Source organism: Abrus precatorius, unplaced genomic scaffold (genome assembly GCF_003935025.1).
Source record: "Abrus precatorius isolate BTA unplaced genomic scaffold, Abrus_2018 Scaffold7, whole genome shotgun sequence".
Classification (NCBI taxonomy): Eukaryota; Viridiplantae; Streptophyta; class Magnoliopsida; order Fabales; family Fabaceae; genus Abrus; species Abrus precatorius.
In genome coordinates, this window is record NW_020874417.1 from 13,044,673 (window position 1) to 13,116,761 (window position 72,089).

General features: G+C 39.2%; 1 protein-coding gene and 1 non-coding gene across 2 annotated transcripts; one reads left to right on the forward strand and one right to left on the reverse strand.

Moving 5' to 3' along the window:
- Nucleotides 1-50,880: 50,880 nt before the first annotated feature.
- On the reverse strand, nucleotides 50,881-52,160 carry LOC113871495. Its single transcript, XM_027508591.1, has 3 exons — nucleotides 51,825-52,160; nucleotides 51,217-51,695; nucleotides 50,881-50,938 (listed from the first exon to the last, which is right to left on the reverse strand). Exons 1-3 carry the CDS (start codon nucleotides 52,158-52,160, stop codon nucleotides 50,881-50,883), a joined length of 873 nt encoding a protein of 290 aa, XP_027364392.1.
- A 682-nt stretch (nucleotides 52,161-52,842) lies between these two features.
- LOC113873990 lies at nucleotides 52,843-52,949 on the forward strand. Its single transcript, XR_003506053.1, has one exon. It is a non-coding gene; the product is annotated as a small nucleolar RNA R71 (small nucleolar RNA).
- The last annotated feature ends 19,140 nt before the right edge of the window (nucleotides 52,950-72,089 follow it).

Genomic DNA, 72,089 nt, shown 5'->3' on the forward strand with positions numbered 1-72,089 from the left:
GGTCGCATGGGTTCTTTACCCGCTAAGCCAAAGGGGACAAAAGGAAAGACCAAAACAGGAACTTGGAGCCGTTGGCGCAAAGAAGCGCCAGGAGGGGAGAGAGTGGTTGGAAACCCTTACCATGAGTCCTAGCAGTAACAATCAAGAAGTTTTAGCGGCTTGCAGGAGTGTCGCACGGGTTCTTTACCTGGAAATCCAAAGGGGACCAAAAGAGACCAAAAGTGGAAGTTGGGGGAAAGAAGCGCCAGAAGGGGAGAGAGTTATTTGAAACCCTTCCCATGAGTCCTAGCAGTAACAATCAAGAAGTTTTACCGGCCTGCAGGAGTGTCGCAGGGGTTCTTTACCTGGAAATCCAAAGGGGACCAAAAGAGACCAAAAGTGGAAGTTGGGGGAAAGAAGCGCCAGAAGGGGAGAGAGTTATTGGAAACCCTTCCCATGAGTCCTAGCAGTAACAATCAAGAAGTTTTAGCGGCCTGCAGGAGTGTCGCACGGGTTCTTTACCTGCAAAGCCAAAGGGGATCAAAAGAGACCAAAAGTGGAAGTCGGGCGAAAGAAGCGCCAGGAGGGGAGAGAGTTATTAGAAAACCTTCCTTTGAGTCGAAGGAGTGACATTCAAGAAGTTTTAGCAGCCAGAAACGAGTCTCGCGCGTGTTATTTAGCCGGTAAGTAAAAGGGGACCAGAAGAGACAAAAACTGGATGTTGGGGCTATTGGCGCAAGGAAGCGCCAAGAGGGGGGAGAGTGCTTGGAAACCCTTCCTTTGTGTCCTAGTAGTGACAATCAAAAAGTTTTAGCAGCCTACACGAGGGTCGCATGGGTTCTTTACCCGCTAAGCCAAAGGGGACCAAAGGAAAGACCAAAACAGGAACTTGGAGTCGTTGGCGCAAAGAAGCGCCCGGAGGGGAGAGAGTGGTTGGAAACCCTTCCCATGAGTCATAGCAGTAATAATCAAGAAGTTTTAGCGGCCTGCAGAAGTGTCGAACGGGTTCTTTACCTGGAAAGTTAAAGGGGACCAAAAGAGATCAAAAGTGGAAGTTGGGGGAAAGAAGCGCCAGGAGGGGAGAGAGTTATTGGAAACCCTTCCCATGAGTCCTAGCAGTAACAATCAAGAAGTTTTAGCGGCCTGCAGGAGTGTCGCACGGGTTCTTTACCTGGAAAGCCAAAGGGGACAAAAAGAGACCAAAAATGCAAGTTGGGGGAAAGAAGCGCCAGGAGGGAGAGAGTTATTGGAAACCCCTCCTTTGAGTTGAAGGAGTGACAATCAAGAAGTTTTAGCAGCGGGAAACGAGTCTCGCGCGTGTTCTTTTTCTGGTAAGTAAAAGGGGACCAAAAGAGACCAAAACTGGATGTTGGGGCTATTGGCGCAAGGAAGCGCCAAGAGGGGGGAGAGTGGTTGGAAACCATTCCTTTGAGACCTAGTAATGACAGTTAAGAAGTTTTAGCAGCCTACGCGAGGGTCGCATGGGTTCTTTACCCGCTAAGCCAAAGGGGACCACAGGAAAGACCACAACAGGAACCTGGTGCCGTTGGCGCAAAGAAGCGCCAGGAAGGGAGAGAGTGGTTGGAAACCCTTCCCATGAGTCCTAGCAGTGATAATCAAGAAGTTTTAGCAGCCTGGAGGAGTGTCGCACGAGTTCTTTACCTGCAAAGCCAAAGGGGACCAAAAGAGACCAAAAGTGCAAGTTGGGGGAAAGAAGCGCCAGGAGGGAGAGAGTTATTGGAAACCCTTCCTTTGAGTCGAAGGAGTGACATTCAAGAAGTTTTAGCAGCTAGAAAAGAGTCTCGCGCGTTTTATTTAGCCGGTAAGTAAAAGGGGACCAAAAGACACCAAAACTGGATGTTGGAGCTATTGGGGCAAGGAAGCGCCAAGAGGGGGGAGAGTGGTTGGAAACCCTTCCTTTGTGTCCTAGTAGTAACAATCAAGAAGTTTTAGCAGCCTACACGAGGGTCGCATGGGTTCTTTACCCGCTAAGCCAAAGGGGACCAAAGGAAAGACCAAACGAGAAATTGGAGCCGTTGGCGTAAAGAAGCGCCAGGAGGGGAGAGAGTGGTTGGAAACCCTTCCCATGAGTCCTAGCAGTGACAATCAAGAAGTTTTAGCGGCCTGCAGGAGTGTCGCACGGGTTCTTTACCTTGAAAGCCAAAGGGGACCAAAAGAGACCAAAAGTGGAAGTTGGGGGAAGGAAGCGCCAGGAGGGGAGAGAGTTATTGGAAACCCTTCCTTTGAGTCGAAGGAGTGACATTCAAGAAGTTTTAGCAGCTAGAAACGAGTCTCGCGCGTGTTATTTAGCCGGTAAGTAAAAGGGGACCAAAAGAGACCAAAACTAGATGTTGGGGCTATTGGCGCATGGAAGCGCCAAGAGGGGGGAGAGTGGTTGGAAACCCATCCTTTGTGTCCTAGTAGTTACAATCAAGATGTTTTAGCAGCCTACACAAGGGTCGCATGGGTTCTTTACCCGCTAAGCCAAAGAGGACCAAAGGAAAGACCAAAACAGGAACTTGGAGCCGTTGGCGCACATTTTTGCGCCAGGAGGGGAGAGAGTAGTTGGAAACCCTTCCCATGAGTCCTAGCAGTAAATATCAAGAAGTTTTAGCGGCCTGCAGGAGTGTCGCATGGGTTCTTTACCCAGTAAGTCAAAGGGGACCAAAGGAAAGACCAAAACAGGAACTTGGAGCCGTTGGCGTAAAGAAGCGCCAGGAGGGGAGAGAGTGGTTGGAAACCAGTCCAATGAGTACTAGCAGTGACAATCAAGAAGTTTTAGCGGTGTGCAGGAGTGTCGCACGGGATCTTTACCTGCTAACCCAAAAAGGGACCAAAATAGACCAAAAGTGGAAGTTGGCGGAAAGAAGTGCCAGGAGGGGAGAGAGTTATTGGAAACCCTTCCTTTGAGTCCACGGAGTGACATTCAAGAAGTTTTATCAGCCAGAAACGAGTCTCGCGCATGTTATTTAGCCGGTAAGTAAAAGGGGACCAAAAGAGACTAAAACGGGAACTTGGGGCCGTTGGCGCAAAGAAGCGCCTGGAGGGGAAAGAGTGGTTGGAAACCCTTCCCATGAGTCCTAGCAGTGACAATCAAGAAGTTTTAGCGGCCTGCAGGAGTGTCGCACGAGTTCTTTACCTGCAAAGCCAAAGGGGACCAAAAGAGACCAAAAGTGCAAGTTGGGGGAAAGAAGCGCCAGGAGGGAGAGAGTTATTGGAAACCCTTCCTTTGAGTCGAAAGAGTGACATTCAAGAAGTTTTAGCAGCTAGAAACGAGTCTCGCGCGTGTTATTTAGCCGGTAAGTAAAAGGGGACCAAAAGAGACCAAAACAGGATGTTGGGGCTATTGGCGCAAGGAAGCGCCAAGAGGGGGGAGAGTGGTTGGAAACCCTTCCTTTGAGTCCTAGTAGTGACAATCAAGAAGTTTTAGCAGCCTACACGAGGGTCGCATGGGCTCTTTACCTGCTAAGCCAAAGGGGACCAAAGGAAAGACCAAAACAGGAACTTGTAGCCGTTGGTGCAAAGAAGCGCCAGGAGGGGAGAGAGTGGTTGGAAACCCTTCCCATGAGTCCTAGCAGTAACAATCAAAAAGTTTAAGCGGCCTGCAGGAGTGTCGCACGAGTTCTTTACCTGCAAAGCCAAAGGGGACCAAAAGAGACCAAAAGTGGAAGTTGTGGGAAAGAAGCGCCCGGAGGAGAGAGAGTTATTGGAAACCCTTCCTTTGAGTCGAAGGAGTGACATTAAAGAAGTTTTAGCAGCCTACACGAGGGTCGCATGGTTTCTTTACCGGCTAAGCCAAAGGGGACCAAAGGAAAGACCAAAACAGGAACTTGGAGCCGTTAACGCAAAGAAGCGCCCGGAGGGGAGAGAGTGGTTGGAAACCCTTCCCATGAGTCCTAGCAGTAACAATCAAGAAGTTTTAGCGGCCTGCAGGAGTGTCGCACGGGTTCTTTACCTGGAAAGCCTAAGGGGACAAAAAGAGACCAAAAGTGCAAGTTGGGGGAAAGAAGCGCCAGGAGGGAGAGAGTTATTGGAAACCCTTCCTTTGAGTCGAAGGAGTGACATTCAAGAAGTTTTAGCAGCTAGAAACGAGTCTCGTGCGTGTTATTTAGCAGGTAAGTAAAAGGGGACCAAAAGAGACCAAAACTAGATGTTGGGGCTATTGGTGCAAGGAAGCGCCAAGAGGGGGGAGAGTGCTTGGAAACCATTCCTTTGAGACCTAGTAGTGACAGTCAAGAAGTTTTAGCAGCCTACACGAGGGTCGCATGGGTTCTTTACCCGCTAAGCCGAAGGGGACCAAAGGAAAGACCAAAACAGGAACTTGGAGCCGTTGGCGCAAAGAAGCGCCAGGAGCGGAGAGAGTGGTTGGAAACCCTTCCCATGAGTCCTAGCAGTGATAATCAAGAAGTTTTAGCAGCCTGGAGGAGTGTCGCACGAGTTCTTTACCTGCAAAGCCAAAGGGGACCAAAAGAGACCAAAAGTGCAAGTTGGGGGAAACAAGCGCCAGGAGGGAGAGAGTTATTGGAAACCCTTCCTTTGAGTCGAAGGAGTGACATTCAAGAAGTTTTAGCAGCTAGAAACGAGTCTCGCGCGTTTTATTTAGCCGGTAAGTAAAAGGGGACCAAAAGAGACCAAAACTGGATGTTAGGGCTATTGGCGCAAGGAAGCGTTAAGAGGGGGGAGAGTGGTTGGAAACCATTCCTTTGAGACCTAGTAGTGACAGTCAAGAAGTTTTAGCAGCCTACACGAGGGTCGCATGGGTTCTTTACCCGCTAAGCCAAAGGGGACCAAAGGAAAGACCAAAACAGGAACCTGGTGCCGTTAGCGCAAAGAAGCGCCAGGAGGGGAGAGAGTCGTTGGAAACCCTTCCCATGAGTCCTAGCAGTGATAATCAAGAAGTTTTAGCGGCCTGTAGGAGTGTCGCACGAGTTCTTTACCTGCAAAGCCAAAGGGGACCAAAAAAGACCAAAAGTGCAAGTTGAGGGAAAGAAGCGCCAGGAGGGGAGAGAGTTATTGGAAACCCTTCCTTTGAGTCGAAGGAGTGACATTCAACATGTTTTAGCAGCTAGAAACGAGTCTCGCGCGTGTTATTTAGCCGGTAAGTAAAAGGGGACCAAAACTGGATGTTGGGGCTATTGGCGCAAGGAAGCGCCAAGAGAGGGGAGAGTGGTTGGAAACCCTTCCTTTGTGTCCTAGTAGTGACAATCAAGAAGTTTTAGCAGCCTACACGAGGGTCGCATGGGTTCTTTACCCGCTAAGCCAAAGGGGACCAAAGGAAAGACCAAACGGGAAATTGGAGCCGTTGGCGTAAAGAAGCGCCAGGAGGGGAGAGAGTGGTTGGAAACCCTTCCCATGAGTCCTAGCATTAACAATCAAGAAGTTTTAGCGGCCTGCAGAAGTGTCGCACGGGTTCTTTACCTTGAAAGCCAAAGGGGACCAAAAGAGACCAAAAGTGGAAGTTGGGGGAAGGAAGCGCCAGGAGGGGAGAGAGTTATTGGAAACCCTTCCTTTGAGTCGAAGGAGTGACATTCAAGAAGTTTTCGCAGCTAGAAACGAGTGTCGCGCGTGTTATTTAGCCGGTAAGTAAAAGGGGACCAAAAGAGACCCAAACTAGATGTTGGGGCTAATGGCGCAAGGAAGCGCCAAGAGGGGGGAGAGTGGTTGGAAACCATTCCTTTGAGACCTAGTAGTGACAATCAAGAAGTTTTAGCAGCCTACACGAGGGTCGCATCGGTTCTTTACCCGCTAAGCCAAAGTGGACCAAAGGAAAGACCAAAACAGGAACTTGGAGCCGTTGGCGCAAAGAAGCGCCTGGAGGGGAGAGAGTGGTTGGAAACGCTTCCCATGAGTCCTAGCAGTAACAATCAAGAAGTTTTAGCGGCCTGCAGGAGTGTCGCACGGGATCTTTACCTGCTAACCCAAAAAGAGACCAAAAGAGACCAAAAGTGGAAGTTAGGGGAAAGCAGCGCCAGGAGGGGAGAGAGTTATTGGAATTCCTTCCTTTGAGTCCACGGAGTGACATTCAAGAAGTTTTAGCAGCCAGAAACGAGTCTCGCACGTGTTATTTAGCCGGTAAGCAAAAGGGGACCAAAAGAGATCAAAACTGGATGTTGGGGCTATTGCCGCAAGGAAGCGCCAAGAGGGGGGAGAGTGGTTGAAAACCCTTCCTTTGTGTCCTAGTAGTGACAATCAAGAAGTTTTAGCAGCTTACACAAGGGTCGCATGGGTTCTTTACCCGCTAAGCCAAAGAGGACCAAAGGAAAGACCAAAACAGGAACTTGGAGCCGTTGGCGCAAAGAAGCGCCAGGAGGGGAGAGAGTGGTTGGAAAACCTTCCCATGAGTCCTAGCAGTAACAGTCAAGAAGTTTTAGCGGCCTGCAGGAGTGTCGCACGGGTTCTTTACCTGCAAAGCCAAAGGGGACCAAAAGAGACCAAAAGTTGAAGTTGGGGGAAAGAAGCGCCAGGAAGGGAGAGAGTTATTGGAAACCCTTCCTTTGAGTCGAAGGAGTGACATTCAAGAAGTTTTAGCAGCCAGAAACGAGTCTCGTGCATGTTATTTAGCCGGTAAGTAAAAGGGGACCAAAAGAGACCAAAACTGGATGTTGGGGCTATTGGCGCAAGGAAGCGCCAGGAGGGGGGAGAGTGGTTAGAAACCCTTCCTTTGTGTCCTAGTACTGACAATCAAGAAGTTTTAGCAGCCTACACGAGGGTCGCATGGGTTCTTTTCCCGCTAAGCCAAAGGGGACCAAAAGAGACCAAAAGTGGAAGTTGGGGGAAAGAAGCGCCAGGAGGGGAGAGACCCTTCCTTTGAGTCGAAGGAGTGACATTCAACATGTTTTAGCAGCTAGAAACGAGTCTCGCGCGTGTTATTTAGCCGGTAAGTAAAAGGGGACCAAAACTGGATGTTGGGGCTATTGGCGCAAGGAAGCGCCAAGAGGGGGGAGAGTGGTTGGAAACCCTTCCTTTGTGTCCTAGTAGTGACAATCAAGAAGTTTTAGCAGCCTACACGAGGGTCGCATGGGTTCTTTACCCGCTAAGCCAAAAAGGGACCAAAAGAGACCAAAAGTGGAAGTTGGGGGAAAGAAGCACCAGGAGGGGAGAGAGTTATTGGAAACCCTTCCTTTGAGTCCACGGAGTGACTTTCAAGAAGTTTTAGCAGCCAGAAACGAGCCTCGCACGTGTTATTTAGCCGGTAAGTAAAAGGGGACCAAAACAGACTAAAACGGGAACTTGGGGCCGTTGGTGCAATGAAGAGCTAGGAGAGGAGAGAGTGGTTGGAAACCTCCCTTGAGTCGTAGTAGTGACAATCAAGAAGTTTTAGCGGCCTGCAGGAGTGTCGCACGGGTTCTTTACCTGCAAAGCCAAAGGGGACCAAAAGAGACCAAAAGTGGAAGTTGGGGGAAAGAAGCGCCAGGAGGGGAGAGACCCTTCCTTTGAGTCGAAGGAGTGACATTCAAGAAGTTTTAGCAGCTAGAAACGAGTCTCGCGCGTGTTATTTAGCCGGTAAGTAAAAGGGGACCAAAAGAGACCAAAACTGGATGTTGGGGCTATTGGCGCAAGGAAGCGCCAAGTGGGGGGAGAGTGGTTGGAAACCCTTCCTTTGTGTCCTAGTAGTGACAATCAAGAAGTTTTAGCAGCCTACACGAGGGTCGCATGGGTTCTTTACCCGCTAAGCCAAAGGGGACCAAAGGAAAGACCAAAATAGGAACTTGGAGCCGTTGGCGCAAAGAAGCGCCAGGAGCGGAGAGAGTGGTTGGAAACCCTTCCATGAGTCCTAGCAGTAACAATCAAGAAGTTTTAGCGACCTGCAGGAGTGTCGCACGGGTTCTTTACCTGCAAATCCAAAGCGGACCAAAAGAGACCAAAAGTGGAAGTTGGGGGAAAGAAGCGCCAGGAGGGGAGAGAGTTATTGGATTCTCCTGGGTCGTCTTTTGCTTAGTCACTAAGGAATGCGTGCAAAACTTATCTCGGGCCACTGAAACACCTTGGAAGTGACTGCTAGGGCTAATAGGAAGAGTTCCCTGTCTCTATCTCGCCTCCTGGCGCCTTTGGGCCCAAATTTCAATTTGGGTCTCGCTTGAGTCTTCTTTTGTTTATTGGCTAAGGATCGTGTGTAAAACTCGTCTTGGGTCACTGAAACTCCTTTGAAGTGACTCTAGGACTCAAAGGAAGTATTCCCCACCGCTCTCTCGCCTCCTGGCGCCTTGGGCCTAAGTTCCAATTTAGGTCTCGCTTTGGTCCTCTTTTGCTTATTGGCTAAAGAACGCGTACAAAAATCGTCTTGGGCCACTGAAGCACCTTGGAAGTGACTGCTAGGAATAATAGGAAGAGCTCGTTGTCTCTCTCTCGCCTCATGGCGCCGTTGGGCCCAAATTCCAATTTGGGTCTAACCTGCGTCCTCTTTTGCTTATTGGCTAAGGAACGCGTGCAAAACTCATCTCGGGCCACTGAAACACCTTGGAAGTGACTGCTAGGACTAGTAGGAAGATTTCCCTGTTTCTCTCTCGTCTCCGAGCGCCTTTGGGCCCAAATTTCAATTTGGGTCTTGCTTGAGTCTTCTTTTGCTTATTTGCTGAGGATTGCGTGCAAAACTCGTCTTGGGCCACTGAAACTCCTTTAAAGTGACTCTAGGACTCAAACGAAGGATTCCACACCGCTCTCTTGCCTCCTGGCGCCTTTGGGCCCAAGTTCCAATTTGGGTGTCACTTTGGCTCTCTTTTGCTTATTGGGTAAGGAACGCGTACAAAATTTGTCTTGGGCCACTAAAACACCTTGGAAGTGACTGCTACGACTAATAAGAAGAAATCGCTCTCTCTCTCTCGCCTCCTGGCGCTTTTGGGACCAAATTCCAATTTGAGTCTCGCGTGGGTCCTCTTTCACTTATTGGCTAAGGAACGCGTACAAAACTCATCTCCGGCCACTGAAACACCTTGGAAGTGACTGCTAGGAATAATAGGAAGAGTTCCTTGTCTCTCTCTCGCCACCTAGAGCCTTTAGCCAGAAATTCCAATTTGGGTCTCGCTTGGGTCCTCTTTTGCTTATTGCCTAAGGAACGCGTGCAAAACTCGTCTTGGGCCACTGAAACTCTTTTCAAGTGACTCTAGGACTCAAAGGAAGGATTTCCCAGCGTTCTATCACCTCATGGCGCCTTTGGGCCCAAATTACGATTTGGGTCTCTCCTGGGTCCTCTTTTGCTTAGTCGCTAAGGAATGAGTGCAAAACTCATCTCGGGCCACTGAAACACCTTGGAAGTGACTGCGAAGACTAGTAGGAAGAGTTCCCTGTCTCTCTCTCGCCTCCTGGCGCCTTTGGGCCCAAATTCCAATTTGGGTCTCGCTTGAGTCTTCTTTTGCTTATTGGCTAAGGATCGCATTCAAAACTTGTCTTGGGCCACTAAAACGCCTTTGAAGTAACTCTAGGACTCAAAGGAAGGATTCCACACCGCCCTCTTGCCTCCTAGCGCCTTTCGGCCCAAGTTCCAATTTGGGTCTCGCTCTGGCTCTCTTTTGCTTATTGGGTAAGGAACGCTTACAAAACTTGTCTTGGGCCACTGAAACTCCTTTGAAGTGACTCTAGGACTCAAAGCAAGGATTCCCCACTGCTCTCTCGCCTCCTGGCGTCTTTGGGCCCAAGTTCCAATTTGGTCTCGCTTTGGTCCTCTTTTGCTTAGTCGCTAAGGAACGCGTGTAAAACTCATCTCGGGCCACTGAAACACCATGGAAGTGACTGCTAGGACTAATAGGAAGAGTTCCCTGTCTCTCTCTCGCCTCCTGGCGCCTTTGGACCCACATTCCAATTTTGGACTCGCTTGGGTCTTCTTTTTCTTGTTGGCTAAGAAATGCGTGCAAAACTCCTCTTGGGCCACTGAAACTCCTTTGAAGTGACTCTAGGACTCAAAGGAAGTATTCCCCACCGCTCTTTCGCCTCCTGGCGACTTTGGGCCCAAGTTCCAATTTAAGACTCGCTTTGGTCCTCTTTTACTTATTGGCTAAAGAACGGGTGCAAAACTTTTGGGCCACTACAACACCTTGAAAGTGACTGCTAGGATTAATAGGAAGAGTTCCCTGTCTCTCTCTCTTACCTCCTGGCGCCTTTGGGCGCAAATTACGATTTGGGTCTCGCCTGCGTCCTCTTTTTCTTGTCGCTAAGCAACGAGTGCAAAACTCATCTCGGGCCACTGAAACACCTTGGAAGTGACTGCTAAGACTAGTAGGAAGAGTTCCCTGTCTCTCTCTCGCCTCTTGGCGCCTTTAGGCCCAAATTCCAATTTTGGTCTCGCTTGGGTCCTCTTTTGCTTATTGGCTAAGGAACGCGTGCAAAACTCGTCTTGAGCCACTGAAACTCCTTTGAAGTGACTCTAGGACTAATAGCAAGGATTCCCCACTGCTCTCTCGCCCCCTGGAGTCTTTGGGCTCAAGTTCCAATTTGGGTCTTGCCTTGGTCCTCTTTTGCTTAGTCGCGAAGGAACACGTTCAAAACTCATCTCGGGCCACTGAAACAACTTGGAAGTGAATGCTAGGACTAATAGGAAGAGTTCCCTGTCTCTCTCTTGCCTCCTGGCGCCTTTGGGAGCAAATTACCATTTGGGTCTCGCCTAGGTCTTCTTTTGCTTAGTCGCTAAGGAACGCGTGCAAAACTCATCTAGGGCCACTGAAACACCTTAGAAGTGACTGCTAGGACTAATAGGAAGAGTTCTTTGACTCTCTCTCGCCTCTTGGCGCATTTGGGCCCAAATTCCAATTTGGGTCTAGCCTAGGTCCTCTTTTGCTTAGTCGCTAAAGAATGCGTGCAAAACTCATCTCGTGACACTGAAACACCTTGAAAGTGACTGCTAGGACTAATAGCAAGAGTTCCCTAACTCTCTCTCGCCTCCTGGCGCCTTTGGGCCCAAGTTTCAATTTGGGTCTCGCTTGGGTCCTCTTTTACTTATTGGCCAAGGAACGTGTGCAAAACTTGTCTTGGGCCACAAAAACACCTTGGAAGTGACTGCTAGGACTAATAGGAAGAGTTCCCTATCTCTCTCTCGCATCCTGGCGCCTTGGGCCCAAATTCCAATTTGGTCTCACTTGGGTCCTCTTCTGCTTATTGGCTAAGGAACGCGTGCAAAACTTGTGTTGGCCAACCTAAACTCCTTTGAAGTGACTCTAGGACTAATAGGAAGAGTTCCCTGTCTCTCTCTCGCATCTTGCCGTCTTCGGGCCCAACTTTCAATTTGGGTCTCGCCTGGGTCCTCTATTGCTTAGTCGCTAAGGAACGCGTGCAAAACTCATCTCGGGCCACTGAAACACCTTGGAAGTGATTGCTACGACTAATAGGAGGAGTTCCCTGTCTCTCTCTCGCCTCCTGGCGCCTTTGGGCCCAAATTCCAATTTGGGTCTCGCTTAGGTCCTCTTTTGCTTATTGGCTAACGATTGCGTGCAAAACTTGTCTTGGGCCACTGAAACTCCTTCGAAATGACACTAGGACTCAAAGGAAGGATTCTCCACCGCTCTCTCGCCTACTGGCGCCTTTGGGCCTAAGTTCCAATTTGGATCTCGCTTTGGTCTTCTTTTGCTTATTGGCTAAGGAACACGTGCAAAACTAATCTTGGGCCACTGAAATTCCTTTGAAATGACTCTAGGATTGAAAGGAAGGATTTCCCACCGCTCTCTCGTCTCCTGGCGCCTGTGGGCCCAAGTTCGAATTTAGGTGTCGCTTTGGTCCTCTTTTGCTTATTGGTTGAGGAACGCGTGCAAAACTCGTCTTAGGCCACTGAAATTCCTTTGAAATGACTCTAGGATTGAAAGGAAGGATTCCCCACCGCTCTCTCGCCTCCTGGCTCCTTTAGGCCTAACTTCCAATTTGGGTCTCGCTTTGGTCCTTTTTTGCTTATTGGCTAAGGAACGCGTGCAAAACTCGTCTTGGGCCACTGAAATTCCTTTGTAATGACTCTAGGATTGACAGGACAGATTCCACACCGCTCTTTCACCTCCTGGCGCCTTTGGGCTTAAGTTCCAATTTGGGTCTCGCTTTAGTCCTCTTTTGCTTAATGGCTGACAAATGCGTGCAAAACTCGTGTTAGGCCACTGAAACTCCTTTGAAGTGACTCTAGGACTCAAAGGAAGGATTCCTCACCGCTCTCTTGCCCCCTGGCGCCTTTGGGCCCATGTTCCAATTTAGGTCTCGCTTTGGTCCTCTTTTGCTTATTGGCTAAGGAACGTGTGTAAAACTCTTCTTAAGCCACTAAAACACCTTGGAAGTGACTGCTAGAACTAATAGGAATAGGTCCCTGTCTCTCTCTCGCATCATGGCGCCTTTGGGCCCAAATTCCAATTTGGGTCTCGCCTGGGTGCTCTGATTCTTAGTCGCTAAGGAACGCGTGCAAAAGTCATCTCGGGCCACTGAGACACCTTGGAAGTGACTGCAAGGACTAATAGGAAGCCTTCCCTGTCTCTCTCTCGCCTCCTGGCGCCTTTGATCCCAAATTCCAATTTGGGTCTCGCTTGGGTTCTCTTTTGTTTATTGGCAAAGCAAAAGCGTGCAAAACTCGTCTTGGGCCACTAAAACTCCTTTGAAGTGACTCTAGGACTGAAAGGAAAGATTCCCCACCGCTCTCTCGCCTCTTGGCGCCTTTGGGCCTTAGTTCCAATTTAGGTCCCGCTTTGGTCCTCTTTTTTCTTATTGGCTAAGGAACGCGTGAAAAACTCGTCTTGGGCCACTGAAACTCCTTTGAAGTGACTCTAGGACTCAAAGGAAGGATTCCTCACCGCTCTTTCGCCTCCTGGCTCCTTTGGGCCTAACTTCCAATTTGGGTCTCGCTTTGGTCCTCTATTGCTTATTGGCTAAGGAACGCGTGCAGAACTCGTCTTGGGCCACTGAAACACCTTGCAAGTAACTGCTAGGACTAATAGGAAGAGTTCCCTATCTCTCTCTCACCTGCTGGCGCCTTTGGGCCCAAATTTCAATTCGGGTCTCGCCTGGAACCCCTTTTTCTTATTGGCTAAGGAAGTCGTGCAAAACTCATCCCGGGCTACTGACACACCTTGAAAGTGACTGTTAGGACTAATAGGAAGAGTTCCCTCTCTCTTTCTCGCCTCCTGACGCCTTTGGGCCCAAATTCCAACCACTCTTTCTCGCCTCCTGACGTCCACTTTTGCTTATATGCTAAGGAAGTCGTGCAAAACTCATCTAGGGCCACTAAAACACCATGGAAGTGACTGCTATGACTAATAGGAAGAGTTCCCTGTCTCTCTCTCGCCTCTTAGCTACTTCGGGCCTAAATTCCAATTTGGGTCTCGCCTGGGTCCTCGTTTACTTAGTCGCGTAGGAACGCGTGCAAAACTAATCTCCGGCCACTGAAACACCTTGGATGTGACTGCTAGGACTAATAGGAAGAGCTTTCTGTCTCTCTCTCACCTTATGGCGCCTTTTGGCCCAAATTACAATTTGGGTCTCCCCTGGATCCTCTTTTGCTTAGTCGCTAAGGAACGCATGCAAAACTCATCCCGGGCCACTGAAACACCTTGGAAGTGACTGCTAGGACTAATAGGAAGAGCTTTCTATCTCTCTCTCACCTCCTGGCCCCTTTTGGCCCAAATTCCAATTTGGGTCTCCCCTGGATCCTCTTTTGCTTAGTCGCTACGGAACGCGTGCAAAACTCATCTCGGGCCACTGAAACTCCTTTGAAGTGACTAATAGGAAGACTTCCAATTTGGGTCTCGCTTGGGTCCTCTTTTACTTATTGGCCAAGGAACGTGTGCAAAACTCATCTTGGGCCACTAAAACTCCTTTGAAGTGACTCTAGGACTAAAAGGAAAGATTCCCCACCGCTCTCTCGCCTCTTGGCGCCTTTGGGCCTAAGTTGCAATTTAGGTCCCGCTTTGGTCCTCTTTTTTCTTATTGGCTAAGCATGCAAAACTCGTCTTGGGCCACTAAAACTCCTTTCAAGTGACTCTAGGACTCAAAGAAAGGATTCCCTACCGCTCTTTCGCCTCCCTGCGCCTTTGGTCCCAAATTCCAATTAGGGTCTTGCTTGGGTCATCTTTTGCTTATGGGCGAAGGAACGCGTGCAAAACTCGTCTTGGGCCACTGAAACACCTTTGAAGTGACTCTAGGACTCAAAGAAAGGATTCCCCACCATTCTCTCGCCTCCTGGCACCTTTGGGCCCAAGTACCAATTTGGGTCTCGCTTTGGTCCTCGTTTGTTTAGTCGCTAAGGAACGCGTGCACAACTCATCTCGGGCCACTGAAACACCTTGGAGTGACTGCTAGGACTAATTGGAAGAGTTCCCTGTGTCTCTTTCGCCTCCTGGCGCCTTTGGGCCCAAATTCCAATTTGTGTCTCGCTTGGGTCTTCTTTTGCTTAGTCGATAAGGGACGCGTCCAAAACTCATCTAGGGCCACTGAAATACCTTGGATGTGACTGCTAGGACTAACAAGAAGTGTTCCCTGTCTCTCTCTCGCCTCCTGGTGCCTTTGCACCCAAATTCAAACTTGGGTCTCGCTTGGGTCCTTTTTTGCTTAGTCTCTAAGGAACGCGGGTAAAACTCATCTCGGGTCACTGAACCACTTTGGAAGTGACTGCTAGGACTAACAGGAAGAGTTCCCTGTGTCTCTCTCGCCTCCTGGTACCTGTGCACCCAATTTCCAACTTAGGTATCGCCTTGGTCATCTTTTGCTTAGTCGCTAAGGAACGCGTGTAAAACTCATCTCGGGCCACTAAAATACTTTTGAAGTGACTGTTAGGACTAATAGGAAGAGTTCACTGTCACTCTCTCGCCTCCGGGCGCCTTCAGGCCCAAATTCCAATTTGGGTCTCGCCTGGGTCCTCTTTTGCCTAGTCGTTAAGGAACGCGTGTAAAACTCATCTCGGGCTACTGAAACACCTTGGAAGCGACTGCTACGACTAACAAGAATAGTTCCCTGTCTCTCTCTTGCCTCCTGGCACCTTCGGGCCCAAATTCCAACTTGGGTCTTTCTTGATCCCTTTTTGCTTATTGGCTAAGGAAGTCAAGCAAAACTCATCTCGGGTCACTGAAACACCTTGGAAGTGACTGTTAGGACTAATAGGAAGAGTTCCCTATCTCTCTCTCGCCTCCTGGCGCCTTTGGGCCCAAATTCCAACTTGGGTCTCGCCTGGGTCTTTTTTTGTTTAGTTGCTAAGGAACGCGTGCAAAAATAATCTAGGCCACTGAAACACCTTGGAAGTGACTGCTAGGACTAACAAGAAAAGTTCGCCGTCTCTCTCTTGCCTCCTGGCACCTTCGCGCCCACATTCCAAATTGGGTCTCGGCTGGCTCCACTTTCGCTTAGTCGCTAAGGAACCCGTGCAAAAATCATCTGGGGCAACTGAAACACCTTGGAAGTCACTGCTAGGACTAATAGGAAGTGTTCCCTGTCTCTCTCTCGCCTCCTGGTACCTTTGCACCCAAATTCTAACTTGGGTCTCGCCTGGTCCTCTTTTGCGTAGTCGCTAAGGAACGCATGCAAAACTCATCTTGGGCCAGTGAGACACCTTGGAAGTGATTGCTAGGACTAATAGGAAGAGTTCCCTGTCTCTCTCTTGCCTCCTGGCGCCTTCCGACCCAAATTCCAATTTGAGTCTCGCCTAGGTACTCTTTTGCTTAGTCGCTAAGTAATGCGCGCACAACTCATTTCGGGCCACTGAAACACCTTGGAAGTCACTGCTAGGACTAATAGGATGAGTTCCCTGTGTCTCTCTCGCCTCCTGGCGCCTTTGGGCCCAAATTCCAATTTGGGTCTCGCCTTGTTCTTCTTTTGCTTAGTCTCTAAGGAACGCGTGCAAAACTCATCTCTGGCCACTGAGACACCTTGGAAGTGACTGATAAGACTAAGAGGAAGAGTTCCCTATCTCACTCTCGCCTCCTGGCGCCTTTGGGCCCAAATTCCAATTTGGGTCTCGCCTAGGTCCTTTTTTGCTTATTGGCTAAGGAAGTTGTGCAAAACACATCTCAGGCGATTGAAACACCTTGGAAGTGACTGTTAGGACTAATAGGAAGAGTTCCCTGTCTCTCTCTCGCCACATGGGGCCTCTGGGCCCAAATTCCAATTTGGGTCTTGCCTGGCTCTTCTTTTGCTTAGTCACTAAGGAACGCGTGCAAAACTCATCTGGGCCACTGAAACACCTTCGAAGTGACTACTAAGACTAACAAGAAAAGTTCCCTGTCTCTCTCTTGCCTCCTGGCACCTTCGGGCCCAAATTCGAACTTCGGTCTCGCCTTGCTTAACTTTTGCTTAGTCGCTAAGGAACATGTGCAAAACTCATCTCGGGACACTGAAACACCTTGGAAGTGAATACTAGGACTAATAGGAAGAGTTCCCTGTCTCTCTCTCGCATCCTGGCACGTTCGGGCGCAAATTCCAATTTGGGTCTCGCCTGAGTCCTGTTTTTCTTAGTCGCTAAGGAACGCGTGCAAAACTCATCTCGGGCCACTGAACACATTGGAAGTGACTGCTAGGACTAATAGGAAGAGTTCCTTGTGTCTCTCTCACCTCCTGGCGCCTTTTGGGCCAAAATTCCAATTTGGGTCTCGGCTTTGTCTCCTTTTGCTTAGTCTCTAAGGAACGCGTGCAAAACTCATCTCGGGCGACCTAGACATCTTGGAAGTGATTGCTAGGACTAATAGGAAAAGTTCCCTGCCTCTCTCTTGCCTCCTGGTGCCTTTGGGCCCAAATTACAACTGGGGTTTTGCTTAAGTCCTCTTTTGCTTCGTCGCTAAGGAACGCGTGCAAAACATATCTTGGGCCACTGAAACACCTTGGAAGTGACTGCTGGGACTAATAGGAGGAGCTCCCTATCTCTCTATCGCCTCCTGGTGCCTTTGGGCCCAAATTCTAATCTGGGTCTTGCCTGGGTCCTCTTTTGCTTAGTCGCAAAGGAATGCCTGCAAAACTCATCTCGGGCCACTGAAACACCTTGGAAGTGACTGCTAGGACTAATTGCGAGAGCTTCCTGTCTCTCTCTCGGGTACTGGCGCTTTTGAGCCCAAATCCCAATTTGGGTCTCGGCTCGGTCCTATTTTGCTTAGTCATTAAGGAACGCATGCAAAACCCATCTCGGGCCACTGAAACACCTTCGAAGTGACTACTACGACTAATAGGAAGAGCTCCGTGTCTCTCTCTCGCCTCCTGGCGCCTTTGGGCCCAAATTCTAATCTGGGTCTTGCCTGGGTCCTCTTTTGCTTAGTCGCTAAGGAATGCCTGCAAAACTCATCTCGGGCCAGCCGAAACACGTTGGAAGCGACTGCTAGGACTAATAGGAAAAGCTCCCTTTCTCTCTCTCGGCTCTTGGCACCTTTGGGCCCAAATTCCAATTTGGGTCTCGCCTCGGTCCTTTTTTGCTTAGTTGCTAAGAATCGCGTGCAAAACTCATCTTGGGCCACTGAAACACCTTGGAAGTGACTACTAGGAGTAAAAGGAAGAGCTCCCTGTCTCTCTCTCGCCTCCTGGCGCCATTGGGCCCTAATTCCAATTTGGGTCTCGCCTAGGTCCTCTTTTGCTTAGCCGCCAAGGAACGCGTGCAAAACTCATCTCTGGGCACTAAAACACCTTGAAAGTGACTGCTAGGACTAATAGGAAGAGCTCCCTGTCTCTCTCTCGCGTCCTGGCGCCTTTGGGCCCAAATTCCAATTTGGGTCTCGCCCTGGTCCTCTTTTACTTTGTCGCAACGTAACACGCGCAAAAACTCATCTCGGGTCAGTGAAACACCTTGGATGTGACTTCTAAGACATATAGGAAGAGCTTCCTATCTCTCTCTCGCCTCCTGGCGCCTTTGGGCCCAAATTCCAATTTCGATCTCGCCTAGATCCTCTTTTGCTAAGTCGTTAAGGAACGCGTACACCTTGGAAGTTAATTCTAGGACTAATAGGAAGAGTTCCCTGCCTCTCTCTTGCGTTCTGGCGGCTTTGGGCCCAAGTTCCAATTTGGGTCTCGCCTGGGTCCTCTTTTGCTTAGTCGCTAGGGAACTCATGCAAAACTCATTTCGGGCCACTAAAACACCTTGGAAGTTACTGCTAGGACTAATAGGAAGAGTTCCCCGTCTCTTTCTTGCCTCCTGGCGCATTTGGGCCCGAATTCCAATTTGGGTCTCGCTTGGGTCCTCTTTTGCTTATTGGCTAAGGAAGTCGTGCAAAACTCATCTCGGGTCACTAAAACACCTTGGAAGTGACTGCTAGGACTAATAGGAAGAGTTCCCTATGTCTCTCTCGCCTCCTGGCTCCTTTTGGGCCCAAATTCCAATTTGGGTCTCGCCTTGGTCTTCTTTTGCTTAGTCTCTAAAGAACACGTGCAAAACTCATCTCGGGCCACTGAGACACCTTGGAAGTGATTGCTAGGACTAATAGGAAGAGTTCCCTGCCTCTCTCTTGCGTTCTGGCGGCTTTGGGCCCAAGTTCCAATTTGGGTCTCGCCTGGGTCCTCTTTTGCTTAGTCGCTAGGGAACTCATGCAAAACTCATTTCGGGCCACTAAAACACCTTGGAAGTTACTGCTAGGACTAATAGGAAGAGTTCCCCGTCTCTTTCTTGCCTCCTGGCGCATTTGGGCCCGAATTCCAATTTGGGTCTCGCTTGGGTCCTCTTTTGCTTATTGGCTAAGGAAGTTGTGCAAAACACATCTCTGGCGACATAAACACCTTGGAAGTGACTGCTAGGACTAATAGGAAGAGTTCCCTATGTCTCTCTCGCCTCCTGGCGCCTTTTGGGCCCAAATTCGAATTTGGGTCTCGCCTTGGTCTTCTTTTGCTTAGTCTCTAAGGAACGCGTGCAAAACTCATCTCAGGCCACTGAGACACCTTGGAAGTGATTGCTAGGACTAATAGGAAAAGTTCCCTATCTCTCTCTCGCCTTCTGGCGACTTTGGGCCCAAATTCCAGTTTGGGTCTCGCTTGGGTCCTCTTTTGCTGAGTCGCTAAGAAACGCGTCCAAAACTCATCTCGGGCCTTTGAAACACCTTGGAAGTGACTGCTAGGACTTATAGAAAGACCTCTCTGTCTCTCTCTCCCCTCATGGCGGCTTTGGGCCCAAATTCTAATTTGGGTCTTACCTGGGCCCTCTTCTGCTTAGCCGCTAAGGAATGCGTGCAAAATTCAATTCAAGCCACTAAAACACCTTGGATGTTACTGATAGGACTAATATAAAGAGTTCCTTGTCTCTCTCTCGCCTCCTGGCACCTTTGGGCCCAAATTACAACTTAGGTTTTGCCTAGGTCCTCTTTTGCTTAGTCATTAAGGAACGTGTGCAAAACTTATCTCTGGCCACCAAAACACCTTGAAAGTGACTGCTAGGACTAATAGGAAGTGCTACCTGTCTCTCTCTCGCGTCCTGGCGCCTTTGGGCCCAAATTCCAATTTGGGTCTCGCCCTGGTCCTCTTTTGCTTAGTCGCTACGTAACACGAGCAAAACTCATCTCGGGTCACTGAAACACCTTGGAAGTGACTGCTAGGACTAATACGGAGAGCTTCCTGTCTCTCTCTGGCCTCCTGGCGGCTTTGGGCCCAAATTACAACTTGGGTTTTGCGTAGGTCCTCTTTTGCTTCGTTGCTAAGGAACGCGTGCAAAACTTATCTCTGGCCACTGAAACACCTTGGAAGTGACTGCTAGGACTAATAGGAAGAGCTCCCTAACTCTCTATCGCCTCCTAGCGCCTTCGGGCCCAAATTCCAATTTGGGTCTCACCTGGGTCCTCTTTTGCTTAATCGCTAAAGAATGCCTGCAAAACTCATCTCGGGCCACTGAAACACCTTGGAAGTGACTGCTAGGACTAATACGGAGAGCTTCCTGTCTCTCTCTCGGCTATTGGCGCTTTTGAGCCCAAATCCCAATTTGGGTCTCGCCTCGGTCCTCTTTTGCTTAGTCATTAAGGAATGCGTCAAAAACTCATCTCGGGCCACTGAAACACCTTCGAAGTGACTGCTAGGACTAATAGGAAGAGCTCCCTACCTCTCTCTCGTCTCTTGGCGCTTTTGAGCCCAAATTCCAATTTGGGACTCGCCTCGGTCCTCCTTTGCTTAGTCATGAAGGAACGCGTGCAAAACTCATCACGGGCCACCGAAACACCTTGGAAGTGACTGCTCGGACTAATAGGAAGAGTTCCTTGTCTCTCTCTCGCCTCCTGGCGCCTTTGAGCCCAAATTCCGATTTGGGTCTCGCCTAGGTCCTGTTTTCCTTAGTCGCTAAGGAACGCATGGAAAACTCATCTCGGGCCACCGAAACAGCTTGGAAGTGACTAATAGGAAGAGTTCCCTATCTCTCTCTTGCCTCTTGACGCCTTTCGACCCAAATTCTGATTTAGGTCTTACCTGAGTCCTCTTTTGCTTACCCACAAAGGAACGCGTGCAAAACTCATGTCGGGCCACCGAAACACCTTGGAAGTGAGTTCTAGGACTAATAGGAAGAGTTTCCTGTCTCTCTCTCGCCTCCAAACGCCTTTGTGCACAAATTCCAATTTAGGTCTCGCCTGGGTCCTGTTTTGCTTAGTTGCTAAGGAACGCTTGCAAAACTCATCTCGGGCCACTGAAACACCTTGCAAGTGACTTCTAGGACTAATAGAAAGAGCTCCCTGTCTCTCTCTCACCTCCTGGCGCCTTTGGGCCTAAATTCCAATTTGGGTCTCGCCTGGGTCCTCTTTTGCCTAGCCGCTAAGGAATGCGTGCAAAACTCATCTTGGGCCACTGAAATACCTTGGAAGTGACTGCTAGGACTACTAGGAAGAGCTCCCCGTCTCTCTCTCGCCTCCTGGCGCCTTTGGGCCCAAATTCCAATATGGGTGTCGCCCCGGTGCTCTTTTGCTTAGTCGCTAAGTAACACGTGCAAAACTCATCTCGGGTCACTGAAAAACCTTGGATGTGACAGCTAGGACTAATAAGAAGAGCTCCCTATATCTCTATCGCCTCCTAGCGCCTTTGGGCCCAAATTACAATTTGGGTTTCGCCTAGGTCCTCTTTTGCTTAGTCATTAAGGATCGCGTGCAAAACTCATCTCGGGCCCCTGAAACACCTTGGAAGTGACTGCTAAGACTAATAGGGAGAGCTCCCTGTCTCTCTCTCGGCTACTGGTGCCTTTGGACCCAAATTCCAATTTGGGTCTTGCCTGGGTCCTCTTTTGCTTAGTCGCTAAGGAACGCGTACAAAACTTATCTCGGGCCACTGAAACACCTTGCAAGTGACTTCTAGGACTAATAGAAAGACCTCCCTGTCTCTCTCTCGCCTCCTAGCGCCTTTGAGACCAAATTCCAATTTGGGTCTCGCCTGGGTCCTCTTTTGCTTAGTCGCAAAGGAACGCAAGCAAAACTCATGTTGGGCCACCGAAACACCTTGGAAGTGACTGCTAGGACTAATAGGAAGAGCTCCCTGTCTCTCTCTCGGCTCCTGGCGCCTTTGGGCCCAAATTCCAATTTCGGTCTCGCCGTGGTCCTCTTTTGCTTAGTCGCTAAGGAACGCGTGCAAAACTCATCTCGGGCCACTGAAACACCTTGGAAGTGACTGCTAAGACTAATAGGGAGAGCTCCCTGTCTCTCGCTCGCCTGCTGGTGCCTTTGAGCCTAAATTCCAATTTGGTTCTCGCCTGGGTCCTCTTTTGCTTAGTCGCTAATGAACGCGTGCAAAACTCATCTCGGGCCACTGAAACACCTTGGAAGTGACTGCTAGGACTATTAGGAAGAGTTCCCTGTCTCTCTCTCGCCTCCTGGCAACTTTGGGCCCAAATTCCAATTTGGGTCTCGCCTGGGTCCTCTTTTGCTAAGTCGCTAAGAAACGCGTCCAAAACTCATCTCAGGCCACTGAAACACCTTGGAAGTGACTGCTAGGACTTATAGAAAGACCTCCCTATCTCTCTCTCGCCTCCTGGCGGCTTTGGGCCCAAATTCTAATTTGCGTCTTGCCTGGGCCCTCTTTTGCTTAGCCGCTAAGGAATGCGTGCAAAACTCATCTCGAGCCCCTGAAATACCTTAGACGTGACTGCTAGGACTAATACGAAGAGCTTCCTATCTCTCCCTTGCCTCCTGGCGCCTTTGGGCCCAAATTCCAATTTGGGTCTCGCCTAGGTCCTCTTTTGCTTAGTCGCTAAGGAACGCGTGCAAAACTCATCTCGGGCCACTGAAACACCTTGGAAGTGACTGCTAAGACTAATAGGGAGAGCTCCCTGTCTCTCTCTCGCCTCCTGGCGCCTTTGGGCCAAAATTACAACTTGGGTTTTGCCTAGGTCCTCTTTTGCTTCGTCGCTAAGGAACGCGTGCAAAACTTATCATGGGCCACTGAAACATCTTGGAAGTTACAACTAGGACTAATAGGAAGAGCTCCCTGTCTCTCTCTCGCCTCCTAGCGCCTTTGGGCTCAAATTCCAATTTAGGTCTCGCCTGGGTCCTATTTTGCTTAGTCGCTAAGGAAAGCATGTAAGACTCATCTCGGGCCACTGAAACACCTTGCAAGTGACAGGTAGGACTAATAGGAAAAGCTCTCTGTCTCTCTCTCGCCTCCTGGCGCTTTTGGGCCCAAATTCCAATTTGGGTCTCGCCTGGGCCCTCTTTTGCTTAGTCGGAAAGGAACGCGTGCAAAACTCATCTCGGGCCACTGAAACACCTTGGAAGTGCCTTCTAGGACTAACAGAAAGACCTCCATGTCTCTCTCTCGCAGCCTTTTGGCCCAAATTCAAATTTGGGTCTCGCCTGGGTCCTCTTTTGCTTAGCCGCTAAGGAATGCGTGCAAAACTCATCTCGGGCCACTAAAATACCTTGGAAGTGACTGCTAGGACTAATAGGAAGAGCTTCCTGTCTCTCTCTCGCCTCCTGGCGCCTTTGGGCCCAAATTCCAATTTGGATCTTGCCCAGGTCCTCTTTCGCTGAGTCGCTAAGGAACGAGTGCAAAACTCATCTCGGGCCACTGAAACAGCTTGGAAGTGACTGCTAGGACCAATAGAAATACCCTCTGTCTCTCTCTCGCGTCCTGACGCCTTTGGGCCCAAATTAGAACTTGAGTTTTGCCTAGGTCTTCTTTTGTTTCGTCGCTAAGGAACACGTGCGAAACTTATCTCGGGCCACTTAAACACCTTAGAAGTGACTGCTAGGACTAATAGGAAGAGCTCCCTGTCTCTCTCTCGGCTACTGGTGCCTTTGGACCCAAATTCCAATTTGGGTCTTGCCTGGGTCCTCTTTTGCTTAGTCGCTAAGGAACGCGTACAAAACTTATCTCGGGCCACTGAAACACCTTGCAAGTGACTTCTAGGACTAATAGAAAGACCTCCCTGTCTCTCTCTCGCCTCCTAGCGCCTTTGAGACCAAATTCCAATTTGGGTCTCGCCTGGGTCCTCTTTTGCTTAGTCGCAAAGGAACGCAAGCAAAACTCATGTTGGGCCACCGAAACACCTTGGAAGTGACTGCTAGGACTAATAGGAAGAGCTCCCTGTCTCTCTCTCGGCTCCTGGCGCCTTTGGGCCCAAATTCCAATTTCGGTCTCGCCGTGGTCCTCTTTTGCTTAGACGCTAAGCAACACGTGCAAAACTCATCTCGGGTCACTGAAACACCCTTGATGTGACTACTAGGGCTAATAGGAAGAGCTCTCTGTCTCTCTCTCGCCTCCTGGCGCCTTTGGGCCCAAATTCCAATTTGGGTTTCACCTAGGTCCTTTTTTGCTTAGTCGCTAAGGAACGCGTGCAAAACTCATCTCGGGCCACTGAAACACATTGGAAGTGACTGATAGGACTACTAGGAAGAGCTCCTCGTCTCTCTCTCGCCTCCTGGCGCCTTTGGGCCCCAATTCCAATTTACGTCTCTCCTGGGTGCTCTTTTACTTAGTCGCTAAGGAACGCGTGCAAAACTCATCACGGGCCACTGAAACACCTTAGAAGTGACTGCTCGGACTAATAGGAAGAGTTCCTTGTCTCTCTCTCACCTCCTGGCGCCTGTGAGCCCAAATTCCAATTTGGGTCTCGCCTGGTCCTGTTTTGCTTAGTCGCTAAGGAACACGTGGAAAACTCATCTTGGGCCACCGAAACAGTTTGGAAGTGACTAATAGGAAGAGTTGCCTGTCTCTCTCTCGCCTCCTGACGCCTTTCGGCCCAAATTCCAATTTAGGTCTCGTCTTGGTCCTCTTTTGCTTACCCACAAAGGAACGCGTGCAAAACTCATGTCGGGCCACCGAAACACCTTGGAAGTCACTGCTAGGATTAATATGAAGAGTTCCCTCTCTCTCTCTCGCCTCCAAACGCCTTTGGGCATAAATTCCAATTTAGGACCCGCCTGGGTCCTGTTTTTCTTAGTTGCTAAGGAACGCTTGTAAAACTCATCTCGGGCCACTGAAACACCTTGCAAGTTACTTCTAGGCCTAATAGAAAGAGCTCCCTGCCTCTCTCTCACCTCCTGGCGCCTTTGGGCCTAAACTTCAATTTGGGCCTTGCCTGGGTCCTCTTTTTCTTAGCCGCTAAGGATTGCGTGCAAAACTCATCTCGGGCCACTGAAATACCTTGGAAGTGACTGCTAGGACTACTAGGAAGAGCTCCCCGTCTCTCTCTCGCCTCTTGGCACTTTTGGGCCCAAATTCCAATTTGGGTCTCGCCTCGGTCCTCTTTTGCTTTGTCGCAAAGGAATGCGTGGAAAACTTATCTCTGGCCACTAAACACCTTGGAAGTGACTGTTAGGAATAATAGGAAGAGCTCCCTGTCTCTCTCTCTGCTCCTGGCACCTTTGGGCACAAATTACAACTTGGGTTTTGCCTAGGTCCTCTTTTGCTTCGCCGCTAAGTAACACGTGCAAAATCATCTCGGGTTAGTGAAACACCTTGGATGTGACTGCTAAGACTAATAGGAAGAGCTCCCTGTCTCTCTCTCGCCTCCTGGCGCCTTTGGGCCCAAATTTCAACTTGGCTTTTGCCTAGGTCCTCTTTTGCTTCGTCGCTAAGGAACGCGTGCAAAATTTTTTTAGGGCCACTAAAATACCTTGGAAGTGACTGCTAGGACTAATAAGAAGAGCTCCCTGTCTCTCTCTCGCCTCCAAGCGCTTTTAGGCCCAAATACCAATTTGGGTCTCGCCTATGTCCTCTTTTGCTTAGTCCCTAAGGAATGCGTGCAAAACTCATCTCGGGCCACTGAAACACCTTCGGAGTAACTGCTATGACTAATAGAAATAGCTCCCTATCTCTCTCTCGCGTGTTGGCGCCTTTGGGCCTAAATTCCAATTTGGGTCTCGCCTGGGTCCTATTTTGCTTAGTCGTTAAGGCAAGCGTGTAAAACTCTTCTCCGGCCACTGAAACACCTTGGAAGTGATTGCTAGGACTAATGGGAAGAGCTCCCTGTCTCTCTCTCGCCTCTTGGCACCTTTGGGCCCAAATTCCAATTTGGGTCTCGCCTGGGTCCTCTTTTGCTTCGTCGCAAAGGAATGCGTGGAAAACTTATCTCTGGCCACTGAAACCCCTTGGAAGTGACTGTTAGGAATAATAAGGAGAGCTCCCTGTCTCTCTCTTGCCTACTGGCGCCTTTGAGCCCAAATTCCAATTTGGGTCTAGCGTGGCTCCTCTTTTGCTTAGTCGCTAAGGAACGCGTGCAAAACTCATCTCGGGACACTGAAACACCTTGGAAGTGACTGCTAGGACTAATAGGAAGACCTCCCTGTCTCTCTCGTGCCTCCTGGCGCCTTTGGGCCCAAATTCCATTTTGGTCTCGCCTGGGGCCTCTTTTGCTTAGTCGCTAAGGAACGCGTGTAAAACTCATGTTGGGCCACTGAAACACCTTGGAAGTAACTGCTAGGACTAATAGGAAGAGCTCCCTGTCTCTCTCTGGCCTCCTGGCGCCTTTGGGCCCAAATTCCATTTGGGTCTCGCCTGGGGCCTCTTTCGCTTAGTCGCTAAGGAACGCGTGCAAAACTCATGTCAGGCCACTGAAACACCTTGGAAGTAACTGCTAGGACTAATAGGAAGAGCTCCCTATCTCTCTCTCGCCTCCTAGCGCCTTTGTGCTCAAATTCCAATTTGGGTCTCGCCTAGGTCCTCTTTTGCTTCGTCGCAAAGGAATGCATGCAAAACTTATCTCTGGCCACTGCAACACCTTGGAAGTGTCTGTTAGGAATAATAAGGAGACCTCACTTTCTCTCTTTTGCCTACTGGCGCCTTTGAGCCCAAATTCCAATTTGGGTCTAGCGTGGGTCCTCTTTTGCTTAGTCGCTAAGGAACGCGTGCAAAACTCATCTGGGGACAGTGAAACACCTTGGAAGTAACTGCTAGGACTAATAGGAAGAGGTCCCTGTCTCTCTCTCGCCTCCTGGCGCCTTTAGGCCCAAATACCAATTAGGGTCTCCCCTAGGTCATCTTTTGCTTAGTCGCTAAGGAAAGCGGGCAAATCTCATCTCAGGCCACTGAAAACCTTGGAAGTGACTGCTAGGGCTAATAGGAAGAGCTCCCTATCTCTCTCGTGCCTCCTGATGCCTTTGGACCCAAATTCAAATTTTGGTCTCGCGTGCGTCCTCTTTTGCTTAGCCGCTAGGGAACGCGTGTAAAACTCATCTTGGGCCACTGAAACACCTTGGAAGTAACTGGTAGGACTAATAGGAAGAGCTCCCGGTCTCTCTCTCGCCTCGTGGCGCCTTTGAGCCCAAATTCCAATTTGGGTTGCGTCGGTCATTTTTTGCTTAGTCGCTAGGGAACGCATGCAAAACTCGTCACGGGACACTGAAACACTTTGGAAGTGACTGGTAGGACTAATAGGAAGACCTCCCTCTCTCTCTCGCGCATCCTGGTGCCTTTGGGCCCAAATTCCAATTTAGGTCTCGCGTGCGTCCTCTTTTGCTTAGCCGCTAGGGAACGCGTGCAAAACTCATCTTGGGCCACTGAAACACCTTGGAAGTAACTGGTAGGACTAATAGGAAGAGCTCCCTGTCTCTCTCTCGCCTCATGGCGCCTTTGAGCCCAAATTCCAATTTAGGTCTCGCGTGGGTCATTTTTTGCTTAGTTGCTAAGGAAGTGTGCAAATCTCATCTCAGACCACTGAAAACCTGGAATGGACTGCTAGATAATAGGAAAGCTCCCTATTCTCACGGTGCCTCCGCCAAGTGGTAAATTTAATATCATATTAATTTATAAAAATTAAATAAAGTACTTAATCTTTATAAACACTTGTTACTAATAAATATCATATAATTATAATAAAAATTTAAACATTTATTATAGTTGTGGATGCAAATCTAAACAAACTTAGAAACTTCTTAAACCGAAATTGTTGAATGGCAATTATAGTTGTGGCAGAATAAGAACCAAAGAACAATAAACTTTATGGAATCCCATTTTCCTTTTGAAATCAACTAAAGGGAATTTAAAGAAAGCCCCTAACTAGCTAGCTAGCTAAGCTAACACGTCCTTTTTGATCCACAACTATTCATTCATCCTTCTTTTTGTTTTCCCTTACCGTAAATAAAATGTGAAGGTTGCGAACAATAATTTTGTTGAACTTATTTACACAATAATTTTACTTTTAAATGTTAAATTGAAAAACTTATATAATTAATAAGCATTACTTCCCACAAAAATTCCCTTACCACAGTGATAAATGGTAAACCTGGCTTGATAAAATTATTGAGAGTAAAATATATCAAACTTACGAGACAAAAGCATTACATATGGAATATTAAACTAATTAACAAAGTAGCAGAACTCCTATGAACACTAGCGAACATTTATGTTTTAACTTTAATCAGAGCCACCCCTCCAAAATGCCTTCTTTGGGCCACACCCCCATGTCACCTTTGTAGCTTTGCCATCTGAGATCACTCCTTCACACTTACCTCTCTCACCCATTTGTTTCACTCAATTGAATTACCCATTAAACATCATAACAATATACAACACTTTCCCATTAATAAAATTGCTTAATGCTCCTTAAACAAAAAAATATTGACGTCTTTTTTATTTTTAAATAATTAGAAAAATGTCAAATTATTTAAGATTCATTACAACAAAAGTAGTAATTCATTTATTTATTTTTATCACCACAATTAAAATTATAATTCCTCGTCAGTATTTTCTAAACTAACATATAAATCCCATATTTTCTAGTGATAATTCCTAGTGTGTAAATACTTAACAGCACTATCTCTTTAAAGAAATTGATCATCTCTATTATTCAATCTTGAATTTCCTATTAAAAATAAGCAACGGTCATTCAGGAACCAAAAAAGATGACATTGTGAATGATGCATTCACGAACGTTACTATCGGCATCTAAATTAGAACGTAAAACCAAGTACAGATAAAGAAAAAGCATCCAAAACAGCGAAAGAAGTGAATACATTACCTAAAATGGGTGCACTTGCCTTCGACCTAAAGATTGCAGCTTTGAATCCTGCCCCCACCTTTTAACCTTCTCCAAATCCTGAGTTTACCTCCTTCTTTAGTAGATAGGCCGAGACGCTCATTCAACCTTCTCCAAATCCTGAGTTTTTTTGAGAAAACCTCCTTCTTTAGTAGATAGGCCGAGACGCTCCACTGCTAGACCTTGCTTTGCTCTTCTCTACTGGAAGGAAGCCTGAGGAGCAATTGCCGGTCCGGAGCAAATCTATTATATTAACGGATGGGAACCCCAGAGCAAATCTCTAACTTGCCTAGGTCTTTGCTGAGCGCTGGAACGAGAAGGGGCTCCTCTGCTGCGAGAATGACTCAATAAAGGGAGATATTTGTATAAAAAATCATACAAGATCGGTTAATAAAAAAACTGATTTTATATATATCTTTTAAAATTGGTTAATAGAAAAACTGATTTTATATATATCTTTTAAAATCGGACATACACAACTGATTTTAAAACGCTAGCAATTATTTACAAAATTGCCACAGCGTCATTTTTAAAATCGACTCCTTAAGAACCGATTTTAAAAGTGTGATTTTAAATTTATTTTTCCCACTAGTGATATGGTCGAAAGTTCAGCTCATCTAGCCGAAAGAAGAGAAGCGGCCCTAAAAGTGGCCGAAGGATTGGAGGTCGATTCACCATATTCGGCCATTAAGACAAATTCGGCTTATCTAGCCGAACAAAGGCACACAGAACTCGAAACATGTGTGATTCAAGAAGAATCGGTCCTAGAGACCGAAGGCAATGATGTCCGGCTTGATTGCATTTATGATGATGCACCGATTGGTTTCGAGAAAGATTCAGCCCGAAAAGGGCCAAAAATGGAGGCACAAGATCCCTTAGAAGAAGTGAACCTTGGAGATGAGAAGGAGCCGAGGTTAACTTTCATCAGTAAATTGGTCGATGAAGAAATGAAAGACCAATTAATCAAGCTACTAAGGGAATTTAAGGATTGCTTCGCCTGGGATTATGACCAGATGCCAGGCCTTTCAAGGGAATTAGTCGAACATCGACTCCCAATTCGACCAGAAAAGAGGCCAGTAAAGCAACCACCTAGGAGATTTGCGCCAGAGATTTTGCCAAAAATCAAGGAAGAGATCGAAAGGCTCCTTAGAGCCAAGTTTATTCGTACAGCTAGGTATGTTGACTGGATCTCAAACATAGTACCTGTGATTAAGAAAAATGGATCTCTTAGAGTTTGCATTGATTTTTGAAATGTAAATACTGCTACACCAAAAGACGAATACCCTATGCCAATAGCCGACATGTTAGTAGATTCGGCAGCAGGTAATGAAATTTTAAGTTTGTTAGATGGATATTCAAGGTATAACCAAATTTTTATTGCTGAAGAGGATATATCAAAAACAGCTTTTCGATGCCCTGGGGCTTTAGGAACTTATGAATGGGTAGTAATGCCATTCGGATTAAAAAATGCTGGAGCTACATACCAGAGGGCAATGAACACTATTTTTCATGACATAATAGGCAAATTTTTGCAAGTTTATTTTGATGATATTGTTGTGAAATCTAAATATAAAAGTGACCATGTTGGTCATCTTCGACAAGCACTTGAAAGAATGCGAAAATATGGCTTGAAGATGAATCCTCTAAAGTGTGCTTTTGGTGTTATTGCAGGACAGTTCCTTGGCTTTATTGTTCACCAAAAAGGAATTGAAATCGACAAGAATAAGGCCAAAGCGATATCTGAGACACAAGCCCCTTCGACTAAAAAACAACTGCAATCGTTGCTAGGGAAAATAAATTTTCTACGAAGATTTATTTCTAACCTTTCTGGCAAGGTTAAAATCTTCTCACCCCTATTGAAGTTAAAGAAAGAAGAAGAGTTTCGATGGGAGGCAGATCATCAAGCTGTTTTTGAGGAAATAAAGCAATATTTGACAAGACCACCAGTAATGGTTTCGCCAAAGAAAGGTTTTCCCTTGAAGTTATACATTTCGACATCAGAAGAAACTATTGGGAGCATGCTAGCTCAAGAAGACGAAAATGGTGTCGAAAGAGCTGTTTATTATCTTAGTCGAATGTTGATAGGTGCAGAATCTCGATATAGTCCAATCGAGAAATTATGTTTGTGTCTGTATTTTTCTTGTGAGAAATTGAAATATTATATTAGGCCTTTCGATGTATATGTTTATTCATATCACGATATAATAAAGTATTTCTTGTCGAAACTTATCCTTCATGGTAGAGTTGGAAAATGGGCGTTGGCTTTAATAGAGTATTCTCTAATTTATAAACCACTAAAATCTGTAAAAGGCCAAGTTGTTGCTGATTTCGTTGTTGATCATTCGATTCCAATCAAAGAAGTAGATTTTATAAGTCTAAAGTCATAGAAATTGTACTTCGATGGATCTAGTCATAAAAATGGAAATGGAATCGGAATACTGATAATTTCACCAGACGAAATCCCAACGAAATTACTCTTCGAGATAAAATCAGCTTGTTCAAACAATGAAGCTGAGTACGAAGCATTATTAGCTGGACTTGAAATACTGCTAAATTTTGGGGCAAGAAATGTAATCATTCGAGGAGATTCTAAGTTAGTAATAAAGCAACTAACCAAAGAATATAAATGTTTAAGTAGAAACCTCGTCGAATATTGGGTAAAAGTGAATAAGTTATTACAAAAATTTGACGAAGTCATTCTAGAACATATTCCTCGAAACAAAAACCAAGAGGCCAATGAATTAGCCCAAATTGCCTCGAGATATAGAATTTCGAGTGAAAACCTGGCAAAATTAACAGAGATAAGGGAGAAGTTAGGGTCAACAAACCTTGAGATCCTAAACATAAATGACTTAATTGATCAAGATTGGAGGAAACCTTTAGTCAATTATCTCAAGGACCCCAACATTCCAACTGATCGAAAAACAAAATTTTGAGCAGTTAACTATATAATTGTGGTTGATGAATTGTATAAAAGGGGTGTTGATGGCACTTTACTTCGATGTCTCAGCGAACATGAGGCTTATATTGCCTTGGCAGAAATCCATGAAGGGATCTGCGGAGCTCATCAAGCTGGAGAAAGAATGAAATGAATGTTACTTCGAGAAGGATTGTACTGGCCCTCGATGGTTAAAGATTGCTTTGACTATGCAAAATCTTGTGAAGAGTTTCAAAAGCATGGTAATATTCAACACGTTCCAGCCTCAGAATTACATTCAATAATTAAGCCATGGCCTTTTCGAGGCTGGGCTCTTGATTTAATTGGCCAAATTCATCCTCCTTCGACAAAAGGCCATAAATACATCATTGTAGTTGTCGACTATTTTACAAAGTGGGCTGAGGCAGTTCCATTGAAAGAAGTTACTCAGAGTGATGTTGTTAATTTTATCGACGAATACATAATTCATCGATTCGGTATACCAGAAACTTTGACAACAGACCAAGGAACTATTTTTGTAGGTCGAAAAGTAACTCAATATGCTGAGTCCTTGAATATAAAAATGATAACTTTGACCCCATATTATGCCCAGGCTAATGGACAAGTGGAGGCAGTAAATAAAATTTTGATCAAGTTAATTAAAAAACACATTGGATCAAAGCCAAGAAATTGGCATGACACTTTAAGCCAAGTATTATGGGCATATAGGAATTCTCCAAATGAGGCCACGGGGACAACCCCATTTTGACTTGTTTATGGCCATAAAGTCGTTTTACCTGTTGAGGTGAATCTACAATCAGTTAGATTACAGTGGCAATTCGAGTTACCAAGTGAAGATTATTGGGCCTTAATGTTTGATGAATTGAATGTCTTGGATGAAATTCGCTTAAGTGCCTTAGAGAAAATGATTCGACAAAAAGAAAGAATTACGAGGTCATACAACAAAAAAGTACGAGGCAAGTTTTTTAATGCTGGTGAATTAGTATGGAAAGTAATTTTACCGTTCGACAAAAAATCAAGAAAACTTGGAAAATGGTCACCCAATTGGGAAGGCCCCTTCGAGATTGAAAATGTGTTTTCAAATAACGCGTATTCAATTCGAGAACTTGGAACTAATAGTCGAATCATGTCGATTAACGGTAAGTACTTAAAATCATACAAACCAGAAATACATGAAGTAAAAATAACTTAAGTCAAGGCAAATAAAAGATAATTCGAGTAATAAAAAGGCCAAATGAATAAATGTCATTTAAAACAGAATTCGAATATTTACATCAAAATAACTACTAGAATTCAAAGAAAAATACATGAAAAAATCAAAAAGGAGGTTTCGAGCGCATTTCAGTGTAAACGGCTCTCAAATTTTGATATCTGGTTTCAAGAGCCGTACATTGTGCATCTAGACTGGAAATATCCTCCATAGCTTGAGCTCTCTCGATAGTCAGGGTCTTCACATTTTCTATAAAAAATTTTCTTTTCTTCTCACAAGCTGCACTAGCTTTTTTCAGCATCTCTGACTCCTTTCGAGCTCTTTTGAGTTGTTTCTCTAAATCAACGATTCTAGCATCAACCTATTTTTGCTTCATATTGGCATTGGTAGCTAATTCCCTTAGCTTGACCAACCCAATTCGAGCCTCTTTCAATTTATTAGAAGCAGAGTCTTGCATAGCTCGAGCTTGATCTTGTTTAGAACCAACCATAGCAGTTTGGTCTATAATTGCTAAAGAGTCGATGAAAAGAGATTCAAAACGTTGGAGCCCTTCAGGAAATGTCGAGAGCTGAGCCTTCAACGAAGAAAGTAAACCCTTGATCTTGGCAACCAAGTCCTTGTCAGTTGGAAGATGCTTCATCATTGGCGCATCAAAGACCAAGGACCTAAGCTCTTCGAGCATTTTTTTCAGTTGATTCAGTGGGCTTGGAGACTTCTGAGTGTGACCCTGAAGGAGTATGAGACGAAGAAGAAAAGGTGAAGGTACCAGCCAAAATTTTGTCGATGGCCCCCTCTAGATCTTCCTCCACCATGGCATTAAAATCATCCAAGTTCATTTATGAGTTAATGGATGATGCTGGTGGCACAACTTCAATGTTGGGAGGACCTTCGACAGAAATTTGGAGGTTTTCAGGAACTTGGTTTCCCTCTTCAGCTACATTCTCCTCAACTTCATGCAAGGGCCCCTCCTCTTCTGATTGATATGTAAAACATCAACCTCGGGAGAACCCAGAGGCGGTGTTTTTCGAGATATAGGGGGCACCTAGAGAAAAAGAAGTGAGAAAATTCACAAGTATGAAGACCAATTTTTGAGTAAAAGGATGTCTTACCTCAGGAGCCGGCTCTGTTTGAGCTTGGTCTTCAGAACTCGAGCTAGAAGAGCTCGAAGAAGTATCCGAAGAAGAACTCGAAGATCCTGAACTCGAGGAAGAAGCTGCATCGTTCCCTTGTTGGGCAGTAGTTGCAGGTTCTTTTCTCGAGATTTTTTGAGACTCCTCAAGGGTTGGAGTCAAACGTTTTTAGGGTCTTTTCGGACCCTAGGGGGTGAATTGACACTTGGAGTGTCATCAGTCGAAACCTGCCACAAAGAAAAGGATCAAAAATTGCTCGAAAAGACAGAATAGTACTCGAAAAAAGATAAAATTTACCTCCACTGATGGAGCTGAAGGTTGATCAGGTGTGTGCTGCACAGGAGTTGAAGCAGTCATCTCGATAGAAATCTAGGGGTTGGTAGGAGTCTTGGTCTTGGGAATGGCCTTAGCCTAGGAAAAGAAAAGAAGCAGGCTTATATTCTAAACCCATGTCGAGAATTAATTAAACCCAAGTCAAAATAGTTACCTTAGATACCCCAGAGGCAGCTTGGGATGTAGACGAAGAACCCTTTTTAAGGGTTGTTGAAGAAGAACCTTTTTGAATAGATTTTTGTTTTTTCTTAGGAGGCTCATCCTCTTCCCAATCCTCTTGGTCATATCGACCAACAAAAGGTTCTGTAGGAAGAGCTCCAAAAAAGTTTAAGTCAAAATTAAATCAAAAATATAGAAAGGCATTTCGAGAAAAAGCAGGATAAACCTTACCATCTTTAAACTTTGTAAGGATTCTCACATCCCAAATATCAAAGTGAAGAGGGTAAGGGTAAGTTTTAAAAGAAAATCTCGAAGCTGTTATTTTACTTCGAGGAGGAGATAATTCATTCAAAAGAGTTGAAGGTAAATCGACCCATTTAGGTGAAATTATGGGTAAGGCCAAAGCAAAATTACAGTTTGGTAAAGGGGGAAAAGTTGGTCAAAATTTTTTGAAAAGAATATCTTCTATGAACTGGTCAAAAGGATGAAAAGCCTTATATTTATTTACCCTTTCTTTGGTTTTCTCTCTTAAAGAAATGGCAGCTTCAAAAATGGTTTGAGATATTCTCTGTGGTAAGTAAATAACTTTAAAAAATCGCTCAAAAGATTGAATTTCTCGAATATGCGTACCTCTCGTCTTGGTCTTTGGATCCCCTTTCTGAAACATAGAAAAAGCAGAAGTCATCTTCTGGTTGCACGCTTCGATAGAAATTTCGTGATGATTATAGTAATTAGACCACCAATTCTGGAAAGCATGGGTACAATAGAGCGATGGCTCAAATTTAAAAGATGAAATCTCAGGCCTACGTTTGCAGAAAAAACTTATGGCCTCATTTAAGTCTTCAATGCTATTTTGAGCATTTTCTAAGAATCCACGGCTGGATTCATCTAACATAAACGCAGGCATTAATTGGCTAAGGCCAATTTGTCGAGCTACGAGGTTTGGTTGATAGGTGACCACCTGATAAGGCCTCGGGGTGAAACTACAAAAAAGAAGTTGACATGAAAGAAATTGTCTCCATGTCATCAAAACCTCAGATGGAGCACTTGGTGTTCTCGAAGGAAAAGGGCGTTTAAACCAAATTGGCCCTATTTTTTGAGCAGAAAAAGGGGAAAGTTGAGGAGTAAAAGATTGAAGAGATAAGAAAAAGTTGAAATATTGCCTAAAAGCATTACAATAATGTTTTTTGGCTACATTCGTAGTCAAAAAAAGTTAAACGAAAACCCTCAATCTCTCGAGAGATATTAGGTGGCTCAGAGCTTTGTAGTTTTTCTTCAAAAATAGCGTTCAACCAAAGCTGAAGTAGCCAAAAGGGCCCACTAATGACTGAAGGAAAGTCATTAGATCTAAATGAAGCCACTGCTTCATTTAAGTTCTCATACAAGTTTCCTTATATAAGATTCCCAAGGCATATCGAAGACTCTTCGTGTAGCAATTGGGCCAAAGTGAGAAGTGTCTTTGGCACTTGGAGTGATCTCGAGCAAAAAACATAGGCAGAAAGCCACAACATCAGGAAAGCAACATGCTCTTCATCCGTAACAGGACCATCTCTTCATATTCAAGGTTATGAAGAGTTGGTAAGAAAGCTTTTGGAAGTTGGGAGTCACATCAGGATTTTTTGGATGAGAATCTGGTCGAAACGAAGGACCAGTTGGCCTAAGCCCAAGAATGGCAGCAACATCGAAAAGAGTTGGGGTAATCATACCACAAGGCACGTGGAAAGAGCTAGTTGCTCGATCCCAGAAGAAAAGAGAACTCATGATCATAGGGAAGTTGTAAGACAGATTGTACCTAGACAATTGAATGATATCATAGATTCCCATGGCCCTCCAACTATCTTGTTTTTCACCCTCAACTCTATCTAACCAAGGCAAATATAAGTCTTTGGTTACAGGAGGCATAGTTCTAAATATTTTTTGGGCATTCTCGAGAGAGTCCAAGTTATATTTGGAAGAGAATGCCAAGACTCCATCAGCAGAAAAGGAAGACTCGACAGATGACTGGGGAACAAAAGGACCTAAAAATGCATGAGGTTTCGAGCCTAATGAAAAGGGAATAAGTACCTGGGATTTCCAAATAGCCAATTTCTCCTCCCCGAGAGGTGGCTCAGGAAGGTAGCTCGAATGACCCAGAGGCACGAACTCAGCACTGGAGAAAGCAGATGGAACCTTAGACTTGGAGGCCATTTCGACGAGAAATAGGGAAGATGGGGACGAACCAGAAGAAATTTCGACACAAAAAGAAGCAGAAGAGAGAGAACAGAGCTCTAAGTAGGAGAGTAAAAACGAAAGCGTGAAAAAATGAGAAGGTAACTTCGCTTTTTATACTGGTCCCTAACCTCGTGCAAGGCCCATACAAGAGCCCAAGTCCAGAGTATTTTGGCACTTAGTGCGAAGATGAAGAGATAGTGAGGTGTCTTTTCGATAAAAAATGGCCTTAAATCCCCAACAGAACGGAGCACGTCTCAATAATGGGACATTTTCGGTAACTGCCAGGCAGTACCTGCATTTATTGCGCCGACTTTGGACGACGTGCCTGACATAAAGCAGGTAAGTGGCAGAGACACCATAAGAAATGGCGAGAAAATTAGAAAATGAAAATTTTCCAATTAAATATCAAAATAAAAAATATTAAAATCTCATCAACCTGAGATATTAATATTTTGGGGGGCATCTGTTTGGGATAAGGAAAATTTTCCAAGTTAAAAATCATCTTGAAGGAAACTACATTTCAACAAGTTTTGAGGGTCAAAAAGGAGCCAAAGATAAGCCTGAACATAAGAGAATATTGGAAGATCTTTGGTTTTAATTAAAAGGAACACATTTCGAGCTATTTTAGGAGGTTTTTGTCACATTATTGATTTTTCTCTAAACTGCTTGAAAGACAAGAAAATGTTCCAAGACCATAAAACTAAAGGCTTTTTCGAGAAGTTTTAAGGAGTTTTTAAGTCACTGACACCCAAAACTACTCGAAAAATAGAACTGGCAAGAAAATATTCCTAGGTCCACAAAACTGATGTTTTTCGAGGAGTTTTGTGGAGTTTTCAAGTCCCTGACACCCAAAACTGCTCGAAAAATAGGACTAATAGGAAAATATTCTAAGTCCACAAAAACTGATGGCTGTTCGAGGAGTATTTGAGGAATTTCCAAGTACCTGACACCTAAAACTGCTCGAAAAGCAGGAAGTGGTAAGAAAATATTCTAAGTCCACAAAATTGACTGAGCTCCAGATTTCCTCCAGAATTGCTCGAAAAACAGAAATGAGCAAAGAAAATGTTCTAAGTCCACAAGACCAAGACAGGCTCTCAAAACTCCAGAATGGCTCGAAAAGAGAAGTCAAGAAGAAACTATTCTAAGGCCATAACATTAAAAGAGTCTCCTAGGTTTCTCTTAGAAATACTCGAAAGATAAGAGTCTTGAAAAATCCAAAAGCAGTTACCAGTAGTTATCAACATTCACCACTATGCAAAGGAGATCATGGGCGATAGCGGTTATAGCCCCAACAAACAGCACGATCACAAGCAATCGTGGATAGTGAGCATCAACAGTTGAAGGCAGTTACTAAGAAGTGCCCGCAAAAGGAGGAAAACAGTGGTGATCTTCATGTCTATAAATACTCCAAAGCACTATTTCACGGAGGACGACTTTTTGCACCCAGACACCGCACCTAAACTCTCTGAGACGCTGAAACCCTGCACCGTGCCAGACACCAGCTACAAGGAGACCCACGGTGGCCGCTGTTCGCCGTTGTGAGGAGTCGTACGTTTACATTTCAGCATATTTACATTTCCTGTACCTTTACATTCTGCATTCTGTATTTCAATTCAAGTTTCTTCGTTTGTTTGCTTTTGTTCTTGTTTCTGCAATTCATTTCTTATTTCATACTTTTCTGTAATGAACCTCTATGTTTGAGTCAATTCTGCACGTTTAATATTCACTATTCTTGCTAAATTGCTGAATTTACGCATCCATTTCCCCGTTATGTTAACAACACACTTAAAAGAACCTAAAGAGGACCTAAATCTAGTCCCCAAATTGATCTTTGGATTATTTGTTTACAACTGTCATTTTTCACCGTAAACAGATATTTTAGCTCTCTACTGTATCATTATAGTAGCATTAGAGTTAATAGTAGCAAAATTAACCCTTTAGAAAAAAAATGATAAAAACTGTAAAAATGAGTAAAAAATCTCACATTAAGTAAAAATAAAAAGCTGAGCAACACATAAATCATGAAGTTATTATAATTTTTTGTTATCTCCGTAAAAAGGTGAAAGAAAATATAAAACAATTACTGTAATTAATGTTAGACTTTGTTTTAATTAGCTGAGAAAGAATAAATTATAATGTAGGAGATATATAATATATTTTTATTTTCTTTTCTTTTCTTTCTTTTTCTAATTTAAAACTATTCCAATTAAAGAATTAATTCTTTTTAGCGTAAAAATTTCAAGGTAAGATAAATTACCAACTTTAATAAGAACTTACTGTGGGCTTATTCATATTGTTTTATTAAAGTGGGATTTTTTTAATTCAAATACAAACAATTCAATTTTCGTAAATGAAAAATCAAACAAATGAGTCAATTTAAAAAACTTCAACCAAAGATTCTTTTCACTTTTTTTAGTGAAAAAAAAATGTAATAAACTTCATTCATTAGAATTTCAAAACATTATATCAAGATAAAAATAATGTTATTTTATAATTTTGTTTGTATGTTTATACCAAACACTCTGTACAACTATAACAAAACTGTTTTTTAATTTGTATAAAGTATTTGGTATAAGCATCGAAAACGAATATTAAAATAGCATTGCGTACTATGATGATTTTAATAAAGACTTTTAAACTTTTGCAAAATTACACGAATTTAAAAATTATAATATTTAATAATATTAGTGCATAAAATTACATTAAATTTTATAATTTCTAAAAATAATTGTTATAATTGTTAAAATAAAAAATTAGGCATCTCGTGACCACCTTGGAATTCAAGGAAGGGAATAGTAGACTTTGGTTTAAAACAGGAGTAATGATTCCTTTCTAGATTCAGCATTGATCGAGGAAGAGAATGAAGCATTATCATAACCCTAAATCTTTGGGATATGTTGCTCACGGGGGCATGCTTTTGCTAACAAAAGATTCCATTGAAGCTAAAACCATAGCCTTCATCTCAAATGAATATTTTATTCAAAGCACACGCACTTACCAAAATTAGGAACAGAAATTGTATTTAATAATATCCATAAATAATTGACATCAGTGGTATGGTCGATGGATCTATGGGTAGGCGTGTATTTTCTTTGCCTCACTATATCCAATAGGCAAAATCTCATTAACCGATCAGTTTTATGTACAAAGATATATACCATTTCATCAAATAAATAATAGGTAGAATTTAAACATTATGTAAATCCAAAACTAAAATAATAAATCTAAATATAAAATTAAGATGTCATTTTGTGAGTTTCTTTCATAAATTCTGTTGAATTAAGTGTCTATTTATTTTAAATTTAAGTAAAATTAGTTTTAATAAAATTGATTTTCAGTTGTTAAAATTTTTTTAGATATACATATAAAATAATTTAAACTACATATTTTTATTAGAACTTCTATTTGTCATTTGGAAAGTGCAAGAACTAATTATCTAACTATAAAATAAGCCCTAATTATATTTATATACGATATATTAATTCAGTTTGTCATTATTTTTTATTTTATTAAATTCAACTTTTAGGATTAAGTTTAAGTAATTAATAATAGTAAATTTTTATTAATAAAAAGTAAAATATTTATTACACTTTTATATTTCTAAAATAAAAAGTATATTTTAATAAAATTTTATTATTATTTGATTGTTTAAACTGGATTCTAATGTTAAGATTAATAAAACAGTTAGGTTTTTAGCCACGTAACTTTTTACATGTGTATTACCTTTCTCTATCTTTTCAAATTTATTGAAAAGACAAACTGCATGGGATTTGAGCAAAAGTAGGCACATACTAAAAGCACACAAGATAATCACAAAGTAGTTTCAAGTTCCGAAGTCCATATTAGAATCGGCCACTCGAATGTCACTTTGGAAAGGAATAAATATGAAAACAATTAATAATTCGAAGATCGATTTATAAGAAATAATTTGTTACAATATTTAAATTTAAAACAATATTTTATTTATTGATGGTTGCTTTAATCTGTCTATGTTTTAATTGTGAAATTGACATAAATATTTTTCGTATTAAAGGGACATGAACGCAATAAAGCAATCATTCAGAGGGTCGAAAATTAGCACAACGAGAAAGCTAGAACAGGGTTCAAATTTTCAAAAGAATGGCTCTGCATTATCAAGACGAAATTCCAAGTAAAGAAAGGAAATTGTATGTCTAGAGAAACCCAAGAATGGAAAGGAAACAAGAAAAATGTCCCGCAATAATTCATTCACGGATTCAAAGTTAGTAGGAGGGAGAAACCTATAAAATAGAGCACTAAATTACTTATTAGGTTCCAAATTAAGCTAAACTACTCTACACCACAATTTTCTTTTTGGGTATATATTTGTATATGGCAAATGTCTCTCAAGTGGAGTGGAACAAGGGAATGATAAAGAAGGTGGTTGAAATGTTGAATTTATAAAGAGATGTATTATTCTCATATTTTACAATAATTTTTTTTTCTTTCAATCACATTATTTAATGGTGGAGCCTAGGGTGGTAGTTGCACTTAGCAGATAATAGAGTTATGCTATTTATTAATTAGATGGGTCAAGTTAGCTACCTACATATGAGGATCAGAAAGATTCGAGTCACAAACTTTTCAAACAGTTTGATGATAGATTTGATTATTTGACTTGGAAGAACTCCTGATGCATTGAAATCCATTGTGTTTAGAGTATTTGCTTGCCCAAATATGGTATGTACAAATATTTTATATCATGTAATCAATATTAGATAATTAAGGTGAAAAAAGGGGAATGATATATAATTTAAAATAAAATAAAAAAATATTAATTTTGCTAACATATTTTTTAAAATTGATTTTGATAAGTATGTAAGAGGAATAAAATTTAATAAAAAAATAAAGTTCTTATTGTATTTTTATATGATACATATTTGTTTATTTTTAACAAAATTTATTATTTTTATAGGCATAAAATTAATTCTAAAAATTGGTATTAATAAGTTTTATAAATTATTATTATCATTATTGATGAAAGATAGTGATATATTTTAAAATGACTATGTGCATTAAAAGGGTATGTTAAAAACTGAAGTATATGATAAGGTAGCATTATTGATGATACATTGTTGAAAAAGTTGTTTAGTTTTATCCATAATATTTATCTAATTTTGATTTTATAGGTCTTCCAAAGGCCTATCATTCGAAGGGGACTCTATTTTAAGAAATCACGTGCACATGTACTAATTGTGGAACAAGAACAAAAATATACTTGTGTTATGAAATTACCGTGAGTGATATTTATATATTTTTTATCTTGTTTGTTACTTAAAATATTGTGATATTTTTTTTATTGTACAGTTAAAGAAATGAGACTCTTGAGTTGTAAATTTATATCTATAAATAAAAATTTCATTTGTATTAAGAATATGTGAAAAATAAAATTGAGACTCTTTCTTTCTTTAATATTATTTACTCATTTACTCATTATAGTTTTACAATAATTTTATAACACATTATAAGTATGAGGTTCTAATACACACTTTTGTAAAAAAGGAATGTTCTTAAACAAAGGTATGATGTTCATTCATTCTTATTTTTTTTTGTGAAAATATAGCATTACTTATTTGTTTTAATTTAAATTATTCTATTTATAAATTTGTGTCCACAAGAAAATTTACTAGTAATTTAAGATTTGCAATACTACATTATTACTTATATAAAAAATTATAATATTTTACCTTCTTCATCATTTATGGATGATAAGTCTGTATTTTGACATACTTTTATAATCTATATATTTATTCGTGGCTATTATTTTATTAAGTTTTTATACTAATTTCTATTATTATTATTATTATTATTATGCATATGAATATGAGAAGGCCATATTTAAGTTTTGGGTACATTTTCAAGGCAAATATATTTAAATAATGTCATTTTAAAAACAAATTCAGAATATAAGTTTCTTTTTTAAATAATTTCTCTATCTATTATGAATTCTGGCTAGGTCAGCACCTGTATCGCACCTGCATGTTTGATAGCATATTTTTATTAATTTTTAATAGACTATCGTTTGCTATCGACCGATACTCCTTCTGACGTTGACACGTGGTGGAGAGTGAAGTAGTATCACCAAAACAAGCACGTTAGACGATGGACGATATAGATGATGGCATGTGTTGATTGCAGAGGTGTATTGGCTGGTCTTGAGCGATAGTCATCACGGTGATCAAACGGTGTCAAAGTTGTCGGCTGTTAAGGTGCGATACAGGTGGGTGACTGACACATGTCATTAGTTGTTAATTATTATTCAGATGAAATTTGTGAGCAAGAGTCATTAAGGTTAGTTACTTTTGGAGTTTTATGTTATTTATTTATTTATTATGAGTTTTAATTATTTTTAGTTTAAAAAAATATAAAATTTTATATTTGTTATTTATATGAAATTGAATTTTTTTTTAATTAGTAGTTAAAATAAAACGTATTAGGTTAACAAAATTTTTATTAAGATAGAAAATACCACCTACAGTAAGGCTAAATCACTAACAGTAAGGAAAGCAATTAAGTCAGTTATGTTTTTCATAAATATAAATTTTATTCCAAGAATACCCATGATATTAAATGATGTAGTTAGTAATTTGTATATTAAATAATACTAATAAAAGAATGGTATAAAAGAAATTTAGTAATTAATGCATCTTGAATCTATCATTTGTTTCTTATAATAAGGATCAAGAAAATGCTCTATTTTGTTTCTTATAAAGAGTATTGGATGGAGTAATATATAAACAATGTTAAGAATTTATTTATAGTATTTTATTATGTATAAATCATTAAAAAATTTATATATGTTACTTAAAATTTACAAAACTGTGAGAACAAATGTAAAAATGATGTAAAATAATTTAATAAAGTAATTAAAATTATTTATAAATTAAGTTGTTATAAAAAATATTTGTCTAATTTGAGTAAAAATTATATAAATACAATTTGGCATATAAAGTTATGTCTAATAAAATTTATAAACTATTGTTATGGTTACGTTGGTTTTAATGCATAAAATATAAACAAATTAATAATGCATATAAAGTTGTTTAATTTATGCTTTAATTTATATAATTATACTAATTTTGTTGTGTTAAAATTGAAGAAAAAAATTTAAAATATAGATGAATGCAATATTATTTAATCGTGCATGGCAGGGTCTTAAAATTAGATACGTATAGTAAGAATTATATTACTTTGTCTATTTTATAAAATAAAATAAATATTGTAAAGAAAAATAAATCACCTCTATCAAAAAACTGTACTTATGTAAATAAAATATTAAATATGTAAAAACAGGAAATAAATATAGTTAAAAAATAATTTAGTTTTATATAAAATGAAGAACATAAACTATTATTTACATAGTATAATTTAAAATAAGAAAATATAGAAGAATTTAAGAAATCATATTGGGAATAAAAATTTTAATGCTCTAATATATTTCTAATTTGATATTGTATATGTGAATAATTAATAAAAAAAGGTTTGATTACATAAATAATACATTTTTGTCATTATATGTTTGATATAAAATTTAAATGATTTAGAATAAAATTATTAATTTTGTTTGATTAATTTGTTGTATGTAGATTTAATTTGTTAATGCAAGATGACTGATTTTGTGATAATAGTATATTGAAATGGTTGAATATTCTCAAGTAACAAAGGTGTTACCTTTGAAGGAAATAATAAAATGATTAAAATTGAACGTGGAATAAGTTTCGAGACATTGAAAAGAAAGATTCATAAAAAATTGAAATTGTCTACTAATCAGGTTATATATAAATTGATTTCATGAGTTTTAGTAGACTCAATTAGTAGATAATACACAATGATAGATATATGTGATGATGAGGATATTGATTGTATGTTAAGTGCTTTTTCACAACAAAATCAGAGGACTGCAATTGAAGTATATGCAGATATTGTGTCTGGTGAAAGTTCTTGTATTTGGTCAGAAGGTGTGGACTTAAATGCTTCATTTTTATGTGACAATATTTTTAATGATGATGAACCTCGATTTGGATCAGGTATAGTAATGTTTTTGGTTTGATAAAAATGATATTTAATTTGTTATAATTATCTTTACGTAATAGCAAATTTTATGGTTATGTAGAAATGGGATGAGGAAGTTGAAGACAACGAAAATGAATGGGAATTCTCAACAGATAGTTCATTAGATACTAATGATAAGTCTGTAATTAGGTCCTCTTTTGCAGCCCATATATTTATATTTGACCTTTATTTTATTTGGGTTTTACACTAATTTAATATTAATTGTGTAGTTTGGTATAAAGAGGCCGCAAATGGATTTTGAGTGCATTCTGAGTCCAAATTGATAGAAGATTAGAGTTTCGCAGCAGTCAGCACGCCTAGTTTTTAGGGTTTTCAAATCCTATAAAAGGGAAGATCTCAGGCATTGTAAAGGGACCATTTTTACATCTAGTCTTTGGCTTTCGGATACACTTCTGATCTCGTCTCTCTTGGACGAAATCCTTGGCACATGCTTGGCGAGACTTAGAGCTTCAAGTGATCGTACTTGAAGACCGGGAACACATCTCATACTCTAGTTTGCTATTTCTTTTGATTATGGCTTTGTTTATGATTGTTTTAGTTCTTTTCTTTAGCATGAGTAACTAAGTCCATAGCTAGGGCTATAGGAACTGTTATTCATAAATTTATGGAATTTTGATATTTGAATCTAAATTTGATTTTCGTTTTGTGATTATATTTTATCCTATTACGCTTCTTTCTTAATTCTAATTAATTATATCGTTAGACGATTGTACCTCGGTTAATTAATAGATCTATAGGGTAAAACGAGACAAAGGATTAGGTGGACCAAACCAATCTTTCTCTTCTAATCGTTATTAAATTAACAAGTTCATAGGTTCCTTAAGCTTTCTTAAATTAATGTCTTGCATGACCATTGGGGATTGTTAATTTAGAGAAAAGAATATTAATATTGCATGACCATTGGGTATTAATAGTATTCGTATGAATGATTGGTAATCACAAAAAAATCGAATTTAGAGTTAAATAGAAAAAATAACATAAAGGATTGAATGAGAAAACCCATATGCCCTAAGTTCCTCTCTGATAAGTTTAACCAAGACGTGCATTGTATTCTTTGCTCTTAGTTTTATAATTGATTTTATAAATTCTTGTTTTTAATTAATTCCGTATCTTTGAAGCTTAAACAATTGAATTAGGAAATTCTTAGTAATTAGAAATCAATCTTTGTGGGACGATATTTCGGGAACTTAATTTAAGAACCCTTTATTATTTTTCGATGGGTACACTTGCCCTCTGAACAACTAACGTGAAGGGTGAATTTAATTAGATATTGAATAGTCATAAAAATGCACAACATGGAGGTAGTATATGTTTTATAATTTAATTTATATATTTCATGGATAAAGTAAATTAACTGTAGGATTTGGTTTTAATGCAGGCGTGATTGAAACTCTTTTTTGGAATTCAAGTCTGCATTATACTTATATTAATTGAGAACATGCTAATCAAGAAATGGATAATTTAGATGTTCATGTAGATGAAGCATGGAGGGAGGGTGATGCATTATATGTTGGGCAAGTGTTTGACTCTAAAGGTGATGTAAAAATGGTTATTAAATATTTTGCAATGAAAACACATCAAAGTTATTTTGTGGTGGAATCAAATCCAACAAAATTGCATGTAAAGTGTCCAAATCATACAAGTGGATGCCTTTGGAGAGTCAGAGCAACACTGGGCAAAATTTAACAAGTGGAAAATCACAAGATGTGGTGGAACACATACATTTGTTAATCCAATAATGTCTCTAGACCACAAAAAACTTGATTCAAACTTCATTTGTGGTGGAATCAAAGCCAACAAAATTGCATGTAAAGTGTCCAAATCATACAAGTGGATGCCTTTGGAGAGTTAGAGCAACACTGGGCAAAATTTATAACAAGTGAAAAATCACAAGATGTGGTGGAACACATACATGTGTTAATCCAATAATGTCTCTAGACCACAAAAAACTTGATTCAAACTTCATTTGCTTGTGTTCTTGGTAAGTTTTAGTAAACTAATCCAAATTTTTTATTTGAAGATTGTAAAATTTATTCAAGAACATTACTGAAATTAATATTCTTAATTGTTGTAGATATGGTAAAAGAACAACCATTGGTGTCAATCACATTAATTTAAGAAAGAATTAATGGTCAATTTGGTTATCAAGTTTCTTACAAGAAAGCATGGAAGGCAAAACAAAAAGCTATTGTAAGGATTTTTGGTGATTGAGATGAATCATATGCTACATTGCCTAGATGATTAGAATACATGCAATTACATACTCCTGGGTCTGTTTATAAGATTGAAACCAATGACTATGTGAAGGCTCACCAAGTTGATAATAGATATAAAGTATTTCAGCACTTATTTTGGTCATTCAGACAATGCATAAGTACTTTCAATTTTTGCAAGCCTTTAATACAAGTTGATGGTACATTCTTGTATGGTAAGTACTGACAAACTTGATTGATTGCTACCATTTAAGATGAAAATAACTATGTGCATAGGAATACTTTTTAGCTCTTATTCGTCTTCATGTCGTAGAAAAGGTAGGTATCTCTTTAATATTTGATAGACATCAAAGTATCAAAGGTGAAGTTTCTAATCCACATATTGAATGACAACCTCCCAATGCATATCATGTGTATTGCATTCGTCATATAGCAAGCAATTTTAATCAACGATTCAAGAATCCTAATATGAAGAAAGAGCTGATAAAATTAGGTAGTACTTGGTTGTTTTTATTTACTTGGAGTTTGTAATTCTTGTTTATGGAAAAAATAATATTTTGACTATTACTATTATGTCATTGGTTTTAATAGGATACATAACATGCAAACAAAAATTTAAAGAAAAATTGCAATGATTTCGTAATCAATCAAAGGACATCAAAAGCTAGATTGACTGTATCTCCAAAGAAAAGTGGAGTTTGGCCTATGACGATCATGGAAGCCGTTATGGATATATGACAACCAATTTATCAGAGGCAATTAACAAAATTTTTAAAGGAACGAGAAATTTGCCAATAACTACACTGGTAAAATGTATGTAACACCCTTTTTCATTATTTAGAAAATTATGTTTTGTTTGATGTTAATTAGTATTAAGATGTGTTAGGAGTGTATTATGAAGAGTATTAGAAGAGGTTGGTACGGGGAAGCTCGCTCAAGCGAGAGAATATCTTGCTCAGGCGAGACTAAGCGCCCAGAAATATCTTATTTTAAAGCAATCTTTCTCAAGCGAGATGATTCTCGCTCAAGCAAGATAGGATAGATTCTGCTCAACTGTCACCTTGCCTAGGTGAGAGTGATCTAGCTCAAGTGAGCTAAGATCTAGCCCACGTGAGCTGAGTCGCTTAAGCGAGGACTCATAGGAGAAATGTCGCCCTCTCTGGTCGCTATCTCGCTTAATTGAAATAGAGCTCACTCAAGCGAGAATATTAGAAAAACGTTAGAAAAATTATTGTCTACATATTTTGTTCAAGTGAGAGATTTGTAGCTCAAGGAGGTGCTTGTTGCTCAAACGAGTTGTCTCTCTTCCATATCACAGATAAAATCCTTAGAAACTCTGAAACTTCACCGAATCTGAGTTCAAACTTCGACTCTACGGAATCGTCGATGAGCATCTTAGAGCTTGAACTCCTCATTTTCGCTTCTATCTTCTCCGTTTCTTCTTTACTCAAATAATGTTCTTTCTATAAGGTGTTCGGAGGGCAAGTGTACCCATCAAAAAGTAATAAGGGTTCTTAAATTAAGGTTCCGAAATATCGTCCCACAAGGATTGTTTTCCAATTACTAAGAATTTCCTAATTCAATTGTTTAAGCTTCAAAGATACGAGATTAATTAAAAACAAGAATTTATAAAATCAATTATAAAACTAAGAGCAAGGAATACAATGCACGTCTTGGTTAAACTTATCGGAGAGGAACCTAGGGCATATGGGTTTTCTCATTCAATCCTTTATGTTATTTTTCTATTTAACTCTAAATTCGATTTCCTTGTGATTACCAATCATTCATACGAATACTATTAATACCCAATGGTCATGCAATATTAATATTCTTATCTTTAAATCAACATCCCCAATGACCATGCAAGACATTAATTTAAGAAAGCTTTAGGAGCCTACGAACTTGTTAATTTAATAACGATTAGAAGAAAAAGATTGGTTTGGTCCACCTAATCTTTTGTCTCATTTTACCTATAAATCTATTAATTAACCGAGGTACGGTCGCCTAACGATATAATTAATTAGGATTAAGAGAGAAGTGCAATAGGATAAAATCTAATCACGAAACAGAAATCAAATTTAGATTCAAACATCAAAATCCCATAAATTCATGAACAATAGTTCCTATAGCCCTAGCTATAGACTTAGTTACTTATGCTAAAGAAGAGAACTAAAACAATCATAAACAAAGCCATAATCAAAAGAAATAGCAAACTAGAGTATGAGATATGTTTCCCAGTCTTCAAGTACGATCGCTTGAAGCTCCAAGTCTTTCCAAGCATGTGTCAAGGATCCCGTGCAAAAGAGACGAGATGAGAGATGTATCCCAAAGCAAAAGCCAAGATGTCAAAAACGGTCTTTTATGATGCTTGAGATCTTCACTTTTATAGGATTTAAAAACCCTAAAATCTCTTCATAATTGGGCTTCCCGCAGATGAGCACGGCCGCGCATGGCCTTAAGCACGACCGTGCATGGGCTCGAAGCACTCTCGTGCTTATTGAATGGGTCTGGGCGTGCTGACTGCTGTGAAGCTCTAATCTTGCATCAATTTGGGCCCAGAATGCACCCAAAATCCACTTGCGGCCTCTTTATACCAAACTGCACAATTAATATATAAATTAGTGTAAAACTCAAATAAAATAAATGTCAAATATGAATATATGGACTGTAAAAGAGGGCCTAATTACAGACTTATCAACTCCTCCATACTTATCTGTTTGTTTGTCCTCAAGCAAAGTGCTGGTTAAGAGTAACATAATAACTTGAAACATATTACCACACAAGGAACCTGAGATGAGGAGATAAAGAGAGCAACAAGAGTAATATCACTGAGCATAAGCAATCAAAAGGATTCCCAATTAGAATCTTATATTTCTATACTTTTCACTCAAACATCAAACTGAGGTACTCTACTTTCCTCTCTCACTAAGGGACAAAATAAGACATCACTCAGTTCTCCTAAAGAGAAGTGTACTACCATAGGCTTGACTATAAACCGACTCTCCACTAAATAAATTAAATGCAAGTAAAAGTCATGAGGTCTTTTTCAGGTTATAATGTGGCCAAGGGGTTATAATAATTTGAGGTGAGATAAATGAAAGAAAGGGGATATACAAAGGGTAATAAATTATAAAAATTATAAACATCCCCTAAGTTTACAAATGAAGCTCTTGGAGTAATTTTTATATTTTTTGTGTATGAACAGTATCTTTACTCCTCTCTCTTTTCAATCATATATAACCCTTTTTCTTTTCTTTTTATTTTTTATTTTTTTTCATACTTTCTTTCTTTCTTTTTGCACATGAAAGATATAGATGAGAATTTAACAAACAATTCAACAACTTAATTGCTCCATTCATAAACTCAAGGTCATCAAAATATTTTATAAATTTAATGCAAGGGACCAAGAAAATCAATAAGGCTCAAAATGGGCAACTAGTTGTATCTCAAACATGATGAAGGCCAAGAATAAAAATCCTATTATGCCTCAATCATATTAAAAACATGCAATTAAAAAGAAAAGTCCTAAGTCAGTTCCAAGTCAAGTTCTAGAGCACAAATCCTAAGGAGATAATCACACAAAACAATGAGGAAAGTGGTACAATTAATTAAATTAATATAGAAATTCCTTTAAGGCTCAAAACTCACATCTGTGGGTTAAAGTTTAATGTATAGCATAAAAGTAAGGAACCTAGCTAATTATTAGTTTCCAAATGAAAGTATAATGCCAATAATAATCACTCAACATGCTCTTCTATCTGGAAAAAATTGGGTTCTATGAGGGAAAAAGTTTTAAATTATCATAAAAAATAGCATAGGCACTTTACTCAATAACATGCAATAACAATCATATAATTAGGAACTACTCCTCCATACTTAAAGCAAAACATTGTCCTCAATGTTTGAAAGTAATTAACTTAAAAGCATGCAAAGAGGACAATTGAATGAAAAGGAAAGAGGTTCCCTGATAATTCTTGGCGCGACGGCTTCAGGTAAGGGAGCACAGCCATGCTGAAATCTTGAGCACACCTATGCTTATGATGTAAAGCTTTCTCTCACAACTGCGACTCAATGCGCGGCCGTGTATGTGATGAGCACAGGCGTGCTTCCAAATCAGAGCTTAAAAGTGTGGGAACAATCAACTCCGTTCTTGCAATCTTTCAATATGCTTATTCTTTATTCTAAAAATAAAATATAAATAGCAAAAATTAAAATAAACAAAAAGAAATTAAATTTAAATAAAATAAAAGACATAGGTTGCCTCCTGGGAGCGCTTGTTTAACGTCACAAGCCTGACGTTCCTGTTAAATCATGGTGGGAAGAAGGTATGAGTCTCAGAGGTAACTCCCTTGATATGCAATTGTCTCCCCAACAGCTTTGTCTCCCCAACACCTATTACATCAGAAAAATTATTCATAAGATGAGGATTAGAATAAAGAGAAGAAAATTTAAGCTTCGAATTATGAGGCTTATTAATGGATGGTTTAAGATTTTGTCTTTTCTTCTTCTTATATTGCTTCCTCCTTGGCCTTTTTCTTATGGTTCCATGCTTCACATAAATTGGAGGAGGAGAAACAACATCCATAGTGCTCACAAAGTGACATGACTCTTGGCTAGAAGGGTACTTGAAAGAATTGAAAACTTGAAATATAACTTCCTCATCATCTAGCCTCAGTGTGAGCTTCCCTTGCTGAACATCTATTATTGTTCTTCCTGTGGCTAGGAAAGGCCTCCCTAGTATGATAGGTACTTCGTCATCCTCTTCCATGTCAAAGACAATGAAATCTGCAGGAAACTTGAACTTATCTACCTTGACTAGGACATCCTCCACTATGCCCCTAGGATACGTTATTGAACGATCAACAAGCTGCAGAGAGATTGAAGTTGGCTTGGGTTCTTGCATACCCAACCTTTTAAACATAGAAAATGACATTAGATTGATGCTAGCACCTAAATCACAGAGCGCTTTATCAAAATAAGAATTGCATATAGTGCATGGAATTGTAAAACTCCCTGGATCCTTAAGCTTAGGCGGAAGCTTCCTTAGTAAAATTGCTGAGCACTCCTCATTCAATCTGACTGTCTCGAATTCTTCCAATTTCTTTTTATTGCTTAGCATCTCCTTGAGAAATTTAGCATATTTCAGCATCTGTGATATGGCTTCAACAAAAGAAATATTGATGTGGAGCTTTCTGAGGATCCTAAGGAACTTATTGAACTGAGGGTCTCTCTAGCTACTCATCAATCGTTTTGGAAATGGAACTTTTGATTTTGTCACCACTGGTGCATCTTCCCTTGTCTCCTTTTTCGCATCTGGGTGGTAAGCACGGCCTTGCTCATCATCCAGCACGGGTGTGCCTTCGTTGAGCACGACCTTGCTTCCGTCTAGCACAGTCGTGCCTTCATTGTCTGCAAGGGCGTGCTGTTCTAAGCACGGCTGTTCTGTTTCAAGTAGCATGGGCTTACAGGGTGATGCAAGGGCGTGCTCCTCCTTCAACACAGGCGTGCATGACTTATGTGTTTGTGTCCCATTCAAATTTTTCCCACTTCTTAGAGTAATGGCATTGCATTGCTCCATTGGATTAGGCTCAGGTTGAGATGGTAATGTTGCCATCACTCTTTGACTCAGAAGGTTCGTAATTTGCTCCAACTGTGCACTCATCTTAGAAGAGTTGGCTTATATTTCAGATTTAACCTCTGCGAACCTCTTATCAATTCTCTCAATATGTTGGTCCAACTTGGATTCAAGCTCTGTCACCTTCTTATCAGAGTAATGCATATATTGCATCATCTATTCTTGAAAGTTAGACTGAGATCTAGGAGCTTCTTTTCCTTCAAGTCTTGCTCCCTGACTTTACATATGAGGAGGGCGATAAACACTTGAATTTTGACTTCCAAAGCCATTCCCCCAAGAGTTAGGAGGATTACTCCTCCACCTCGAACTGTGATTGCCCATGAAATTTGCCTCCTCCTGCTTAGATTCTGGGCTTGTAGGAGCTCTTACAAGTTGGTCTTGAGCCTTTATTAAAGATTCTAGTTGCTTTGCAAGGGATGCCATTTGGTTCATTAGTGGGCTGCTGCTCTCTGCTTGGTAGACCGAAGCGGTCTCTTTCCTTTTGATGTCGTAAGAGTCAACGATGTGCCACTGAAAGCTAGAAGATGTCATCTCATCTATCAGCTTGTATGCATCATCTGGATCTTTTCTTATGAGGGACCTTCCTGCTGCGACATCAATTATAGCCCTGGTAGTGATTGATAGGCCACTGTAAAAAATTTGTACCTGTCTCCACGTCGGAAAATCATGATGAGGACATCTCCTCAAAAGCTCTCTAAATCGCTCTCATGCGTCGAATAAGGATTCTGCTCCATATTGTTGGAAGCAACATATCTCTGTCATAAGCTTAGAGGACCTTGATAGGGGAAAGTACTTTCCCAAGGATTGTTGAGTGAGATCCTCCCAAGTTCTTATGGAGTTGGCTGGGAGTGAGGAAAACCATGCATTCACCTTTTCAGATACTGAGAAGGGGAAAAGGTGAAGTCAAATAGCATCATTGGATACTCCATTGTACATGATCGTATCCGTCAATCGGAGGAACATTGTCAGATAAAAATTGGGGTCTTCGTTAGGCATGCCTCCAAACTGTATCGAGTTCTGGACCATGGTTATAAGTGCTGGTTTCAATTCAAAATTGTTGGCCTCCACATTAGGTGCCACGATGCTTCCAAGAGTGCCTCTAGCAGTGGGTGTCATGTAATCTTGAATTGATCTCCTTCCCTCTGCCATTCTTTGATCTCTCACTTCTTTTCTTTGTCTACGCGTTGTTCTCTCAATCTCCGGATCAAATAAACAACCTGTAGAGCACTTAGAACGAGTGAGCATACATTAAAAGAAATTACGAAATAAAAAAATTAAAATAAAATAAATACAAAAATTATAAAAATAAAATAAAATTTAACAATAAACAAAACATAATTAAAATAAAGTAAAACGCAAATTGCTCAAATCAATTAAATTTGAGATTTTCTTAATATCGAAAAAGCAATCCCCGACAACGGCGCCAAAAACTTATTCGAAGGGCAAGTGTACCCATCGAAAAGTAATAAAAGGTTCTTAAATTAAGGTTCTGAAATATCGTCCCACAAGGATTGTTTTCCAATTACTAAGAATTTCCTAATTTAATTGTTTAAGCTTCAAAGATACGAGATTAATTAAAAACAAGAATTTATAAAATCAATTATAAAACTAAGAGCAAGGAATACAATGCACGTCTTGGTTAAACTTATCGGAGAGGAACCTAGGGCATATGGGTTTTCTCATTCAATCCTTTATATTATTTTTCTGTTTAACTCTAAATTCAATTTCCTTGTGATTACCAATCATTCATACGAATACTATTAATACCCAATGTCATGCAATATTAATATTCCTTTCTCTAAATCAACATCCCCAATAGTCATGCAAGACATTAATTTAAGAAAGCTTTAGGATCCTACGAACTTGTTAATTTAATAACGATTAGAAGAGAAAGATTGGTTTGGTCCACCTAATCCTTTGTCTCGTTTTACCCTATAGATCTATTAATTAACCGAGGTACGGTCGCCTAACGATATAATTAATTAGGATTAAGAGAGAAGTGCAATAGGATAAAATCTAATCACGAAACAGAAATCAAATTTAGATTCAAACATCAAAATCCTGTAAATTCATGAACAATAGTTCTCATAGCCCTAGCTATGGACTTAGTTACTCATACTAAAGAAAAAAACTAAAACAATCATGAACAAAGCCATAATCAAAAGAAATAGCAAACTAGAGTATGAGATGTGTTTCCCAGTCTTCAAGTACGATCGCTTGAAGCTCCAAGTCTTTCCAAGCATGTGCCACGGATCCCGTGCAAGAGAGACGAGATGAGACATGTATTCCAAAGCAAAAGCCAAGATGTCAAAAACGGTCTTTTATGATGCCTGAGTTCTTCACTTTTATGGGATTTGAAAACCCTAAAATCTCTTCATAATTGCGCTTCTCGCAGATGAGCATGGCTGTGCAAGGCCTTAAGCACGACCATGCATAGGCTCAAAGCACTCCAGTGCTTATTGGATGGGTTTGGGCGTGCTGACTATTGCGAAGCTCTAATCTTGCATCAATTTGGGCCCAAAATCTACTTGCGGCCTCTTTATACCAAACTGCACAATTAATATATAAATTAGTGTAAAACGCAAATAAAATAAATGTCAAATATGAATATATGGGCTGTAAAAGAGGGCTGAATTATAGACTTATCATAAGGTGTAGAACTACCTTGGTTCGTGAACCATCCTTTTCTTGTTTTCTCATTACCAAAACTAATCTTCTAAGGTAAGGAGAGCTCTATCTTATTACTAAGAAACTGTTGTGTTTGTGTTTATGTTTATGAAAATGCTGTGATAAAATGTTTGATTTGAGTATGTGTTGGATGATAATATGTTTTTGTTATATTTGGAATATGTTTTGTTATGTTTTAGGCATGTTTTGTGGTGTTTGATGATGGGTGTGATCTTTATTGTGAATATATATTCATGTATATGGTGGACTGAGTCCGAGAGAACTAACTATCGGCAATGATTGAGTGATGTATGATGTAATAATGAACTAGAATAAAATATAGAGAGATGAGATAGAAACATGAAAAGGGAAAGGAAATAAGAAAGGAATATGATAAGGACGAGTATAGATAGTTCAGAGGTACATTGGGTGTGTGGAAGATGGAAAAGATTGAAAAGTCTTGAGGAAATGAGGGTGGTGGATGCTCCTCTTGAATTGTGCAAGACAAATAAGAGTAAGAGCACCACAGGCCTCACACTCGTTTCTTGACTAATACTCCTGACCATGCTTTTGCTAAAAGGGGCCAGGTTAGCACACGTTGTATCTGTGTAGCTATGACTATCTTGCAACTATTTATACTAAGGAAGATTTCAAGGGATTTCAAAGGCAGTAAAAGAAAGAGAAATGAAAGTTTTAAGTAACAAGGAACTTAATTAGAATGAGTTAGATAATTTAATGATATGCTTATATGATGATTGTGTGATTTCTTTATCTGTATTATTAATTTATTTGTGATGTATGGTTAGTAATATGAATAGAGACTCATCCTTATGCAAACATTTTAGGGAACCAGGATGATAGCACCCAGAGAGAGAATTAGGCTTATAGATAGTTCTGTAACTAATAGACTAAATTATATATTTAATGAATACTGAAATTAAGTTACTTTAGGATTGTTGTACATGTTAATGATATGCCTAGTGATATTATTATGATGAAAATGGAATTAGCTTATAGTGTTCCTTTTGATTTTCCTGTAAGTAGAATCCATCATATCCTTTGCGTATATATCTTTCCTGACACCATGAGGACCCCAGCAGCTTTGACCTACCTGTTCACATACCATGATCATGACCACCTTGGAAGACCATCTCGATGGACATTTGAGCAGGTTACTGGTACCCAGGTTACTGCAGACTTGGGTGATCTATATCTCAGATCGGATGATGATCTCTCGACTCCGATGATATCGCGATGATAGAGGGATGGCACAGAGATGACTAGTGTCTCTGGTCATGTGATAGATAGACTGCTCATTAGGACTTATTATATCTTTTATTTTGTAAATGTTGGAAAAGAGTCCTAATGTATTTTAATGTATTTTAATGAATATTTTATAAATGTTAACATCTTGTATATTATGAGAACAATATATGTTCATGTTATTTTACTGTTTCCTCTTAAAATTTTGTTTAACTATTATTGCTTTGTCATTCAAAGTTCTTATACGTTTGAGCAAAATAAATAGAATATATTATGATTTCACTTGTTATATTCGATCAATAATAAATTTAACTAAATTTTCCTATTATTTCAGAAATTATACTCTTATTGTTTTGAATAAAAATAAGGATGTTACAATGTACGTATTCATGTTTAGTTGAGTATTTTGTTAAGCGTGGTGAAGAAGCACCAATAGAACTCAAAAATGAGTATGCATTTTGTTAAGAGATTTTGTCATAAATTAATGCAACAAATGGAAAAAAATCTAGAGGAAGTGTCTTCACATCAAATTCGACGATATGACATTCAAAGAATAAGGTTTGAAGTAAAAAGGCATTTAACCCTGTCACGCAACTAAGTGGTAATACATGGACTGTCATATTATCCAATCAATATTGCCAATGCAAAATGTTTCAAGCATATCAATTTCCATGCTCACATGTGATAGCTGCTTGTGCATTAGTCAGTATAAATTATTGGCAATGGGTTGATCCTATGTATTCAATGTCATATGTTATTAATGCATACTTATTGCAATGGTGGCCTCTTGGAAATAAAAATAACATTTTAACGTCCAACAAATGGAAGTTACTCCCTGATGTGCAAAGAATCAGGGGAAAAGGTCAACCAAAGTCTACATGTGTTAGGAATGAAATAAACTGGATGGACTATCAACCATGTCAACAATGTTCTTTATGTAGAGACATTGGTTACAACCATCATCATTGTCCAAGACAAAGTGGGGACAACTGAGAATAATGCGTAAAAGTTTGTTTTCTAATTATTATTGTGGTGATGTATGACTATTTCATTGTGTTTAGAATTAAGTGGTTGAAATAAATTGACTATGTTGCCATTTTAGTATATTTTGAATGTTCATTTTTACGTGATCCTTGTTAAGAATATTTTAATCATTGTCTTACAAAGCAATTTTTAGTTTAATCACTAATATAGAAATTTTTTAATAATGACATTAGGTTTAATGATATTAAATAAATATAAAAAAAATTGTCATTATGTTTTTAAGAATTTTAAATAATCTAAAAGGTTTAAAAATAAAAAAATGATAATTTTTATAAAAGAAGTGGCATGAGGTTAACATTTTAAATACTAAAAGAATTGATTTTTTTAAAATGCAAAATCTTTAAAGGTTATTTTTAAGTGAAAATTAAAAAAGTAGTTTAATTAATGAGAAATTAAAAGATAAACATATGAAGTGAAAGACATAAACATTAATACAACCCAATAAATATATAACATAGATACGTGTCTGGAACATACTACATAATTGCACATAAAGAAAATTAATACGGTAATATCATTATTGTCCACCCTGTTGATCATGATCCTCATGTGGAGTCAAGATGCAATGTCAAGGTCGATCTCTGGCCTCTTAATGAGGATTACGTCGCATATGTGGCTCCCCAGCATTTGCAACCGCTCCAAACTGCAATTTGCGATCAATGCCACGATCTTCTAATGGCTCTACATAAGACCCTCCACCTATCTCATTCAATGGACCTGGTGTGGATGGTGTAATCAACGACGTATCATATGGAGGGGGAGTCAGGAAACGATGGAAGTCAAGAACATACTCTTGTCTACTGCTAAACGGAGACCCAACATGTGTGGTAGGTTGTGATGAGTGAAAATATGAACTCTGTATAGATTAAGAAAGGATGAATGCCACCTGTGAAGGGACATAATACAACCTATCTTGCCTAACTGGTAGTGAGGGTATAGACCATGTCGCCGCTTGCACCTGTGTCCTATGTCGTTGCAAACCTCTTCTTTCTTTACGTCCCTTATGCTGTCCAAGATCAATATGTGGGTCCTGTAACACCCGTTTCTAATTTTTTGGTAATTTTTGTTTTATTTAATGTTAAGTAGTATTAGAATGCATTTAGATGTAATTGGAGGATTTTTGTAAGGATTGTGGTGCAGAAGATCTCGCTCAGGCGAGGTAAATCTTGCCCAGGCGAGATTGAGCATGCAGAAATACCTTACTGTAGGGACTATATCGCTTAAGCAAGATGATTCTCGCTTAAGCGAGATAAGATAAATGCTGCCCAACAGTAACCTCGCCTAGGCGAGATGTAGCTCGCTCAAACGAGCTTATCAAGCGAGAGCGTGCGGGGTTGAGGGGTATTTAAGAGATTTTCGGCATGAAAAATTCATTCTATTTCAAACTCATGTCCTTCTCTCAAGTTTTCTCTGAACTCTCTCTTCTTTTTTCCCTAGATAAAAGCCACAGAAACTCCGATCTATCTCCACATTCAAGCTTAGGCATTAAAGCTAATTGATTCTAAGTAAGTTTCTTCGGATTAAACTCGAGTTTTTCCAATCGTTTTCCTATTTTTGTTTCTTATGGATATCTCTTGGTATTCAGGAGAACTTTCATCCGTGAACCTTGATCCTTTTCAATATTTCTCCTTGAGCTCATCTTTGAGGTAAAGAGAGCTCTATTTTATCTTCATATTACAATATTTATTTTGTGCTCATAGAGCACTGTTATGTAAATATTATATGATGAGTACTTAGTGTGGAATATTTTAAAACTTACTGAATGATTTTGTTGTGATTTTATGAAATATGTCTGAGTAAAATGACATGAGGAAATGATTTGGATATAAAAGATTTACAGTTGTAATTACATCGGTGAATGTATGAATGGAATGAAATTAGTTTGAAAGTGCTTTATTAAGCACGATCTTATGAGTGAGATGAAAGAGAATAATCTAGTGTGAATAGTTACAAAGATACACTGGGGGTATAAAGTTCAGAGACGATAAAAATCTGGGGAAAATATAGGGTGGTAAGCGACATTCGTGTATGTTTACACACTCTTTCTGAGAGCGAATACGTCACATGGCCTCACTCAATTTTTGACTAGGCTCCTAACTATGCCTTTGCTAAGGGGCCTGATTATTATACATGTTATATCCGTGTACATTGGCTAACCAGCGACTATTTACCGACTTAAGTACGACCTCAAGAAGTGCTGAAGGCATCGACATCTATGATTACAGTGCACCGAGAGTGCGTATTGGGATGAGAAAAATGGATAATAGACAGTGAATTATGAATGATGTATGTGTAAATATGTTTGTAATGTGACTTTAGTGTGAAAATGAATATATTGTCTTTATACTATAATTTATGATTTTTATAATATAATGCTTGAAAAAGGATAGAATAGATGCTCATCCTTACTAATAATTTCAGGGAATCAGGATGACGGAGCCTCAGGGAAGAATTAGACTAGTAGATAGTTCTGTACATTTTATGTTAAATTATGTATTTAATGAATATTTGAGAGTAAATTATTTTAAATTTGCTGTACTTGTAGAAGATGAACCTAGGGTTTTTGTTATGATAGAGATGAATTTCTCTTGTAGTATCTCTTTCGACTTCCCTAGGAGTAGAATACACCAGACCTTGTGTGTATATATGTACAGAGGTACCATTAGGACTCTTACAGCTTTCACATACCTATTCACTTATCATGACCACGACCACCTCGGAAGACCGTCCAGATGGACATTTGAGCATGTCACTGGTACAAAGGTTAGAGCTGATTCAGGAGATCGTTATCTAGAATCAGATGATGATCTTGATTTCGAGGATTTGGACAAGATAGAGAGCTGGCATGGAGTTGATGAATAGGACCAATCTTCAATGTTGGTATTGACTTGAGACTGCTCTGGGTTGTAATTTTGCATATGTAATGTACTTATTTTGGTGATTTAATTATTATTTTAAGTCCTAGATACTGTGATAAATCTTTTGTAAACTATTATACTCAATTTATGAAATGCATGTATATTCTCTTAAATTTTGTATTTTGATTATGTTTAATACAACATTTAAAATTTTGTTGTACCATTTATACTAATCTGAATGAAAATATTTGTACAAATTACTATATCGCGACGAAGATTTCAATAATTAGTCATAATAAAGTCCAATATACACAAACTTCGTATTTTACATCAAATTATTAATTATAAAATATACATTGTACAAAATTTTGAGATAAGATGTTACAAGTCCTCTGTGCATCCACTCTGAATAGGTTAGTCAAATGACGAGATTGGTTCTAAGATAGGAGCTTGTTCACTCTATAAAGACAACATGGTCTTGCTTAATATGCGCAGCTCACTGAATGTGAATGTTTGTTGGCCATCAGTAGCCAAGTAGTATGCCCTCTCATGTGCATCTCCCTGCATTTCATAAGGAGGTTGTATATGTTTGATTAAATTGTACTTATTTAAAAACATATAAGTCATATTGTATAGATAAAATTAGGGACAAGCAAATAAATACCAAAAATGAAAAAACTGTTGCATCTCTTGTCATCCAATGTTTGGTAACTATCATATACCACCGCATGTACTCTGAATTAGAACTTAATAATCCAATTTGAGGGCCATTGCTGAAAACCCAATCATTGTGCCTCTCTTATAATGCTAAAACATGTCTAAACTTATTATTCGAATTCTCTCTCGTCTCCCCACTAAGTGTGATGTCATGTAATGTATCGGGCTGATATAGAGCACGAGGAATGTATTGCACCATTCCAAACTGACACATTACGTGATCCAATTGGTGCCACTCACAGGTTTGAATGCAAATAAGGGGCACCGCTAACCTCCAAATGTTCATCCCTTGCTATGGGGAGCAATGACTCATGTAACTCTTCTATAAGGTTGCCACACAATCTAAAAATTGAAAAATTAGATTCATTAAAAAAAACATTTGAATATTAAAATAATATTTATTAAAGTGTTTGAAAGTAAGGAATACCTCTTCCCTTTTGCGACGATCAAGTTTATATCTATAATATACAACATCCTTCTTTGCCTTTCTGGGCACCCAATTTACTAACCACATAAACAATAACAAAGTTAATATAAAAATATTAAATTATATATAATAATTTATAAAACTTCAAAAGAGATAAAGTTGTATACCTAGCACTACAGGGAAGATCATGCATATTAATAATATTTATTAAAGTGTTTGAAAGTAAGGAATACCTCTTCCCTTTTAAGACGATCAAGTTTATATCTATAATATACAACATCCTTCTTTGCCTTTCTGGGCACCCAATTTACTAACCACCTAAACAATAACAAAGTTAATATAAAAATATTAAATTATATATAATAATTTATAAAACTTCAAAAGAGATAAAGTTACATACCTAGCACTATAGGGAAGATCATGCCACAATGTGGAGGATTGGGAGGAGCCAAACACGGAAACTTGTCCCACGCTCACATAACCAACAATGGAGTCAAACCCCAAATGACAACTCTGTCAATGTTTGTCACCATGCATAATTCTCTATATAAGAAACTAAGAGTTGTTCCTCCCTAGCTATACTGCCCTGTGATGGTGAAGTCCTCAAGTAAAGGCAAGTATCGAACTATGACTCTGCTACTAAATTGATTCACTAACATAAACCCTTCAATCAGTCTCATAATATACGCTCTAGCAAATCTTATCAGTTGAAGCTCGTTCTGATTATGCATAGCCACGTCAGTGAAATGTTGGTCTAACCAACTAAGCTTCAAGTTGCTCCCTACAAAAGCCTCTAGTGGTGGCCTAATGATGAATCCACAATTTATAGATATTTTGTTTAGCTTTTTATAGATTTTTAATAAAAAAAATAGACTTAGAAATTGTAAATAATATAAAAATCTCATTTAAGTCAATTATCATAGCTTTCTTAATTTTTGTCTAATTTACACTAATTTCTGTAAATATTTTTTACAATTTTGATCATTTGAATAATTGTGCAGGAAATTTCAGAAAAATTCTATGAATTTTTGGCTCTTGGGAAAATATTAAGTGAAAGTAACTACTTTCAGACACTATAGTAATCACTACAGCAAGCAATTTCTAAGGGACAGGCCAAAGTAATCATTTTTAGAAGCAATAGTGATCACTCCAGAATCAAAAGAAACACCCAGACCTGTGCGTGTTTACTCTCGTAAGCGATAGTAAACACTCTAGAGAGCCCCAAAGTGAAGGACCCTGCGCGTATTTACTCTTATGAGCGAGAGTAATTATTCTGGAGGGCATCAAGTTTACTATAAATAGATTTTTACCATTTCAGGTTGGGGATTTTCTTTTGCAGAACCTTTTACTTTAGATATTTTAGGATTTTAAGATACTTTTGCAGAGTCTAGGTCAACCTTGGGTGATAGCCAAGGGTTCAACTTAGGGTTTGATTTTCATTTCTTCTTGCTTTTCTTTTATTTTTATCTTGATGTCATTGATTTTTTTTTTTAATTCCCCTCTTGTAATGGTGAGACCCATCCTTATGGAGGGCTAATTTTTTTGTAATCCTAGTAAGTTCATATGGATTCTTCAATTCTTGGTCCTTTAATGTTAATATAAACCCCTTTGCTCATGAATTTCTTCTTTCTCCAATCTCTTGAACTAAGTTAAGAGTTGAATGAAAGGGTGTTGCTTAATCAACTTCAAATTCATTTTTTACAAAGGTTCTAAATTTGGTTTGCTTAATTCTGGGTTTAATTCTAAGGTTGCTTAATCCTAAGGATTAGAGATTGGAGCCCATTGATTTGCTTAATTTCGTATGGGAATATAAGGTTAATTTTCACTTGTTAAATTGACATAATTTAGGGAAAGGGTAGAGTATTAAATCATAAGAGGAATTGAGATAGAATCTATATGGACAAACTAGGAGTTACTATATTTCATTGATTGATCCTTACAATTTAATTTTTTGTTTGAGTAATTTGGACTTGAAACCACAAAACCCCCTTTTTTACTTGTTTTTTGAATACATTACACACTACATGTTTGATATTTGGTCACATACCTAATAGTTCACAAGAGGACAACCTAGGTTAGTATCTTAGTATTACATTAATTTTTGTTTATATTTTAATGAGGATTAGCGACAAACTTTTGTTATTATCACCTAACACCTAGACTATCCTCAACTATCTGTGGCCAATTACCTCCAATAGCTGCAAATATTGGAAGCCTGTCAACCCAACCTATCTGTATGGCTATATCTTGAAGTGTTATGGCGCACTCTCCTAGTGGCATATGAAATATGTGTGTCTCAAGCCTCAATCTTTCAACTAATATGGTGATCAAATGCCTATCCAATGGAATGTTGGCAAGCTGTGCCACTCTAGCAAAGCCAGCCAGCTCCAAATGTGGTAGAATCTCTGCTGGAACACCGTCTAGGCTAGCTAGTATAAACTAACACTTTCTAACCTTCATTATGAGATTCTATTGACCATCCCAAATGTGTTCAGACACATGTCTACTTTGAAAACGCAACAATGATGGACCCTCTAGTCCTGGATAAATAACTAGACTTTGTGAAGAAGAAGATGAAGTCATCTGATAATTTGAAATAAAATTTTAGTATTATTAACATATTAAACATGACAATCAATTGGTTAAATTAATATTTAAATAATTTAAATACATAACTACAAATTTAGTCAATCAAGTTACATAATAATTATAAATATGCATAATCATATGGATAATAAAAAATAATATTACAATTACATATTCATACCCAATATTACTTTAATTTCATATTTCTACAAACTATAAATAAATTAACATTACAAAAGTAGTTACTGTTGTAACATCCTACTTTCTGGATTCTAAAAATAAATAATACTTTATTGTACAACGAAAGAATAAATCGATTTTATTCAATTCTTGAAATATAAATATGCAAAAAAAAGTTTGAACTTTTCTTCAAATAAACATATTCACAATATTTTTACTATTTTCACTATTCCATTCTCATATTAAATCATAGATATTTATAAGAAATGAAGATCAATTTATAAGATAAAACGAGTAGTATAAAAATATAATGACATTGCAACTTTCTTGAAAAAGAATTCTTTCGTAATAGTTTGCTAAAATATTTGAAAGGCATTAATCACTATTTAAAAATTCAACATAAAATAATAGGATTGAGGAAATGAATTGATAAATATTATAAATATAATCTAAATTATTATTGACAATAAATTCTATCAAACCTCTCGAGGTTTAAGTTTATCATACATTATTTATATATCAAAAATTTAATTATAACTAGGATTTAATTAAAATTTTCATAACTCTAATAGAATTTTAAGCGTACAAAGCAAATTCCTCCTTGTAGCACCATAAAGAATATAATCTTAGAGAAGACATTATTTCATTTTAAATTCCTATAAAATGGTTGTAAGGGTGAGCAATCCCGTTTTCAATAATTTTTTAGTTTAAAAGTTATTCAAATTTAAACAAGAGATATAGATTCATGTGCCAACATAGTAAATAATAATGTTTTCAATAAAAAATTAATAAAATTACAGCAGTAACAATCATGTTAATTATAATTTAAATCATGCACCGACATATTATCAATCCAAACTTTCCATTAACATATAGTCCACAAATCAACAGATTATTCTATCATATCACCATTACCTCAAACATTTATAATTTCCACAACACTTCATTTATTTCATACCGAGCAGTATGTTATAATAAGTGCATTACAACCATATTAAGTAATGCATTATAATACATGCATTATAATTATACACGTCAATGTATTACAATACTTGTATCATAATTACATTGATTAATACGTTATGATTCACCTATTATAAACACACATCTCACATATTCACATTCATTGCCTCTCAGATCCCTTGAAGTCTTACATACGTATAGATAGTTGTTAGTTGGCCGCAACAACACAGATACAACATGTGTTTCCACGGCCCCTTTTAGCAAAGGTATAGTCAGGAGTCTCCTTAGGAGATGAGTGTGTGGCCTATGAATGCTTTTATTTTCAGCAAATCATTGTGAACTCTCTTACAATTAGCATTCACCACCCTCATTTCCTCAAAATTTTCCAAATCTTCTCCAGACTCTATACCCCAATGTATCTCTGTAAGTATCTATACAGGGTCTTAGCACTTCTTACAACCCTTACTTCCTCAGCATTTCATATACATTCCATTTCTCAATATTTTGCATTAGAATTCACTTTATCATTACTTCAATATTTTCCATAACACATGTCACATCATCAATTCAACATTTCATATTTTATACAATTCATCATCATTTCCCCTTTTACTTGATAATATCAATATGCATCCTCATTCACATCAGCTCTTTATTCATGAATTTTTAGTAAATACATATTATTATACAAAACAATCAAACATATTTCATAAGAACACAAATTCACTAACTTTTACATTCCTCAATTATTAAATACGAGTTCATATTTATCACATTACAAAATTTCAATATTAACAATTTATCGATCTATTTCATATTAATAAAATGTGCTGAAGATCGGTTGTAACGCCCCGAATTTTGGTAATATTAATTATTATTATTATTATTATTATTATTATTATTCATATGTGTGTTGATTTATTTGACAATGATGTTTATGTGTATTAAGTACATGGATGTGTGTATGCATGACTAGATAGAGCTGAGATGGGCTAAGTGCCTAAGTGCAGGGTGTGATACTGGGTTGTTCTCGCTATAGCGAGAGGGCCATGGGAGGAAAGACCAGAACTGTTGCCTTCTCGCTATAGTGACAAAGTGACAGTTTGGGGTGCATTTCTGGGTGCAGTCTCACTGTAGAGAGGGTCTCGCTGTAGTGAGATTCTGCAGAAACCAAGGTGCAGTTTCATCTAATATTTTCGCTGCAGCGTGAGGGTGTGTCGCTGCAGCTAAAATATCTCGCTATAGCGAGAGTGTCGCGACCAGAAAAGGATTTAAAAGAGGTTTAGGATTTGAGAAGTTATTTCTCAAAAATCCCTTTGAATCCCTCGATCTAGAACCCTTTTCCACCGATTAAATTGCCTCCAAAGTCGTTCGGAAGCTTAATTGAAGGTTGAATTTGTGTGGAGAATGCTTAGAGATAAGTTTTAATGGTTAGGGTTCTGTTTCTCATCCCATTTTCTCTGTTTCTCGGTTTCTTGGAGTTCTCATGTAGTTTTTCCATGTGTTTTAGGCCGAAATATGTGTAAGGAGCACGTCCGTGGTCAAATTTGAGTGTGGAACATCAGTCCAAGGTAAAGGGGAACTCTATCCTATCTCAATGTATTGTAATTCTTGTTTGTTTTGGTGATTAATGCAATGTGGTTGAGATAGAAGATAGAAATTGTGTGTTTGATGGAAATTGATATGCAATGTGATGTGTGATAAAATAATTAGACCCCGTGAGGGTGATTGTGTGTGATGGAATGCCATTGATTTGTGAATTAATGATGTTGTGAATAAATGTGGGCCTAGTGTCGTGTATTTGAGTGCCATGTGGGCCGTGTGCCGTGTGTAAGCATGACTATTGCATGTGTGAATGAAATATGTGTGAATGGGCGTGTTAGCGCCGTTGTAATGTGCTGTGAAAGGTTCAGCGATACACTGGGGATGTGGGAGATGAGGACGGTAGAAATACCTTGGGGAAGAGGGAGTGGTAGTGACACCGATTGCGGAACAGGTGCACCACGGGCCACACACTCTCTTCCTGACCAGACCTCTGACTACTATCTTTGCTGAGCGACCCGTGACTACCCACGTGTATCCATGAGGCAGGGGTAACCGGCAACCATTCATGGTGTAAATCTGTGATCACAGTGCTGCAGTGAATATAGCTGGCGTGCATATGCATGAGTTTATGAATTATACTTGTGGATGTGGAATGCTACTTGTGAATGTAATTGTTTAATGTATTGGAAAAGTACTGGAGGTGAGACTCTATGTTGATTGTGTGTTTTTGGGTAGTGTAGAGTACTCACCCTTACATTCATTTTTCAGATAATCAAGACAATCAGCACTGGACTCAGTGAAGGGACGAATTGACTGCTATAGGACTTAGATTTTATTTTGAAATTGTTGTAATTGAACTAGTCCTGTAGCAGTTATTTGATATTAATTTGTAACCCTTCACTTATTTCGAAATCTTTTATGAAAATTTGGTTATCCGATTTGTGAAATTATTATTTAATAGAAATTAAATTTAAGGTGTTACATCGATCATCCTCGGACTCAGACCAGTTACGCTTGTTAACATACATTAAGCTAAATCACAAGAAAAATTGTCGGAGGTTATGCTTTCTCGGTCTTTTTATAAAATCGTTTAGCCAGGTGTGTTCACAATAAATCACCATACTCTCTTACTCCAAAAATCTCGATTAATGAAGGCTTTATTCTTTAGCACAAAAGTAATAAAATTTCTCAGCCAATATAAAATAATAGTTAGAGTTCAGAATATACTCCCCTTACATGGAAATAAATTTCTACTTTCAAATCCTTCTAGAGTTTTGTCTAGAATATAAAGATCTACTTTGTTTCGAATGGTATAGACGACTAAGCTTGGATCTGGAAGAGTTTCGAAGTTCAGGAGAGTTTCTCTTGAGAAAGGATAGAGAAAGAATAGAGAAAACGAAGAGAGAAGGTTGTTTGGTGAGAAAATAAATATTTTTGGGGCTGAGGTTCCTTAAATAGCCATCTAAACTCACGCGATCTCGTTTGAGCGACAAGATTCTCGCTTGAGTGAGATCCACCCTCACCTAGGCGAGCCTTCCTCGTCTGAGCGAGACAACCAGACAATGAAATTATTCATTTTTCTGCTATTCTTGCTTGAGTGACACCACTCTCGCTTAAGCGAGATACAATTTAGCTTGAGTGAGCTCTATCTCGCTTGAGTGAGATCGAATCCAAAGACCTCCCTATTTTCCTGTGACTCCTCGCCTCAGCGAGATCCCAACTCGTCTGAGCGAGATCACTCTCGCCTAGGCAAGGTGACAATTGAGCTGAATTTATCTTATCTTCCTTGAGCAAGATAGCTCTGTAACATTGTATTTCTACACACTCAATCTCGCCTGGACGAGATCTCTTGCACCAAAATTCTTTGAAAAATCCTCTATACTCTCTTTTAAATGTTTTCTAACACTACTTAATATTAAACAAAACATAAATTACAAAAAAATTAAAAAAGGATGATACAACTGCAAATTAGCATTTTTGTTTAAGTCTCCATAATATGTTTTATGCTAATAAATTGTAAAGATAATAAATATACCTAATATTTGTTACACTTCTAATAATACACTTTAAATATTATATAACGGATATTTAAATTTAATTATCTATTTAGTTAAGTTAATACCATTTATTATTTTGCTACATATAAACTTCGTTTTTGTTTCATTTTATAATAATACAAATGATTCCTACCCCAATTTTGCAATTAAAAAGTTTGTTTATTTGATAATATACAATTTTTATTACAATCCTACTAGTTTTATATTTATGTATGATAATATATTTATTAACTTTTGTAAATAATTTTGTTCAATATTTCTATTATATCTTCTATTTTTAATATATCAGAATATAATTAATCTAACTTAACTATATTTTTACTTGATTATATTATTTTATTTAATATGATATTATAAAGTAATTTTATAACCAAAATCATATATTATTATATTATAGAGGTCAAGTTCAAAACTTTTAAAAAATATGTATAATTATAATTTCACGAATTACATCTTTTTTAACAAATGTTACCAATATAAATTCTATTTTACTCTACAACAACCTAAAAATTGAAATTTATTTTAACGTAATATGAATATATTTTTAATAATTTATGTTTTTTTCTATCATGTAATAAAGTATTTAAGTAATTATTAATTTTAACAATATTATAATTTTAATATTTTAATTGAACTACATATATTTTATTTTAATTATATTTTATATTTTCTCTTCAAATCAAATTAAGAATTAATTTATTTATAATTTTTATCATTTAAAATGCTATTATTTCTAATTTATTGATAACAAATGTTAAATTACAGGTTACTGTTTTTTAAATTTGTTTACCTAAAATTTTGTTCAGTTTATTCAAAATTATTTATATTTTAAATATTTTTTATTAAATGATATTTTTTATACCTTTAATTTACCATCCTAATTAATTTTAACAATAATAAAGGTTATTAAATATTTTAATTAATTTTTCATGTTTTATTATGCAATTATCTTTTTTTAAATTTAACTAATTATCCATTATTTATGTCAGCCAACTTAATATATTATTATTATACTTTAATTATAGACTTATGTAATTTCAATTTACTATTTTATAAAAACACTAAACCAAATATTAATTTTATTCACAGTTACAAAAAAAAAATTATCTACTTTTCTAGATATTACAAAACATTTTATACAAAATTTACTATTTTTTCAATTGTCACTTAAACCTGAACATACTAACAAATTATGTAATTTAATGCTAAACTTTAAGATTAAATATAAGAACAATTAATCAACTATTAAATCTATTTTTTTTATAAAAAATTCAAATATTATTTTTTAATTATTTTTACATTAAATTATGAAAAAAATATATAAACACTTAAATAAATTATTAAAAAAATATGAAATTTTCATTTTTTTACTAACCTTTATTACCGATTGAAAATGGACTTCCACTTGTATACCTCTGCAGCACTAGCAGCTGTAAAATTTCAAAACATAACAAATTGTTATTTTTTTCTATAAATAAAACAAACTCATTTACTTTATTATTTTATTTTTACCATTGAATTTCGCTCAGAATAACACTGTAAAATTAAAAAGTTGTTCTCAGAAATTTCACAGCAACAATGGAGAAAATGCTTTTGGCCGCCGTTAATGGAAGAAGGACCGCAGGGAGAGGAAGAAGAAGGCCTTCGCGACACCGATTTTGACGAAGTCACGTGTCAAAATCAGAGTTAGTATCACCATAGATGCACCAATAGTGCAATCGAGGCATCAAAACCGACACTGCGTGGGATTTGAACACATGTCCCGTTTTTCCCTAGCTGTTCATTTTAAAACACTATCGTCACTATTGGGAAGATACAAGTGATTATATGATACTTGGCGATTATCACCTGTATTTGGCCGATACTAGTAAATTTTTTTATTTATTTTTACTTTTTTATTTTATACATCAAAATTCTTCGTTACACGTGTCAACGTCTAAAGAAGTATCAGTCGAAGGCAAATGATAGTCAATTAAAAATTAATAAAAATATGCTATCGAACATGTAGGTGTAATATAGGTGCTGACCTAGCCAAAATTCGCACCAGAGAGGAAAATTGTTTTAAAAAAAACTTATATTATGAATTTGTTTTTAAATTGACATTATTTAAATAAATTTGCCCATTTTCAGCTCAAATTGGATGGAAAATTGGGCTTTACAATAGGCAACACACCTATATCCTAGTAGCTAGCACAGACATGATTTGATAGACATTAACAGTTGTGCTTATGGTCTTGTACAACCATAGTTACCTGTGAGAAGACCACTCTAAAGCAAGTTTAGGATTTTCAAATCCTATTAAAAAGACCCTAGAGGAAGCAACTTGAATATACTTTTACACATCCTTTTGATATCTTTCATACCTTATATCTCTTTTTACATCTTCAATCCTAGTGTTGGCCAGTCGCTGATGACTACAGGAGCTTTGGAAACACGTCTTAGGATCAAGAGCTCTCTTCGTCTCTTTTTCTTGAAGATTTCTCTAGTTTGCATTTATTTTTTGAATAACTACAGATTTGTTTAATATTATTCTTGTTTTCTTTTATATAATGTCTTGCAAAATCCATAGCTAGGGCTATGGTGGATTCTTTGCATGACTCTATAGAATTTTTATGATTTATGATAATTTTATGTTTCCATTCTTAGTTAGTATTTATCCTATTGTGTTGTATTTGTATGTCAGAATTGACAACTCTTGAACATACTAGAGTTAATTATATTATAAGCGATTGTACCACATATAATTAATGGATCTATGTAACACCTTAATTTAAATTTCAATTGAATAAATTTCACAAAAATGGGATGAATTGAAATTTTCATTCAAATGGTTTCCTAATACATAGTTCATTAAAATATTTCAAAATAAGGATGAATTACAATTTGTATCAAATCATTGCTACAAGACTAATTTAGTTACATAAGAGTACTCAAAATAGATTTCTAAGTCCTATAGCAGTTTCATCCATCCCTTCACTAAGTCCGGTATTGATCGTCTTGGTCACCCGAAAAATAAATGTAATGGTGAGTACTATACATTATCACACACAGACAAGCATAGAGACTTACCTAGCATACTTCCATACATTTCCAACATAATTTAAATCATTCATCCACAAACACAAAGCAATAATTTAAATATTTCACTCTCATTTACACACAGGCGCGCTTATTGCATCATTAAACAATTCACAAACACACGTGCACTCACTGCACGTTAGCCACGCTCACTGTGACACTGTGATCACAATTTTCTAATGCCCTCAACCTTAGGGATTTACTCAGTTTCACACCACGAATGGTCGCCAGATAAACCCCGCCTCACAAATACAACATGTATGATCACGGGCCTCTTAGCAAAGATGTTAGTCAAAGGACGAGTCAGAAGGAAAGTGTATGGCCCGTGGTGCACCCACACTCACTGTTGGTGTCACCACCACCCTCTCTTTCCCAAGGTATTTCTACTGGTCCATCTTCCACACCTCCAGTGTATCGCTTGACCATTCATAGCTTTCCGCATATTCAAACACAATCACATTCAATATCAACATGCCATTTTCCACACTCATTTATTCACATTCAAATTGCAGTATTCGTTTTC

What these genes read in the sequence shown, in the direction of transcription:
- LOC113871495 (XM_027508591.1), bottom strand. Translation starts at nt 52,160, where the DNA reads ATGGCAACATTACCATCTCAACCTGAGCCTAATCCAATGGAGCAATGC. An exon ending in CAAGGGAAGATGCACCAGTG is followed by an intron (nt 51,696 to 51,824) that starts GTGACAAAATCA and finishes GCCATATCACAG; the next exon opens with ATGCTGAAATATGCTAAATT. An exon ending in CAAGGGAAGCTCACACTGAG is followed by an intron (nt 50,939 to 51,216) that starts GCTAGATGATGA and finishes CTGATGTAATAG; the next exon opens with GTGTTGGGGAGACAAAGCTG.